This window comes from Coenobita brevimanus, chromosome 65 (genome assembly GCF_032717465.1).
Source record: "Coenobita brevimanus isolate Jiangsu-jjx chromosome 65, ASM3271746v2, whole genome shotgun sequence".
NCBI lineage: Eukaryota > Metazoa > Arthropoda > Malacostraca > Decapoda > Coenobitidae > Coenobita > Coenobita brevimanus.
Window position 1 is genome coordinate 48,848,732 of NC_137018.1, and position 72,089 is coordinate 48,920,820.

The 72,089-nt window shown below is 40.5% G+C and overlaps 1 protein-coding gene across 1 annotated transcript; it reads right to left on the minus strand.

The window, feature by feature from the left end:
• Positions 1–15,728: 15,728 nt before the first annotated feature.
• On the minus strand, positions 15,729–55,658 carry stmA (Protein EFR3 homolog stmA). Its single transcript, XM_080276512.1, has 17 exons — positions 55,574–55,658; positions 48,966–49,042; positions 46,382–46,508; positions 43,265–43,416; positions 42,598–42,750; positions 38,179–38,298; positions 36,676–36,827; positions 32,254–32,332; positions 29,692–29,827; positions 28,363–28,565; positions 27,846–27,938; positions 24,612–24,784; positions 23,055–23,283; positions 19,973–20,106; positions 18,217–18,345; positions 17,754–17,895; positions 15,729–16,128 (listed from the first exon to the last, which is right to left on the minus strand). The coding sequence occupies exons 1-17, from the start codon at positions 55,656–55,658 to the stop codon at positions 15,787–15,789; spliced, it is 2,526 nt and encodes an 841-aa protein (XP_080132638.1). The 3' UTR covers positions 15,729–15,786.
• Between the last annotated feature and the right edge of the window lie 16,431 nt (positions 55,659–72,089).

Below are 72,089 nucleotides of genomic sequence, written 5' to 3' on the forward strand. Positions count from 1 at the left end.
TAGGTGAAATAATCTACAAAATGTCGAATATCCGGCCCTTGCCAGTAAAAACAGCACACATAATAATGTACAGATTTTTTTTATGAAATTATATATTTTCTTGATACCGAAATAGCCCGAAAAAAAAAAAAAAACACATACAAAAGAATATTAACGATAAAAAAAAATGGTAAAAAAAATTGCAAGTTAGCCTCATTAACCCCATCCATCAGCGGACTATTTTTTTTCCCCCTTGCTGTTACGAGACTGATTAATCCAACTGACGAGAGCCTTCCCGTGCTTTAAAAAAAAAAAAAAAAAAAAAATGTGAATGCTACAGGCTGCCCAACTCTGGAGCTCAAAAAGTCTGTCCTAATGGAAATAAAGTAGTCAGGCACCAGGAAAAAAAAAAAAAAAAATCACCAGGCCTAGGTCAGGGAGGCGTGCTGTCACCTTGGCTGTTAAAGCCTGTTCATGCGTGAGGTGGACAGGGGAGGGAGGGAGACAGGGATGGGAGGGACAGGAGAGGCCGTGAGAAGAGAGGGAGAGACAGGGAGGAAAGGGAATGTGAAGGAGAAAGGGACGGGAAAGAGTGAGAGGGGAGAGGCAAATGTTTGAGAGGGAGGGGAAGAATGTAAAGGAAGGGGTGAGGGGTGAATTGTATGCTGATTGGTAAGATTCATAAGTTGGAAAGGGCAGCTGAAGCTGGAAATTATGAGTAAATATTTTATGAGCGCGCGCGCGTGCACACACACACACACACACACACACACACACACACAGGTCAAAGGTGGGTGGGGAATCATAAAGTGGGTGAGGTGGACATAAAGGTAGGGTGGGTTAAAACGGGATGGGTGGTGATGCAGAACAGGATGAGTACATCCTGTGAAGATGAGTATTGCATGAGGGACGGTGGAAGGTGTAACTAAAAGATTTCTCTTAACCATTTAAGTCTCGGAATTTTTCTTTTATTTTTATATTTCCAGAAAATTTCACTCATATCCGGACAGACTTCCAACTGTAGTGGTCAGGTAAAGCCAGTATTAACACCTACGATACAAGAGATTTCTCTTAAGATGAGCATGTGGAGTGACATGGAGGGACAGGTTGACGAATGACGAAGTGAAACAACGTTGTGGGGTGGATGTGGATGTGGTTGAGAAGATTAGCAGAAATACACTGAGGTGGTTTGAACATGCGGAGAGAATGGAGAATGAAAGACTGACTAAGAGGGTGTATGTAGGTGAGGTGGCGGGAGGGAGAGGGAGGGGAAGACCGAGGATGAGGTGGAGGGATGGAGTTGAGGTATATGAGGGAGGGGGGAGTGAGTTGGGGGGAGGGTAGTCAAATGGTGGGTGACAGAGCGACTTGGAGGCGTTTTGTCTGCGGCCACCCATTGCGGGATTAGGGCGTCGGGCTATAGATAGATAGATAGATAGATAGTGTGAGCTGGGGGGAGGGCAGTGAAATGGAGGGGAACAGGGCGACATGGAAGCAATTTGTTTGTGGCCACCCCTTACGAGATTAAGGCGTCTGGCAATGGATAGATAGATAGATGCTTAGGCTATGTATGGAGCCACCTAGCAATGGTACGGTCGCAGTTGAATACTGCCTAGGACAGATACTGGAAGAATTTTATTAACACATATACAGCATAAATAACTAATAAACATACAGTATATTCACTCACTTACAGTAAACTCTCAATTATCCACGACGCAATATCTGATGAAATTATGCAATATTCAATGCCAAAACGAGACGTAACCAGCGGTTCTATGCAATACTCAGCGTTGAGGTGTATCAGCCACCTCATAAATTGTAGCCAACTGGCACTGTTTTACTGTAAGTATTACAGTATTTTATCATTCCTTTATTGTATTTTGTGCTTAATTTTCATTTTTTACTAATGGGAAAGTTTTTAATAGAGAGGGATAAGATAGGTAATGAAGCAATATCCGGCACAATGCTGAATATTGACCTGACTGTGGGCACTATGCAATATTTGGTGTTTTCATTTAACCGGCCTAGGGCCTGGCTGAATCACGCTGGATAATTGAGAGTTTACTGTAATCTCATTATTACTATACAATAATTTGCTCAACAAGTTAATTTACCCTGTATCCAAGAGACACACTAACAGTGGTATTGATACTGTTCCCAATATACAGTATATGGTAAGAAAATAGTACTGTACATTCATATTTCTTTTATTTATCACATGCAATATTGTTCTGCATGGTTACAAAACAAGATACAAATGCACCTGTACCACAAGAGTACATGGGTTATGCCTCTCACACACTTCAAAAAACATAATAATAATAATAATAATAAATAAATAACTTGAGACTGACTTGTAAACCTAACAGCACACTTACAGCAACCAGTCTGCAGCACACTTGCTCACACAGCAAATAACGTACTATACTTCAACATTATTTAACTTCACTAAAACAGGGTGATTCACTTGCAGGAGGGCCCAGATGAATTTATTATTGTGGAATCGGTGTCTCCTGTGAGTGAATCACCTTATACGATCTGAGTCGGTGGTTCCCTTATGTCTCTGGAACTGCATACAATTTGATCCATAATGTCAGATGGTCATATTTCACTTACCAACATTATAAAATCTACTTCCATTATATTCTTGCTACCACCATAAAAACTTCATTATATAATGCAGGCTCTCTCTAACAGTGACAAGGACAATTCTGATACCCACACCACATAGCACAAGGGAACCACCTACTTAATTCAGCATCACACGTAATTACTTCTCTTGTTCAAGATCTAACTTTCACATGGATTCTCAAGGGCACAAATATTTTCATCACTCAGCAATATAATTTGCATAAATGTTATAACTTTCCTAACTTATTTCTGATATACTGTACGTACTAAATATAAACCAAAACAATACTGCTATTATTTACACTACCTTACTCAGCCTGTTCTATAATTATACAGAAACAAAGGTTCAATTTCACACACAAACACATCCATATTCTCCTATTCATAACACATTAATAAACAATTAATTTACACTTTAACCTGCCAAAAGAAAATCAAACCTCTTTAATTCCTACCACAAATAATTCAATATTTCTGTCTACACACACACACACACACACACACACACACACACACACACACAAACTGCAAAACATTATTCCATGTACCTCAATGTTTCTCTCTACCTACTGACATAAAGATAAACAAAAAACCTCCTGATAACAGATGAGAGGTTGTAAAGACGCACCCCATAGTTTAAAAAGAGTTGCAGCAAAACTTCAGCTTCAATATGGGAGAACTCTGAGAGAACTTAAATGCACGACATACCATGACATATGAAAGAATGGGAAACATAGCTGCTCAGTTGTGATTATTCTGACTATAATGTGCTCAACTGGTGTTACAATTATGGTCAGAGTAGATGTGGTGATAGTGGTATGTGGGGTATACTGGGCTTACTGTATTAACCCCTTTGCTTTTATGGCATCTTTTGTTTTACTCTAGCTACTTCCAGATTATTTTACTCAGCTCTGGATAGACTTTTTGAACCGGTGAATTATATATATCCTTCAGTAAGAGGCCTTTCCAAAGTTGCGTAATACTGTCTGGAATGACATGACGAAACTATAAAAAAGAAAGACATCATCACGCTGAAATGTTAACCTCTTCACTATAATGACATCTTTATATAATCTGTGCTTTCTCCAGATATTTTTTATTCTGCCTGGGAAAGATTTTTCCAATTGTAGGTGTTAAGAGATAGTCTCTATTATCCGACTCACAATGAGGTCTCCTAAGCTGAATATAATACTCTGACAATAGCTAGAACAAATGAAGTTGCCCTTGGGATGAAGGGGTTAAGGAATGACAAACTACTCATGGATGAAACATGGGTAGCCTAATACTAAGGTATGACAGACTAACGGTGGTGTATTACAGGAGTGTTGATGGTAGATGATCTAAAATACTACATAATTAAGTCTGGTACTGGTAGTTATCACTAACACTGTAGTGCTAGTCTTCTAAGGAGTAAGATTACACATTAGTCATAATATGACAATGGACATTGTGCAAACAGTACAGGTTACAGTGGTGATAATGGCAGATTTAAAATACAGGTTACTGTGGTGATAATGGTATTATCAGTCTTGAGGATTGTGGAATTAACTATGAACTATCGGTAATGATGCAGTGTCTACACGTAGTTACAGATATGACCACAGATATAGATAGTGGAGGGGAGAAAAAATATAGTACAAGCCAATCCCATTTTACCCCTTTCAAGGTGTGAGGGCCTGAAGCTGTGGTATTGCAGACCAGGACATTGAAGGGCAGGTGAAAAGTCCCCTCCCCTCAGTGGTAAAACATGATCAAGAAACTCCCAGTCTCCTCTTAGGAATCAAACCCATGTGTAATGACAAAGCCATCACACTGACTGAGGTATTCTGCCCACTAGACCACCAGCCACAAAAGAAACATACACTTCGCATATACCAACAAGAGAACCAACAGGACGGAAACTGCAATACAAAAGTATATATCCACTGGTTCAAGGTGCAGATAAGTACAAGAAATGACAACATTACAACACTGTGATAATATCATCAACAACAATGTGTTTAGTACTAAAAGCAGAGTGTAATTATGGCTATACTTGAGTACCATCACCCCGTACTAAACCTGCAGAAAAAATGACAGTTTATATAAAATTAAAAAAAAAAAAAAACTGAAGATATATACTGTATATACAGGTTGTTGTTGCTGATCAACCTGTCTGTCTGGCTGAGCAGACCCATCAACTGCAGGCAAGCAATGACCCCTGCAGGGTTGTCCCATGCAGCAAATCAATGTTCCCTTGTGCCTGAGAGTGCCTCACCACAGCAAACTGTGGGGAACAGTCAGGAGGTTTGGTTCCAGGATGGACACCACATTTGTGTACTGTATTTCCACCCAGCTAACTGGGGCATCATAGCAGGCTCTACTTCACCCCACAAACTAATTATATGGTTATCCCTCAGCCTTGTAAATGGTTTCCTGGGTTGCAGAAAGTCATTAAGCTTCTCACTGAACTGAGGAGCTAACTGAAGTGGAAACAAGAGTAATAAAAAGTGACAGGAAGGAAAGGGAGAAATAGGACAAAAGGAAGGTGGACACAAAGAAAGAATGAGAAAGGGGAAGGAAGAAGTAGGTAGCACTACATCCAGAGAGTTCATGATGGCTGCCACCATCTACCACCATATACAGTATACAAGTTAACAGATATTTTAAAATAAAGATGAGACACTGAGACTAACATACAAAAATGGGGGACCAGAGACATCACAAACATGACACCACAGTGACGACAAAGGCATTGGCATAACAGACCAAAGCAAAAGGAAGACTTAACCCTTTGAGTCTCAGTGACATCCTTTTTACCTTACTGTTGCTGCCATTAGATGATTTTCTTCAACTCAGCAATGTCTCTCATATTGAAAGGATTAATTAACACTCTATCTAATCCCTCCAGTTAAAAAAACTCTGTCAAAAGCTGAATACCATTGTCGGGCAAGGGAAAGAATACAATGAAAAATAGGTCACTGTATTCAAGGGGTTCAAGGTACAGTACTGTATAGTGTAGTGTTCAGTTAATGAGGATGATCTGGAGGAGGATACATTTTAGGTGTGTCCCTACTTTTGGTCCACTTGGAACAGTAGATGAATCTGAAACTGAAATACTAGTACATATTGTACTTCCTAGTGTACTGGACATCAGAGAAGGTAACCAAGAAATAGAAAACAGTACCACACCTCACACTGCCAGTCCTCACTGTCACATCTCATACTGACACATTTCACAGACACTTCTCATACTACCATACTTTCTGCACCTTACTGCAGAGTGACCTTCATAACACCCTGGAGTGATAAAAAATATTTAAGTCTTGACCTTTGAAACATGAATGACCATTACCACTCCCTAAAGCAAAACAAACATGTTCTCTCTACAGGGATGCCAGGTCTACAAGAAACAGCAAAGGAGACACCACTGACTGTGATCTTGATAAAATGGGAATCTACTGTAATTCATGGTGCTGGACAGTGATGCCTTAACGTGATGGCACTTATATGAACGTGTGATTTCATTGCCTGGTTATACAAGCATCCCTCAACTCCCTCCCTATCCCTGGAAAGGAAGATTGTGGGCTGCAGGAGAGGGTCAACTTCAGCCTGCAGTCTACTGGGTTCACATTTCAGATGAACCTGGGACAACTACCACTTCTACAACTGTACTTTGCTTGAAGCTACAAGTAGGAAGTAGTTTAACCCCTTCAATCCAGTGGCCTAATTTTGTAATTTACCTGATGCTACCAGTCAATTTCATTCAACTTAAGAGCCCCATTGCTGGGGACATGACACTGACATTTAATCCCTTCATCTGGAAAAGTCTATTCTACGCTGAAAAAAGGATAGTTATTACAAAAGGACATCACCATCTAGAAGGGGTTAGCCATATTGCATAATGAAATAAAATACTGACTGAATCCTGTACAAGTGACTAAATGCCTCATCCTACCATACTTTAACCACCTAGGCTGAATACCATGAAGCATTTTTATTATATTTCTGCTACCTCCACATTGTGGCATTCAGTTCCAGAGTTGGATACAGTCTTCACTAATCCCTTCACTAACAGCAGGCTCTTCTAAATTGTAAAAAATCATCTCGAGTTTCCAAGTATAGAATAAAACAGATGCCAGCGTACTTAAAAAATAAATTGAAACTAATAACATTCAATACACTAAAAATACAAAAACTACCGTACTAAAAGTAAATAAAAAATTACTGTACTCGAAACTGTGGTATTGTACATCTCACACTGCATGAGAATAGCAGTGAAACTCAGGAAACCCTATGACTGTGTGATACTGTTACAATTACTATACTATGACTGGGCTGAGGACACTTCTTTTGTAACAAACACTTGACATTCAGCATGATATATGAGATGCACAACCAACAAAATAATAACAGCCAATTCCATATTACTCCCTAAAGGTCTATGGGACAAGGCTATGCTACTGTAGTCCAGTGACTAGCCCACTCCCATTGGTGGTATTACATGACTGAAAAGCCTCCAGACACCTCCTTGGGGACTGAACCCTACATGTTACAGGGCTATCATTCGACTGGGGCATTCTAACCACTAAACCATCACGTGCCTTTGACTTTCAACAACAGAACCTTAACCAGGGTGATGATACATAACCAACTAACAACACTCTGCCACTGGGTGTCATTTATAAAACTGATGTGGCAAAGGTATGGGCAAGCCCTGAATGTCTGAAGTACATTTGTGAAACCGACTGCAATGTAAAGTATATTCGGCTTTTCCGCTTCAATGAACATACCATGCAAGCTAACCACATCCAATGTGCAAAACTGGTCCTTACTGAGGGCTTGCACATACCTCAGCCCTCCCAGTTGTAATTCCTTCAACAGGAGAAAGTTATTCTCATTCAATTCTTTCTGTCCACGAACTACTTTCAATCAACTTCCAAGAGACCAATCAGAATGAAAGGGTTAAAGAAAACAATGTCTAGCTCCTCCAGTTCAAAAAGTCTTCCTAAATTGAATAATATTACCTGGATAGCAAGAAGATAGAAAATGACATCAAAACACTGAAGTCATTGCGAATACTGTACTACCGTGGGCTTTTCAGGAAATTCATATATAACATGCATGCAAGTCTTATCCTGACATGCAAAATTTTCTTATCTGGATCACAACATATTGCTTTGGTCGACTGGCTTTTCATGGACATATGAGTGAAGATCTAACATTAAGATATGTGTACAGTATTCTGTTTTCCTTCTGCCATGCAAACAGCTCTCATCAGTAAAATTTACAGTAATGCTTGTCTAAGAAAGTTTGTTTTATGCAATAGACATAATCATCATCAGAAATTCACATCTGAGAGAGAGACAGGACTACGTTAAATACTGTAAAATGCTAACCACTAAAAAGACACTGGTTCTCAGGGCAAATGTATAGTATTCATTTTCATCATAATCATCATCATCCTAACCCAATTTCTAACTACAGGGAGTCCTTGTTATAAGCTGATATGTACTGCAAAATACAACTTCTTCCACAGAACTGGTATTGCAAACTGGAAGGAAACTGGTAACTCTGCTGTACACATAGCAAGAGTATAAAAAATTTTTACAGAACATTAATGGACCATTTTTCTGTGATTGACTTAACAGCAAAAACAAAGGTAACATACAACAAGGACTTACTGTTGCTATTATAAATGGGTGGGTAGGATCCATATAAGTAAAAGAAACGATACAATATTAACTCGACTACCTCTGCTACCAAGTATGGGTGAACATAACGCTACCATCTCTGTTCATCTAAGGGTTATACACTACGTGGTCATCATACAACATGCGTCTATTTAACTATGTACACGATATTGTTCTAGGGTATATGAACTACTGAGTGTTCCTGTTTTATGTCTTAAAACTCAATACCTTTCGTCTAATGTCTTTTGCCTGATTTCTTATACTCACACACACAAATGCACACATACACATATACACACATACACACACAAACATACAAACATCAATCACAAGCCAACACGTGCACATTCCAAACACCTGCAGGTTAACTGCTACTTGATTTTTTTTTTAAATATGCAATCTTAAGTGTAAACCATAAGCTATATAGTACACAATCAACACAATAGTCTGACAGATCAACAAGAAATAAATGGAACAAAAACTCATAAACAGGGAAATGACAAGGCATATAAAACTTCAAATACTTATAAACTACAGCTACTCTCAAAAGCAAGCATAAATAGTGCCAAAACAGTTCACTCACAGTCAACACAGAGAACAGAACAAATCAAAGGAAAATGTGAAAATGTCCGTGATAAAGATGGGTTACAGACAGCTGATGGATGACAGTACGGTAGATAACACGCTGATACTTGATACCAGTACATATATTCAATCCCATCAGAATGATGGTACCTTTTTTTTGTTTCATTCCTGCTAATGACAGACAATCTCACTTAAACCAGGGAAGACCTATAGTGACAGAGATTATGGGGATCTTTACCTTATCATTCACACTGAAAGATCTCCCCTAAGCTAAATATAATTGCCTGGTGATAGCAAGAATGAAGTAAAAAGACATCATTGTAGTTAAGGGTTAAAAGATAATGTACATCTCCCCTAAGCTAAATATAATTGCCTGGTGATAGCAAGAATGAAGTAAAAAGACATCATTGTAGTTAAGGGTTAAAAGATAATGTACACACAAGCTAAAACCAGATAATTCTGTCCAGCCATGGGAAATCTCCGCCCTCAATGGGCTATCGTAACTGCATACTTTATTAACTCTGTCACTGGTATGCAGACTATTATGTATTTCAATAAGGCTCGTACAAAATTATTCTGTTTAGCAGATAAAAGTCACAGGGTTATGAAACACATGGTAAGAAGACAAACACACACAGGTGAAACATGAAATACAAGTCACCATCATCACTAATCTGATACATAAAATACATCTCTGCACCTTCGTCTTCAACTTAACACATTAAATACGACTCATCATCATAACTGTCATCAAACTTAACATGCATAAATATTCTGAGCAACATATAATAGATGACTTATAAAATACTAGTTCATTTTGATTGATATAATTTTTTTTTTTCAACACAGCATGAAGCAACTTTTAACCCTTTCACTATGAGAATCCCAAATTATTTTTTTCTTGCTTTCTCCACATGATTATATTTGGATGAGAAAAGACCTTTTCAAGTGGATGAGTCACACCAACCCTTCATAGCTCTTCAATACCAGAAAACTTACCACACTTGAATAAAACTGTCTGGAGGAAGCAAGTACAGTAGTGCACCAACTTTCGCTACAGCAGGATTCGCGGAATCCACTTTCGCGGCATGCACCAAATATTCCCTAACTTCCACTTTCGCTTGAAAAAAATCGATTTTCGCGCACAAATTTTGGGTTTGGGACAATATTTTGAACTTTGAATTTCCTGCACCGCCTGCCCGCAACCCACCGCCATCTTGAATGACGTCATGTCAACACTCTGTCCACCCATTCCCGCCATTGTGTATGAGCGTGCTAGCTCCAGTGCCATAGAGGAGCTTAACCTGGATGAAGATTTCGATGGATTTGTTCAAGAGAACCTAGCACAAAGGGAAATTCAGCACAGAGTGGAAGTGTTGCATCAAGTTGCATCTGAGGAGGCAGAGAGAGAGAGTGGTAGCGAGGCAGCAAGAGGTGGCGCCAATACGTCTGGCGTGGCTAAATAAGCCCGCCACGCGCCTCGGATACTTACCCCCAACATCCATTAAACACCTCAACCTGGTCTCTGTGGTATGTTTCTCCTCATATAATGTGTACTGTACAGTTTTTATTGTTTGTATCTCACAATGCAATGTACAATAGTGATTTGATGTACTGTATTGAAAGTGAAAATGAAAATCTGATGTTACTTTAGGATAACCGGGAACCAATTAGCCTTTTTGCCATAAAGACAATGCCCCAACTTTCGCTAATTCCACTTTCGCGCATTATTTTTGGACCCAATTAGGCGCGAAAATTGGTGCCCCACTGTACAGTATATACTACAATAAATCCTCTTTATAACAAGCCTCAATTTACTAAACTTTTTGGGCCAATTGTACTATCTCCTCATACGCTGAACATGGTTTGGTATATCACGTGAACACAGGTGACTATCACAAGACAGCCTGAGCTGAGTTGTACAGTGCCATTCTGATCTATCTATTTATATCCAAAAACTAATTCTAGAGGGGGTGGCAACAAACTGCCTCCATGTTTTTCTATTCCCTGCCATCATAGTTCCTTCCCTCTTACTTATATCACCCTCAATCTCATACAGTCAACCTTTTGAGTTATGTCAGCTCTTTTTGTGACAATTCAGATTTTTGACAAAAAAGTTAGGAACTGATTCAAGTTGCACTCACATGGTAATTGTACAGTAAAAGTCCTTTCATTTGGCATCTGGTATTTCCTGTATTTCTGCGGTTTTCATAAATAGTCCCATTATGAAAGTTCTCTGGTCTTCTGGCACATGTGCTGAGCCGATCAGCCACTTTGGCACTGTTGGCGCTAGATCTAGCGCTTTTCATAATAATTTTGCACTTTTCATAACAATTTAGTGTCATTTACTCGGGACTTATCTTGGAAAGATCATATTACATCTCTTGTAAAATCTGCTTCCAAGAGATTGGGTGTGCTAAGCCGACTCCGCTCTTTCTTTACCCCTGCACAATTGTTGACTCTATACAGGGGTTTTATCCGCCCCTGTGTGGAGTACAACTCTCATGTGTGGGGAGGCTCCCCACATACAGCTCTTCTCAATAGGGTGGAGTCAAAGGCTTTTCATCTCATTAACTCTCCTCCTCTTACTGACTCCCTTCAACCTCTGTCTCTTCGCCGCACTGTTGCATCTTTATCTCTTTTCTATCGCTACTTTAATGGTCACTGCTCCTCTGAACTGTCTGCTTGCATTCCTCCACCTCTACGACGGGCGCGTAGCACCCGTCTGGCAGCAAACTCTCATCCCTTTTCTGTCCAACTCTCTAATGCAAGAGTTAACCGTTACTCCCAGTCTTTCATTCATGCAACAGGTCAGCTCTGGAACTGTCTCCCTCTGTCTGTATTTCCTCCTGCCTATGATCTCCAGTCTTTCAAACGCAGTGTGTCCAGGCATCTCAAAATGATCGGATCTTGAATTTGGCTCTCTGTTGTGTTTTGTTTTTCTCTTGGAGGGAACTGTTACTGCAGGCTCATGGCCTTTGGTTCCTTCTTCCTCGCATAAAAAAAAAAATAATAATAAAAAATAAATAAATAAATATTAATTTTTTTCTATATCTAGTGCACTTTGAAGTCCAAATTAGAATGAAAGTTTGAACAGTTCACCTATAGCTTAGCGCATTTTAAAGCTGAACTTAGCGGTTTTGAAGATTTCTGCTTGCCAATGCTGCATGCACCATCAGCCATCATGACTCGTGAGTGTATGGCTTTGTGAGCAGGACCTTTCAAAAACTTGGAAACTTTGTCATGCTAATTTAAAACCATCCTCTCGTTCTCGTGTTGCGTTATGGCCTCTACTAGTGGGAAGCCTACTGATGTTGTAAAAAAAAAAAAAAAAAAAGCACCCATAAGGTGATATCACCAAGAAGATTGAATTATTGAAAAAATTGGAGGCAGGTGTTCCTATGGAGATGATAATGGAAGATTTTGGTGTGAGCTCTTCCACTATTGACGCCCTTCAGAAACAGAAGGCTGATTTAGTGCTTAGGGTTGACCAATAATACTTGCTGTGATTGCATTGGGATGACCTACCATGATTGCTAGCAACTTTCTGGCAGGTTTTCCCGGTCATCTGGCAGTTTCTGCTCATTCAGCACCTGCTTGGTCCCAAAGATGCCGAATAAGAGGACTGTTACTGTATTGACGTTGAAATTTTGCCATTCAAAATTAAGTACAGATAACATAAAAATATAACATGAGTTCCATCATTAATGGTGTGTATTGTATTAGCTGTTCATGTGGTCAGGGAAATGGCCTTATGTGGGTCAAAAATGCAGGCAGTGAAGCTCAATCTGGTTCTACTATTGCCAAAATAACACACGAAGAGTAGCATTGCATATCCCACTTTACATAGAGTAACTTTAAAAATTATTAGAATACAAAAATGTACAAAAAGACCAAGTGAATAACAGTGCAGATACGAACTACAGGTATGTGTATCCTGTGTACCCTTTTACAACTCAGTCCTAATCTAGCCCCTGCCCAATCAACATGTGATGAGCAGTGTCATATATCACACATTATTTACAGACAACATATTAAAAATGAGTGGAATAAAGACAGTAAGTGAATGGGTGTGCAGCTACTTATTAGGTGCATTCTGCGTATCCTTTCTGTTACACAATACAACTCAGTCCTTATCTTGCCCCTGCCAGAGTAACATGTGAATAGCAGTGTCATATCACACGAGATTTATGGGTAATATCATATTGAAAGTGAGTGTAATAAAGACATCAAGTGAACAGTCTAGCAGGTATCAACTATGTGCATTCTGTGCATTCATTCATTTGTGACAAAATGCATTTATGCACTACCAGACATGAAGCAACACAAATGATCCAAACCCAGTGGATAATGACTGCTTTCAAGAGTGTATGAAAGAAAAGTTAACCAAATTAATTAGCCCAACTTTCCTTGAAAATAATTATGCATGGAAAAAAAAAAAAGGCAGAGACTGACCACATGCACTGGTGGTTGGACACTGATAAAGGCAGCAGCTGGGAGATGTCTGTATCCTCCAGCTGCCTGACTCATTCCAGCTTTTTATATTTTTTAACAGGTCACAACATGCCTATATATATGTTATTATTAAAAATCCAATGGCAAGCAATTACTTATCTGGTAATATATGGGAAGGCACGTAATAGAAACGGATGTCTGGAATGCCCCCCCACCTTTTTTTAAATGGAAACATAGGATCTGTGATGCAACAAACAGCTTAACGTAGCAAACCTGAAGAACAAATTTCCGTTGTAAGTCAAGGGTTAACTGCATCTATCTGCTCCATCTTTTCACTTCATCCTAGGTCTTCTCTCTCCTCATTCCCTCCCTCAAGTTGTACAGAATAAAAAAAAACACAATGTACTGTACATGAACACTCTGGGAACCATAAAGTACCTGATGAGCTAGGGATGGTGTGTAACAAACCTGGGTTCATGTTTTAAGATAGCAAAGACGAACTTGTTAATGAGTTTTAGGACTTAACAACCCACTGTCTCCTATAATTAGTTTGTTATATACATGATTTACTGTACGTCATCAGCATAGTGAAAGTGTTAAAGATAATACTGTATGCAGTCATAACACATCACTCTACAGTGGCCCGTCAAGAATAGACACAAGGACAATCACCACATACACAACAATTTAGATCTAATTAGACTGGCCTCTGATGTATAATAACTGGATCTGTCCCTAACACTCTATAACTACTCTACATATCACAATATCAGGCTCCAAACTTTGCAGAATGGACACTTAACAACATTTCTATCACTGATGAATTGGTTATCTAGGAAACAAGAGATTGTGAAACCGTAAATGCAATTTCATCTACTAATTGTGACCATCTGTACTCCATTATCATTACCCCTTTACTTCAGTGATGTCTTACTTATCATTACCCCTTTGGTTCAGGGACATCTTACTTGTTTCATTCTTGCTGCCTCCTAATGAGCTTATTCAGCTTAGGATATACTTTTAGAAATAGGGGTTAGATACTGCCTTAACAAACCCCTTCAATCCAAGATGCCTTTCCTAAGCTAAATAAAATCATCTGATGATAGAAAAAAAAAAAAAAAAAAAAAAAAAAAAAAAAAAAAAACTCAGATTCACGGGGCTGACAATATCAAGATAAGGCCTTTGTATTTTTATGGAGTACTTCACAACAGTAGCTTTCCACTATCTGTTTACCTGTATTCTTTTATGACCTTTCACCCCTTTAGGATCAAGACAAATTATTCTATTCTTATAATCACCAAATGATTCTATTCTGCACATTAAAGATTTTTGAATCTGGAGGAATTAGGTACAGCTCTTATAAGCTCCTTCACTATAAGCAGGCTCTCCTAACCTGAACATCATCATTTGGTCGTACCAAGAATAAGATAAATAGTCATAACACTAAAGGAGTTAATGTACTACCAACTGGGTGACTACAAAACCAACTTATTAAAAAAAGGGGAGCGTCAAGTTTACATACTGTATATTCTGTCTTTTTGAAGAGTTTAATCGAAGATGAACCAGCAAAGGTGATAATTTCACACCTGATGACCTAAAAATAGAGATTATAAACAGTGCAAAATCAGATGGGATTCAATTCTGAGTGTGAATGCTGTGTTCTATTTCATAATCAGATGGACACTGAGAGTATTGTCAGAGATTAAACAAAAGTCAATTGCTCTACAGTATTCTTAGTACTGTATTCTCATCATATATGGCCTTGCTGGGCTTAGCCACAATCCACAGGCCTTACATAAGTCAATTAATGTATACCATTGAACCACAAAAACAGCGTTGAGATTCACTAACAAACTTATGATCAATTCCAAAGCGTAACTGTAATCTGTTTTCGCAGGAAGGGCAAAGGAGGATGCAGGACCTTCCCATGCTTCTTGTTCTTCATCTTGAAACGGCACTTCGTTACAACAGAAAAAATACCTCTTATTACTCTGTCTTGCATGACAGGTGATGCAGAATATCCCATGACTAGTTCTTCCTGCAAAACCCAAGTTACAACTGAGAACTGAGTGTAAAAGTTTGAGAATCCCTCCCCTGGACTCCATTCAAGCCAAGTCTTTCTGGGAAGTTGTACTATAGCACTGGAGTTTAGTGGGGTGTCTGGGGAGTGCTGTGTGGGGGATCTACAGGGTATGACTAAAGCTTGTGTTCTTGCTGGCTAAGATGGCTTTCTAGCGCCTCTTCATTAGTAATTTATTTTGCAATTTACACCTCCCTTCCCTCACCTCTTGCATGTTATTGTACTGTTTTTTTCAAATAAAGACACAGACTGCACAAATAACATACAAGCAAGTAGTAATATGCCATATGCAGAAATAAACCATTAAGGAAGAGATGCTAGTGAGAGTCCTTAAATGACATGAATATAGTCATAAGACTAAGCCCCAATGCTAGCCTAGTTTCAGTATATAAATATATCAGGGTATGGCAGCTGGTAGTTAGTGGATGGTGTTACAATGAGGGCTGCAGCAGAGTCACAGCTGGTGGGAGGGGCAGTGGTGGTGGAGGCTGAGGTGACAGCAGCTGGTGGGGGTGGTGGGAGGCGACTGAAGATCTCGGCTAGCTTGGCCTGCAGGACATCAGGCTGGACGCGGGACATGACGGTCTCAAAGGGGTCGGTGAGGAAAGCCTGGGTGATGGCACGCCGCTGTTCCTCCTCCTCCTCAGCACGACGCCGCTGCTCAGGGCTCTCACTCAGCACCTTCTTCAGCGCTTCAAACGTTATCTCTTCCTCCAGGGGTCGCTGAGGGGAAAAGTAAATATACTTGATATATTGGCATAAACAGAAGGAATACATATACTGGAGGAAATTATATGATGGGATGGTATTAGATACAATGAGAACTGATTATTTTACAAAAAAAATTGAATAAAATCAGTGTGAGGGAAATTCCTGGAAACAGAGAGAGACATTAATTCTTTGTCTTTGGTATTTGAAACTACATTTAGTATGATCTCTCTGAAGTCCAAAGCATTAGAAAGTAAATAACTTAACCTCTTTCTTGTGTTTTCCTTCCCACCAATTATTCATCCTGAGATATCTGTTATGGCGTACTGTAAAAAGTCACTCTAAGGCTGGAGAAGTGTGAATGATAGGGTAAATGAATGTACTGTGGGTACTCTGATGATTATTTCTCCTAAGGGAGAAAAATTGGCTCACCATATTTACAATTTTTTTTCTCTCCATCTGATTATCTGTCTACCACTTTCTTTCCATCTCTGAGTTGCAAAACAGACATAAATAGAGTGAGTCATCATCATCATCGTCTAATCCAGTGTTGCCCGTGAGGAGCATAGGAGCCTGGGGCTAGGCAAGTTGGTCCTGACATAAGATGATAATGACCAGCCTCACTCATCCCTGAGTTGCATTACATGAGCAATAAACCCCAATCACCCCTTGGATATAAACCTGCACCAACTCAATCCAACTGGAGTGCCTAAATTACCCATTAAACCACCAGGCGCCTTAATTTGGTTATGTGGTTACCACCCAGCATAGTAAATGGTTTCCTGGTGTACAGGAAACCATCTGGCTTGTCAAAGAAAAGATAGAAGAGGAAGGAAGAAAAGAAGGAAAGAAAGAGAGGAATGGGCAGTCATCTGAAAGCAGCACTACTTAAACAAAAAACAATTATTATACCTTCCTCATCACTACACTGATCCTATGCAGTTACAATTTCTCCCAAGGAAAAAGCATGATCATGCTAGCAAAGCTAATCAAGCACATCTGATATGTGCAAGCCAGAGTCTATTTCATAACTCTTTTACCACTACCCCTCCAAAATCCAAAAAACACAGCCTGAAAATGCGTAGCAGACACATCCATCCATGTCAGACATATACAGGACTGTATATATAAGCCAGCTACTACAATTCATTCGTTCATCACAGTGATTCTGGGTAGCCGCTATCCCTCCAATAAAACTTGATAATGTATAGAAGAGCTACTAACCCACATCTGGCAAGTACATGCCAGCTTACAACTACCAGGTAATTAAATCACCATGCTGTTCCTGGGTAGCCAATATCCTTCTCAAGACAAACTGCTTAAACTTGGAAACTGGTGGTACCCAAGCATGTGCAAGACAGTTTCAGTAATCCATTCACTGACCACTCTTCTCTATTTTACTGTCAACATATAACAATGCACAATGCTTCCAGTGTAATACATCCCCTAACATCACAACATTACTTCAGCTAATGCATATCATTCTCACAACACAGACAAACCTTCAACATAGCCTCGGCTAAAGACCTCAGAGAGTACTTGGCTGGACTGAATTGTTTTCTAGTCATCAGGTTCAAGTCCTGATGAACCTGGGTCCAAAAACCCAGCATTTCACCCATTCATTCATCCCTAACACTAACCCTAGGCAGTCCTGGGGAGGAGCAAGCACTGTCCACTTCCACACTGATGGCATTGATGTCCATAGCAGAGTTGGAGTGCTGGGTGGTGGAATGGCGGCGTTTCATGCTTGAGAGGGTTGCTGTCAGACGCTTCTCATCCAGGCTGCACGGGGGAAAGGCGTGTTGGTTACTTACATACTGCCACAATTTACTATAACAATTATCAAGAAAAGAGACTGAAAACTATGGACAATGAAAATAAAGGAACTGTCTTGGAGATAGGCTACTTTCTTGTTCCTATAAACAAAATGAGAGTACATCATCATCATCTGAACTGCAAACAGGGCTTATAATGTCTTCATTCTCAGTGCTCTGAATACCTAAATAACGAATATCAATAAACATCATTTCACTATGTGGTATTAATAATCTACTGTTTCTAGTTCTTCCCATTCAAGCACATTACACACAAATGTGGACTGACTTTGTTCCTGACAGCAGGTCAAGGACTTTAGCATTGTCAAAGAGGAGATCCTCTGAGAGACCAGCGGCTGACACACTGGAGTCGTACTTGGGTAGCGGCTCTGGTAGCAAGTGAGGCGCACTGTCTGACCTGAAGAGAAATTATACTGTAAGGCAGGGTACAACACTGCAAAGTAAAACCTTAGGTTGGGTTGCCATTTAATAATGCCACATAAAAGGAGTCCTCATTTATGAGCTTCAGCTGTTTTGTAAGATGTTCCTAAGTCCAATTTTCTTTGTAAGTCTAACTGCAGCTCACCCCCAGATCAATTTTATAATCAACTTCCAGTTTATGCACAATGAATGTAAAGAAAATGGGGGTATGTTTAACTGGTATTCCCTTTTTCTTTAGTCTTGTGCATTTTACTATTGGAAACTGATATAAGTAAGGACAAAATTTAAATGTACACACTGAAAAATAAAGTACAATAGTCATCTCAACACATGAGTATAAAAAGGACATCAATATGTGGCTAGGTCCAGCTGGCACATCCACCTGCCACACTGCTGTTGTGGCCCCAGGTTCATCTCGACATGAATCTGGTGGACTGCAAGTTGAAGATGCTCTTTTTCACTGACATTACTCTTTTCATGCAGTCCATCATCCTCCTTCCAAGGGACAGGGAGGAAGCTGAAGGGTCCTGGTATAACTGGGCAGTAGAGACATACTGTTATTTCAGTAGCACTGCATGAAGGCACCATTCTCCAGTATCCTGTTGTCCCATCATTGCCGACAGGCATCATGTGCTTGCTTTCCTCGCTGGCAGTAGTGCAGGACACCATCATAACACCCTGTAATGCCTCCCACCACTGTCACTGTTACTGTTATCTCTGCCCACTAACTTCCATTGCAATATATCACTGTTTACTGCTACTGCTGTCACAACTCTCACTGACTTAGCATTTCTGAAATATGCTGGGAAAACAACGTATGCTAACCAAGAAAAAACAGATGTAATCCCTGAGAATAACAACAATAAAGTAAATGACATGAGGGAGTAGGAATCTACGGGTGGCTGGTTTGTAAAAGTAGTACTGTTATCTATACGGCAGCAAATCTGGTACAAGCATGCAAATCAAAACTGTTAATATGCTTAACTATATCTGTCAAGATTGTTCATAATTACAAGTTGGTTTAAATTCAATCTTCAATATCTAGAGAACTGTACTTGTAACTGTCATACAATAACAGCACCAATACCAAAGTCCAAAATAAAAAATAAATAAACAAATAAATAATCACCAATGCTACCATCCTAACCCCAATTATCATTCATATAAGAGATGGACAGGACGAATTAAGAGAAAGCATTAAAGAAGAACTACCAACAGCATACCCAGTAAAATAGAACACCAAATCATTCACTTATTGTCCAAAATTCTTACCTCCAGCTCTCACGGACACAGAAACTAGATTATATGCTTCATCTGATTTGGTCACTCCCAGATCATTAGCAGTGCAGATCCAGTCCACTGACAGTAATACTGTGTGTGTGTATATATATATATATATATATATATATATATATATATATAATAAGTAAAGTACTGTTCTTGTACTAACAAACAGGAAATCTAGTGACTGATGATTTACACTTATCACCCATACCCTGACCCAGCTACAATCCTGCCTCGCATTGAAATAATTAATAATCAACATACTGTACACTGAAAACACAAAAAGTGACAACGCTGACAAAAAATTGAATGCATCCTACCTGGCCTTAATGACAGCAGTGATGTGGTCCTTGAGTGTTGGTACAAAGTGTGACACAACCACCATGACTGCGGCCACCACCACATGCAGCCACACACCTGCCGCACCACTTACACTCCCACTCTGAGCCACACCCTGCACCAATATCACACCATTACCATACAACTGTTTACATAAATACTGCACATCATATTACTATTATCAGTCTTACATTTACTTCCCATGGATGGACTGAGTGAGGCATGGTACAGAAAACTAGGAAAGGGAAAGCACAGCACATACAAGGAAATATTAATCAATGAATTATGACAGGTTACTATGTGAGACTGTCAGCATAAAAAAAAAAAAAAAAAAAAAAAAAAAAAAAAAAAAAAAAATGGGGGGGGGGTAATTGTTTTAACTTTTTCTAGACAGAAACAATACATGAAATCTTATTCTAGCCACACCCAGCTTTGGGAAACCCTTTGGACCTACAGAGTCAAGGGTTCTGTGGTTTAAAAAATGAAATGGTTGGTGAAGAAAAGACTGAACAAGTTTGTGGATGAAGTGAAGGACAAAAATGGTGGGAATGAAAGTATGTAATGACATACAGTGGAATCTCTTAAATCCCAGTCTTATGAGGCTGGTCACAGGCTGCGATTTGAGAATTCACAAGTTAGAAATCACTAATCTTATGGGTAAAACTGCTTATAAGTCTATCATCTTGGAAACGTTGCCCCCCTTACCCCCAAATCTACATCAAACTGTTCACAAGTGAACAATAACCTGGAAAAGAAATTAGTAAAGCATATTTAATGGAAATTAACAATACTGTAAGATTCTTACCTGACTCTGACTGATGAGACCACTTGAATGAATGGGAGAGGGGGGGAGGAGTTCGGGACTATCTGGCCATTTTTGTTTTCGGCCATGATCCTGTTAGGCCAAAGACGTTTAGGCCGTACCTGACCAGACTAACCTATATATTGGCCATAAGGCAATTTGGCCAGTTGCCACTTTAGGCTGCTATGACCTAACTGGTTTACAGCTGAAACGACCAAGACGAGGGGGCAGGGGTTCCGAGGTTTGAGGCGGACTACGGCCTCTCAGCATAATGCCTCATGCTACTGCCTCTGTGCCACATTCTCCTCAACAACCTCCGTCAGGAACCCCTCAAAGTTCAGTCTGCTGCCAGCTTCCGTGAATACCCCAAGTTTGCTTTTTTCCACTTACTTCTTGCAGTCACAATTCAACAGTATTATCTGTGTTACATATGTACCATAATTACTTAACCTGAGATCATGAGTTTCTTATTATGGGTGGAATCACACACCCATCAACTGAAGAATTACTCCATGTGATTAATTCTTTACCAGACAGGTGTGGCCCTTCCCTACTTTCTATTGAAATGAGTCTTTCACAGGTTACTTTTAACCTGTTAACTGCTCTATACAGCCTGGGCTGTTCCGAATACGAATGCTCAATACAGCCCTGGCTGTGCAAGTGAATTTCGAATATAGTACCATGGTGACCAAGGCCGACCCATGCAAGCATGTTTGAACCTTCAAAACCGAAACCGAAAAAGAAAACGAAAACCATACATTCCAATAGGGAATCTGACACTTCAATGTTCATCCATGGCTTTACCAAGGTAAATATTGAGCTAATATTTCATCACTATATACTTTGGCATATGTTCTCTCAATTCCTAAGACAAAATTTGGCCTTTGGGAAATTTCATTTTTACCCCTATGTCTGCACACCCTGGACACCTCCATGGGGGGTGTGAGTTGGGAGCAGGGCAGTGAAATGGAGGGGGACAGGGCGACATGGAGGCAATTTGTTTGTGGCCACCCCATGCAGGATTGGGGTGTCTGGCAGTAGATATTAGACAGATAGATTGTCTGCTTAAGGACTTTTCAGAGCACCTCTTGCTTAGCAGTTTATTACTGTTTATGGTATATTAACCCTTAAAGACCAGAGTTAAATTGGGCACGCCACTCACTGCACCCAGGAATAGAACATTCAATGAAAGACTAATACACTCAATATTGCTAATCCTTTGTCTCTCCACTGCAAATGTCCACAGGGGCCAGGTGGATGCACTGTGGTGCAAGGAGGCGATGATTCCTCATGTGGTGGCATACCTGCCTGCAGAGCGTGTGGAGGTGACACTGTCTCGTGTGGGTGCCCACATGGTCAGAGATGTGGCAAAGAGGGTGTGCATGAGGGGCCAAGCAGGGGCAAAATCCCCTATGAAGGACCAGGCTGGGATGATGTGGCTGGTGGTGAGGCAGCAGCAATGCACGGGAGATGTAAAGGAGGCTTGGAGACCGTAATGCAGCACTTGTGTTGCATGCGACTTCTGGCTGCCTGACCCTCATCTTCAGAGTCTGACACCTCAGAGGACTCTCTTGAGGCCACTGGATGGGTAAGGAATGTCCATGACCTCTGGAGAGTCATCAGGGTCACCCTCAAGGGGCAGCAGGAGGGTCATCAAGGTCACACTAAAGTGACAGCAAGAAGCTGTAACAGCAGGCACAGGTGGATGGCCAGCATGTCACTCTCTATGTGGTAACTTTCCTCAGGCGTCATCTCACTCGACAAAGATGACACAGTCACCTCTAGTTCCCTCCCAATCACACTTTCCCTCAACCCCTTCCCTGCATGAGTGGGTGACTTGGCAGAGGTCAGGCAGAAGGTGGTGACGGCAAGCAAATTGAACAATGTGGAGCTGGAACGCCTCATTCCTAGCCCTTCCATGGAGTGCAGCAGACTAGCAATGCCACCCATTTGCCTCCCCTACATGTGTGTGATGCACTGGTAACAAAAGAAAATGGGGGTCGCTTCACACCACTGCCGGAAAAGCAAAATGGCTATGTCCATCACCCAGGGTTTCCCAGACACCTGATTTTCAATGGCCAGTACCATCAGCCATGCTTTAGGGGTTAATAGTCTCCACTTTGTCATGAATTCTACATCAACACTGAAATGTCAAAAATTATATAAAAGTATATGATAATGTGCAGTAAGTAAAATAAACCACTAAAGAGGAGGTGCTAGAGAGCCTCTCAGACCTATGAGTATATGGATCTATGACTAACCTGAACATGGAAGAGAACCCGAAGAATGTCGACGATAGCATCGTCACGTATCTCTGCGAGGAGCAGCATGAGAGTGGCATAGAGTGCCTCGATGTTGGCTTTGGTGTTGTTTGGCATCTCAAAGTTCTCTTGAATTGACAGCAGGATCTCATTGCCACATTTCTTCCAGAAGTTAACATCTTGCCTCACTGATTTCCCAAGGGTCAAGCCCAGTTTGGTTACTTCCAGGCTGGAATGAAAGGGTATCATCATTTTCTCATCACCATTTGGCTCTCTTTTGTTTGTTTCTTCTTGGACAGAAGAACTTCGTGAGCTTCTAGCCTTTCATTCCTTCTTCTTTGCATAAAAAAAATAAATAAATAATAATAATAATAATAAAAAAAATAAGGTACACACAAGCAACCAGGATGTGCAGTGCATCCTTGAATATGAGGCCTGGGGCGACGAGGTTTATGATGAAAAAGCTAAGAGGAAGGATGGGACTGGAAAGTATTGGTGTTGTGATGAGGAAAGAGATTGAGATGGTTTAGGCATCATCATCGTCACTGTCATCACCATCAACATTATCATCACCATTTTATAACCAGCAACACCAACACCATCAACTTCTGAATGGCTTAAGCCTCTAATCAATGCAGTTTTTTCTGAATGGAAGGAGATTATAACAATAGGTAATTTCATTTTAGGTCACAGAAGAGTTACAAAATATGACAACTTTTATTCATACAATTGCTACTCTAAATCTGGGAGAACAGGGAAACCAGCTTTATACACTGCAATGGAACTTCAACAAGCAAGGTTACTGTATTATACTGTGAACCTAAGAGAGAGAGAGAGAGAGAGAGAGAGAGAGAGAGAGAGTTACAGTACTGTAAACGTGAAATATGAATAAAAATTGGTCTCATACTTGATGTCACCTATATACAACATTAACATATGATACAGTATTGCTCCTTAATAGCCTATTGCATTTTACACAGATTAAATCATTTGCTTCCATCATCCTACAACAAATATCCTGTATTCAAACTTAACAGGTTTTCATACAATAAGTACTATGAGCTGAGCAAAGATGGAAAAAACATCTTTATAAAAGAGCAATATACTTTTGAAAATTGCTGTTTTTTTTTCCCTTTAATTTACAGGCAATAACAAACATAGACTATTTACACCAAAATTATTACTGCATGCATATTGAAATAATTAAAATACCATTATTGTGAAGTACTGTGATGGGAAAATACTGTATTTCACTATGTTAATATGGTAAGTGACAGTTGAGGCAACAACACCTCCTTTCATACACTCCTTTCCTCCCACTTCCAAATCCTCTTCCTGTACTCTCTCCATCCACCTCAACTGCACATTCCCCTTCTACCTCCTTCATAAATATACCTTCTTCCATCTCCTCTTCCCACCTTACATCCTCCTGTTCTACCCAAATGTGAGTGACTGATGTGATATTAACACTGGTGCTGCAGAAAAACTATACACTATAAGAAATGTACTACTAACACTGGTGCTACAGAAAAAATACAATACAGATATAATACTAACGTAGGTGCTGCCAGTTTGTGAACATTGTTGTGTCGGTCAAGGAGGGTGTGAAGGATGTGTTGGACAGTGAGCCGCACCTCAGCATCACTGGACACAGACAGCCGCATCAGCCGTACCAGGAATGAGGGTGAGAAAGTCTTGGAGTACTGCTCCGTTGTGTATTTGGTCCCTACCTGTGGGGGAGGAGGGTATAAGAGTGTAGTTTGGCAGGGCCAGTTACTTGTTCGACCCCTTGAATCCAGAAGCATACAGTATTTTTAAGGCTATCGCTGATAAAACAAACAATTTTTACTCAACTTACAAAGGGTCTCCAGAGGTGAAGGGGATAACCATGCCTACTGAACCCCTCCAGTCTGCAATGTCTCATCTAAGTTGAATAAAACAGTCTGAGGGTAGCAACAATGAAATGAAAAATACGGTATGTAACTGGAGTGAACTGGTTAACCCCCTGAATCTAGTAACATAATTTACACCTTAGCTTTGCTGCCTCCAGATGATTTTATTTTGCTTAGGGAAGACCTCTAACAGTGAGGGGATTAATGCAGGACACATGTGTACCTCTCTAGTTTGAAAAGTTTCTCTTACATACATATATCATCCATACATCATCCAATCCTATGTCTCCCCATGAGGAACGTAGAAACCCAGGGCTAGGCAAGGTGGTCCTGACATTTAAGATGACAGTGATCAGTCTCACTCACCCGTAAGTGGCATTATGTGAGCAATAAACCCCAGTCACCTCTTGGATATGAACAAACACAGGCTCAATCCGGCTGGAGTGCCTTAATTACCCACTCAACCACCAGGCTCCATAATTTGGTTATATGGTTATCACTCACTGCAGTAAATGGTTTCCTGGTGTACAGGAAACCATTTGGCTTGTCACTTAGTGTTGAGTCAACCATAGACAGATGGAAGAGGAAAGAAGGAAAGAAGACAGAAGAGGAAGGAAGGAAGGAAGAGAGGAAAAGGCAGTCACTTGAAAGCAACACTACATCGAGTGAGCAGATGGCAAGTGCCTGCACCTACCACTTAACCTTAGAAAAACTGTCTCATGGTACCAAGAAAATACAGAAAGCTGCCATCACAATGACAGGGTTAACTTCTTCAGAATAATAATGCCTTCTACTTTACTGCTGTTATCCACAGACGATTTTATTAGGAGGATCTGTAGTATTTAAGGAATCGATGAAGGTTATATATAAAGAATCCAGTTTGAAAAAGGTCTCAAATACAATCAGCTGCTGGCAGCAAGAATACAATGAAAAGTTAATAAAATTTGGCTCTCTTTTTCTTTTTCTTTTTTCTTGGGTGGAACAACTTTGTGGGCTTCTGGCCTTTCCTTCCTTCTTTGCATTAAAAAAAAAAAAAAAAAAAACATGATAAGGTAAACAGGAGAACCCAGAGGACAGGATGGGGCAGGTTAAGTTATAATAATGATGATACCACCAAATTCAACATTATCAATGTGAGGGATTAAAAATATATAGCCATCATGACAGTGCATATACTCTGATGGTAAATTTATTATCATCATCACAATTCTTTGTGGTGGGTGGGGGCGCTCACCATCCACTCACTCAATGTAGTGCTGCTCTCGGGTGTCTGCCCTGTCCTCTCCTCCATCCTTCTTTCCTTCCATCTTCTTCTATCTTTCTTTCCTTCATTCTTTCCTCTTCCTTCTGCCTGTGGGTGACTTTACACTGAGTGACAAGCCAAATGGTTTCCTGTACACCAGGAAACCATTTACTACACTGGGTGGTAACCATATAAACATATTTTATTTTGGTGCCTGATGGTTTAGTGGGTAATTATTGTGCTCCAATCGGATTGAGCCGGTGAAGGTTTATATCCAAGGGGTGGTTGGGGTTGATTGCTCACGTAATGCCACTCAGGGATGAGCGAGGTTGGTCACTCTCATCTTAAATGTCAGGACCAACTGCCTAGCCCCGGGCTCCTACGCTCCTCATGGGGCAACATAGGATTGGATGATAGATGGATGGATGGATCACAATTCTACTTCCCACTACTGGAAGGGTTGTGTAGGATCCCAAAACATGAACAGGAAAGCACAAAATCAAGAGAACTTTCCAATGCCTGCCTGTGAAGTGGGTCACAATTCACTGACTCACATCCAAGCATCTGGCACATATTTAGAGCAAAGGAAGATGAGCATGACAAAATAATACATTTTTCTGATGAGGAACTTATCACTGTCACAAAAACCATCCTAATGCTATATCTAACAAACCATCTTAACATTATATTTAAAAACAGAAATCAGGCTGACAAGATCCACAAACCATAATCATTATAGTTTAATCCTAGCTTCATTATGAACTGAGATGGGTTGGATCTACACAGCCACTGGGAGACATAACAGTGGGGGAACTATCAACAGAGCCCAGTGAATGGAGTTATACATCCATTCACTCATCATTTAAGCCAAACAAATTCTCCACTACATAGTCAAGATGACTATGATATCATCATTAGATTCGATACAGTCACGTTAAAAAACTGAAACTGCATTAAATATTACAAACTGCTTGGATTCTGATGAGAATTTACATACTCTAAGACTATGCAACAAATATCTTCCTTATTTAATTTTTGCTATCATATCTCCTGTCATCACAATCATCATCATCAGGACCTCCTTTCCAACCTTAGGGCAGGGTGAGGAGTAGCAATGTCCAGACAGCTTAAATTTGCTCAATTCAGTGGGCCACGCTTCCACTCACTCATCATTCAAGCCCCTGGAATCCTGGCTTTATCTGATACGCCAAAAACTTTCACCACATTCTGTAGCTTCACATGAACGTATCCGACAGAGTCAATCCGAATGCTGTCACGTTAAAAAGAGGTGCCAAATCCCTGATCATGTGCTTCTTTTCACAAAATTCATCAAGCCAGCTAGATCTCATCAGTCCCCTAGTCTCAACGACTTCCATACCTCTCTTCCTCACACACTCATTCACTATATCCCTCCACCTTCTCCTTGGCCTACCTTGCCTCCTCCCTCCTTCAAATTTGCTCAGATATACCTTTTTCACCACTGTTGTTATCTATTCTCTCCACATGACCATACCATCTCAGGACACTCCCAGTACATACCATCTCAGTACATTTCTTCCAGCAGTAACAAAAATAACATATAAAAGGCACTGTTCGGGTTCCAGATGATCTACAATTCTTACCACATGAATAATGGAAAATATGAATTATTCTTACCTTAAGAAGTGACTTGAGGAGAAGATGCTGGAGCTTAACTTCCCCCTCAGGACGGCGGGCCCCACCCTCATCCACACGGTCACTACCTGGCACCTGTAATAGACACACACACACACACACACACACACCATCAGCAGATCATAAGCCAACAAAATGATACATCCTATTATTATAGCTGCTAACTCAAGATATTTAAGGTAAAAAATAAATGGTGCGCAAACACACACACACACACACACACACACACACACAATATTCTACTTCAACTTCAGTACAGTACTCTTATCCCCCTGTCTCAGTCCTACAAATTGGAGGAAACTAGCATATCGGCTTAAAAGGTAACAACAGAACTTTAGTATTGGTAGGCAATTTTTCTTAAATTTACTATGGACTTGGAGAAAAAATGAGTATTAAAGCAAAAGACCCAGCTATACAGTAATAAGGAATAACTGTCATCATAAAGCATGCCCTCTAAACCTCTAGCTGTCCACCAACTAATCTCCATTACCCTACTGACCTTATTGAGGATGAATATCATGGAGTCAACCTTCTGGTAGTCTGGGAGGTGATTGGCATACTCTCCCAGGGCATGTATGAGCGTCTCCTGGTACACTCCCTCCGCCCCACCTGCTGTCTCCCCAACTCCACCTCCACCCTGGCCAACCACCGAGGAGCGGATGTGTTCAAGCAAGGAGTTGATAATTTCAATGACCGATGGACCTGTAAAGAGGATACTGGATAACTAGGCGGTATTGTAGATGGATGGTTACCATCGACACACTGAGGTACTGTACTACCACGAGTGTGATACGTGGCTACAAACTTGGTAACACCCACACAATTCATCACTCTTAAGCAGGACACATTCAGTCACCAGTACAGTCAGACAATGATCTTTTTTCTGAAAGAGTACATAAAGTCAAGTTGCAGCAGAGACTTTCACATTGTTACAAATCTTATTATACATCTTAAACTTTTTTTTTTATTCCAACAGCTTCCAGCAACTGCAACTGCTGAGAAATAATTGGCTGGTTTGGGCACTTGGTTTACCTTCCAGTCCATAAAAAGCATCAGCTGTACCATGGCCAACCCTAATACGGGAATTCCTTGGGAGGAAGCATAGCATCACTTTTATTTTACATAAAAAATTTAAAAAATAAAATATAAAAATAAAAAGGGGATGATGCAGATAATAATTATGCTTACTCTATGAACACTTTTTGGGCATTTTAACACCTGCAGTATGTGAAACCACACAATATATCATCATCAAAATCATCCAGAATCTGATTATCTTCAAGGGATCATACTGCAAAACATAATTTATCCAAACAAAAATATCAATCAATATTTCTATTAGACTGGTGTCTTTTCAGACTTACTTCTCAACATTTGTAATCTTTCTTTCAATTGTTTCAGTCTTTTTAAAAAGAGGCTAAACAATAAGAAAAACATGAGAAAAAACTATTAAATATAATTCTAACTGGAAATTAAACTTACTACACTTCAAACTACAACACCTTACACACAATAGTAAACCATCAAACTAACACACCTTATAAACTACCAAACCTCAAACTGCTACACCTGACATATTACCACACCACAATGTAACATCTCAAACATTATCATACCACACACTGCCACACCCCATACATGCACACAACTTACACTATTACAACTGACATTAGCCCATCACATACTGGCAAAGTTACATGCTACCATACCACACACTAACACTCCTCACACCACTAGACTCCACAGCTGTTCACTGCACAGATTTTTATAACACCTTGTATAACATTGTATTTCCAGAGTAAATACAACATATCACGTAGGCACATACCAATGCACTCCCCAGCAGCAATGGGTATGACCTTGGAGAGGACATCAGCAATACCCGTCCTGACCTGTGGAGGCTCACCACTCTTCTCATTCAGGTGTGTCATAATCAGGTCAATCACTGTGATGCTGTACTGAACCTGCAGGAGGATGTGGAGGATGCGTATGGGAGATGTAAGATATATGAGTAAAATAAAAATCAGATTATGTCCGAAATTCTTTTGAGTTTATTCTTGTGACTACCTACCAATCTAGTTATTGCCTGATGCTTTAATCCTTATGTGCTGGGCTATGGTCAGGACTAATGCAAAAAGGGAGGATGCTTACTGCCAAGTGTCAGTAGGAACCACAAATGCAATCCTGCCACAGTTTGCATTGGCCACCATTTGATATCGTCACCAAAAGATGGGGAGAGAGTCCTGCCACCCCATGCAAGTGCTGATCAGTCTTCTCTTTGACTTATCCAGGTTAGAGTAATGTCATAAGAATCAGCCTCATCCGATTCCATTCCCGCCTCACACAGATCCCTTGCTTCATCCACCCCTGCCATGCCTCTGCCCGAGGATACTTGATGTGCAAGTGATGTGTTTGTTTGTCTGTATTTTATACGTGATAATGAAAGTTCAAAGCTGATAATTGAAGCTGAGTTTGTAAATACCTTGAGTCACCCTAGCAATAATGAAAGAAAACCTAAGCTGCACCTGTAGAAAATGTTTTGGGTTGAACCTGTATTTTTATTGGCCCTGAAATTATTATGCAAAATATGTGATATAAACTGTCAATGTGATAACAAGTTCAAACAGAGTAGGTGCTGCAGATCATAAGTAGTAAAGTATGTGTTATCACAAGTCGGGGCCGCATGCACACACACGGAGACTCCCACTTCATGCACCAAAAGTTACTCATCTTCTTCATGTTCATACTCATCAATGCGACCACCTGCACACTTGGGGATGTTTTCATTCACAAGAAAAAGAGTTGTTGAGTAATATGAACTTTAATTTGTTTCCGTATCCGCTAAGTAATCTTCCCAATATCCAACATAATACAGTCAAAGGCATGTCTGGGAAGTGGTTTGGTCCGGATACTGGGCCCCTGCCTCCTAGACTGGTACTTATGGACCCTAACCCAGTCTAACTTTGAAAGCCACCTAAACAACTCCCTACTGGACATGCATAGCACCTATTTAAGACCCTATTCACACAAATAAGGGACATAAAGCATGAAACAAATGAAATGGAACCAGAGAATGAGGACTTAAAAGTGAGTACGGAAGATATTTAGCAGTGTACAGGGTGACATGTAGAGGTGTACAATATGTAGGAGGACTACTGGGCCTTGGGAGCAGGCTGAGAAGCCTATGCCCAGAGTCGAGTACATAAAAAAAAAAAACAGCACGTCCATAGCCACCTCCTCTAAGGCTCTGTCAGTGGTGAAAATGCTCTTGAAGCACATATACTACAGTAATCCAGTATTGTGCTGCACTTAATTCTTTGCACTGTGAGTTATAATTGTTTAACACTGCATATTCTGTTCTTAATTGCACCACGCCAGTTTCAACCACCAGTTTGCACTCCACACTTAATCCTTTGCACTCTAAATTCTAATTTCTTAACACTGCACAACACTGTAAATTCCCATGTGGTCTAGTGGCGAGGTACTGTATTGCAGTATATTCACTGTTCATTCACAAAAACGAGCAAATGCAGCATCCACTGTGATAAGCATCTACTCACGATGGTAGTTAGGCGGTAACTGGGGAGGGGAGGAACAGCAGGGGGCTGGCGGCCGTGCGTAAACACAGCTGTTCAACGCCGCACGCCAAGTTCAAATTATGGGTGGGAAAAATTTGATTTTTTAATTTTTTATTTTATTCGTTTTTTGGCCATTTGGGGGTTCCAAAAGCCCAGGGCCAAACTGTCCGGGTAGTGGGGTGTCCAGGTAGTGGGTGTCCGGGTAATAAAGGGATTACTGTCCTTTCCCAGATATGAAAATTTGAAAAAGGCTACTTTTGGAAATAGGCTCTTAAGGAGAGGGAGATGATGCCAAATTAAGCCCGGCATCAAGGGGTTATTTCCCATAAGGGGTGGCCACAAACAAATTACTCCCATGTCACCCTATCCCCTGCCATTTGACTGTCCTCCCTCCAGCACACACCCCAAGTGACTTCATCAAACTCGGAAAAAGCGTCTTGTATGCTTTGAGTTTTTAGAAGGCTGTGTATCCCTCCAGCTTGAAAAGTCCATCCTATGCTGAATATCATCAGGAGAAAGAAAGAATACACTGAAATGACATTTCTGAGCCGAAAGGGTTAATAAGCAGGGAAATAACAACGGTGTGGTGTAAGGCAAGACTTCTGGATGAGTGAAAGTTTTAAGGTGGCATGATGGTTCTTACTGGCTGAATGTATAACACTAAGGACTGTGAGGGTGGTGTATGACCTTCAGAAAGACTTAATGAATTACCGGTATTCCTTCATGCTAAGATTGTGTTCACTGCAAGGACACAGTAACTTTGGCTGAACTGAATGTTTGGTATTATAAAGAGGCCCCTACTGCTGACTAACCTGTATAGAATACATAAGAATCTTGAAGACCTGCACAGCAAATGTGTTGTTGACCCAGAGATTCTCATGGTCCAGGTGCCTGTCAAAGAAAAGAAAACATTCATTTTTGTGTCAACATAAACTATACCTTATTCTGATGTAAAGCTATATATATATATGTTACAGGGAATTTGTGTAACCAGTGATTTCATGAAATCCCTAAGGAATTCATGAAATGAGTTTAAATTAGGATGAGTTAATTAAGGTTAGGTTAATTTAGGCTGCAGAGTGGATAGGTTGGGATAATCTTGGTTAAGTTTAGGTTAGGTTAGGCTGTTAGTTAAGCCAGGTTAGGTTAGATTAAGCCCTAAAGTACTAAGCTCATCGATCGAGCTTTTTGCGCAATTTCTTAAAAGGACGAGCAACGCCAACCATGCAACATCCACAAAAAACTGGCAGCAGCTGGCTCCAACCCGGCTGACATACATGGCTTCTAACCAATCAGAACTAAGTGTTGGACACACCACAGGGGGGACCCAGGCCTGTACCCAGGCGGTGGGGGGTATACCCCCCACCTGCCTCTCGCCACGTCCCTTTACCCCACTACCTTGTTACTACCCTACCTCCCACCGTTCTCACCACCACCATCACCCCTTCCACACCCTCCTCATGCATCCCCCCCCCTCCCATGTGGATCTCCCATGTCTCCACCCGCAGTCATCTGGAGGGAGGGGTATTTCCCCCCTACCCTCCCTCCATGTCCCTGTACTCCACTGAGGTCCTTCCTTTGTGTCTGGTGGTGGTCTCCTCCCATCCCTCCATTCCCTTACACCCCCTCCTGGCCTTACCACCTCCCATCACCATCCCCCACTCCCACCTTCACCCCCACCCCACCCCCTAGCACGCAGTATCTTTACCTCCCTGGCCTCGAATATTTTGCATATTTTTATGCTTTATGGCATTTGTTTTTGAATCAGTATCTGTAATTTATTCATGTCTTGTAGGTGGGGGTGCTCACCATCCACTCACTCAATGTAGTGTTGCTGTCGGGTGTCTGCCCTTTCCTCTCCTCCATCCTTCTTTCCTTCCATCCTCTTCTGTCTTTCTTTCCTTCATTCTTTCCTTGTCCTTCTGCCTACGGGTGACTTTACACTCCCTCTTCTGTCTTTCTTTCCTTCATTCTTTCCTCTTCCTTCTGCCTGTGGGTGACTCTACAATGAGTGACAAGCCAAATGGTTTCCTGTACACCAGGAAACCATTTACTACACTGGGTGGTAACCATATATCCAAATTTTGGCGCCTGGTGGTTTAGTGGGTAATTACTGCGCTCCAGTCAGATTGAGCCAGTGAAGGTTTATATCCAAGGAGAGGTTGGGGTTGATTGCTCATGTAATGCCACTCAGGGATGAGTGAGGCTGGTCACTCTCATCTTAAATGTTGGGACCAACTGCCTAGCCCCGGGCTCCTACGCTCCTCATGGGGCAATGTAGGATTGGATGATGGACAGATGGATGGATGCATACAGATATGCACACCATAATTATTTTAGCTGTCTTTATTCGAAACCCACTCGAAAAAGAAATTTTATTTTCCCTAGCCAGAGTTCATAGCTCGGAGGGGAGGGGAGGGGAGGGGAGGGGGGAGGGGAGGTTAGGAGAGGGGAGGGGAGGGAAGGGGAGGAGAGAGAAGGAGAGGGAGAGGACTGAAGGTATGGGGAGGGGAGAGGAGAGGAGGATAACTTTTATTATTTATCATATTTTTATTGGGGGGGGGGTTCATGACCATTTTCCCTAGTTAGATTTAACAGCTCGGTCGGGAGGGGAGGGGAGGGGAGGGGAGGGGAGGGGAGGGGAGGATAATTTTTACTATTTATCATATTTATTGGGAGGGATTTGTCACCATTTTATTTTTTTCTAAGCACATTACAATGGTTTATAACATCTGTACACACCAAAAAAAAAAAAAATTGATTTTGGTGATATTTGTACGTATTTTTGTGAAGAATACAGGTGCAAGAGGCATATTTTCTTTCTCGCCGGGGCCGCAACGGGTAACTACAATATTATCAACTTTGACTGGTCATAGCTCGGTAACTATTGAGTCTAGGAGGGTGGGGTTTACGTTTTCAGATGTGTAAATTCATCCATCCATCCATCATCCAATCCTACGTTGCCCCATGAGGAGTGTAGAAGCCCGGGGCTAGGCAGTTGGTCCTGACATTTAAGATGAGTGTGTGTAAATTCAAGCACTACAAATCGGGCATAAAATTTTAACCTTTGAGAAAGTCGAAAAATAGGCCTGTTTTTGTGTCCTGGGGGGTAGTCGGGGCTGGAAAATTGCATACCCTAGGGGTTAACTTAGATGAATGCTTAACATAACTTAGCATTCATTTAAATTAACCTAACCTAACCTAGAGTAACCTAACCTAAACTTAACCTAGATTATCCCACCCAAACCAAACTGCAGCCTAAATTAGCCTAACCTCAATTAACCCATCCTAATTTAAACTCATTTCACAAATTCCCTAGGGATTTCATGAAATCACTGTAACATAACTGAGTGCAGCTGTTACATGCTCTGATAATAGTACAGTAATTACTGGCATATCAGCTTGCACACCATCATACTTGTCTAATAAAGGTGCCTTAATAGTCAGGACAGCAATTTTACATACCATTAGGATATTTTCGAACATGCTAAACAAAAATCGTGAGTTGGTATATCATCATCATCATCATCATCAGCCATTACAAGTCCTCTGCTGAACAAAGGCCTCCCCCAGCCTTTTCCACAAATTCTTTGACTGAACCAATCTCTGCCATGTTTTGCCTGCAAACTTCTCTATCTCATCACTCCACCGCCTGTTTGGCCTTTTTCTGCAACGCTTTATATATACAGTACAATCCCAGCTATCCGGTATCCAGACAAACGGAATACTCAGAACAACGGGAAAATTCAAGGGCTGGTAAAAATGTCAGTAAGTTATAACTGTGCGCCAATTTGAATGGACCGCCAAACCGCCGTTTGATTGTGTCACGTGAGGCTGGGGGAAGTCAGACAAAGCGAGGTGAAGGCATTTCCGGCTGATGTAAATCCCTAGCAAATCCTCTTAACCACCCCTCCTCTCCCCCTCTTTCTCCTACTTGAATTCAGTCATCCTCCACACCCTCCAAAAATCACCAGTCTGCGTTTTGCCACCAGACAGTAAACAAGGTCTTTTGCTGTTGTGTTCCTCTGATAGACGGTAATTTGTACACTCCAAAATGCCTGAAGTGCAAACTAAACTTAAGCGTATCGTGCTTACCTTGAAACAGAAGCTGGACATATGCAACAGACTTGAAAAAGGCGAACATTATAAAACACTAATGGCTGAATATAAATGTTAATAGGAATGAAAGTTTACTTTGTTGGAAGAAAAATAAATAATATGCCTCCATTTCATACATACATCATTTATTTTATTTTCTGCAAAACAGCTGAGTGGCGGGTGAGGGGTGGAGTGATGGAGGTCAGGTAGGGAAGAAGAAGAAGAAGAAGGAAACGTAAACAAACTCACGTGAGGGCACAAGTGTTGTGATAATTCTACAGTGCAGTCTTAACGCATCATCAGTTCACTAATAAATGTTCAAGCTTTTATTTCTTTATTTTATTTTTCAATTTTTATGAGTACCGTACATATAATGAATACAGTAATTCGGTAAACAATGGACTGGTGTAATTTTGCAGTACTGCAAGTTGCTAGACATTGCACACGTGCGTTATGACCATGGTGTGTGTTTACAAGGCAGTTTTTCAGGCGGAATATCTTAGTGTAACCCCTAATGTGACTGGTGAGTACCTGAACTGTATTTACTGCTGTGATAGCCTTTGTATAGATTTGACTTGAAAATCAGAAATACGGGAAAAATCTGTAACCGGGAAGGTAAGTTCCCCAAGCCACCCGGTTAACTGGGATTGTACTGTATATATATATATATATTCACTCTCATCTTAAATGTCGGGACCAACTGCCTAGCCCTGGGCTCCTACGCCCCTCATAGGGCAATGTAGGATTGGATGATGGATGGATGGATGGATGGATATATATATATATATATATATATATATATATATATATATATATATATATATATATATACACACACAGTATACAGTATATGTATTTTGTATATATTTTTTTGGTAACTGATATCTATTTTCTAAATTTACAATCCACACACACACACACACACACACACACACACACAAACACACACAAAAGGATATTGGCACACTTGAAATTCAACAGCTTTTTCATAAACTATGAATGCTCTCTATCTCTTTCTCATTCAAAGTAACATACTAACTTCCATTTTCCTCTTCCTCCTCTCTCCTTCCCACATGCAAGTTTGCACCCACCCACACACATGCATGAATGAACACCCACACAAATGCATCACTAACATAAGGAGGGGCCTGATGACAGTGTGTATCTTGCCGTATGTAGCACGAGACACCAACTCCCTCAAACACATCTCAGCCAGTACATGTGGCTCCTTTTCTCCGTCACCTCCCTTGTGATGGTTGTCTATTGAGTCTGCTGTCTGCATCGGCTCCTGAAATAAAGTCGAACAATACAAACCATGTGTGATAAAGGCACCAGTAAATCTCTTGTTACTTTTACAACACAGTCATACTTTATAACTGCAAAATAATTACTCATATGACAAATACTTTTATTTTACCCATTTTTACTGTTAAAGTGCCCAGTTCAACAGGATATGAACCTGACTTCACGTATCAAGCCACTCCAGCTGGGAGCTGCCCAAGATCTTCTAGTGAGGTTATGCTAAAGGACTACTTTACCAAAAGGTTCTGGGAACACCTAACTGAAGTGAACTGATAATACACCGGACAGCTGTGGTGCAACAAAAAAATTAATATCCCTCTAAACTCCCTAGCCTCATTAACCTCCATGCCTTACTTTCTCACACATTTATTTACCATTCCTATCCACCTTCTTCTTGACATATCACATCTCCTCCCACCTTCAACCACTCACACTGACATACTATTCTCATTTAAAGTTGAAAGAATATGCTTCAAAATATCACCTCATTCTCCTTTCAGATTACTACTGTTAACTGGAGGAACTGAAACATCAACTTTATAGGTAGCACTGTAACTGTAATAGGCAGGCTTGCGGTATTTTACTGGATTTTATAGACAAAACAACTGTCAAAAAGGTGACACAATGAGGCCTTACTGTACCCTTTTCACCACCTTTTATATGACCACCACAATGAGTCCACAAGGTATCACTTAATGGCTTAGCTCAGTAGCTAAATGTCCCAGCTGGTGATAGTCTTCCACAGATTCAACCCACAAGATGTGACTGGGGCTTTTTTGATCACATAATACCATCAAGGGAAGTAGACAGATCATTTACCCTTAAATTTACTGGAATTCAGCAAGTCAGTCTTGGTCCCCTACACCTCAAAGGAGGTAATATGGAATTTATTTTTTTTCTTCACTATTTAAACCTTTCTGTCATATAAAAATTAGTCAGAGTGTTATATTACTGCTAGTGAGGCATTAAGGTCTGAAGCTAACATTCTCTAATTCAAAACACATAAGGGTACATGACCATCACAATATATGTCAGGATAACATTTACCCAAAATCAGTTGGCAAAGTGCCAAATAATGTGAAGCAACTTACCCCTCTCATGGCTGGGCCAATTCTAGTACCCCATTCTAGTCAACGGCAGATGACTACATTCAACTTACAGGGAGTCGCAGGAGCCTGAGTATTACTAGTAGTGCCTTTAAATCTATCATGATATTGTATTCCAGACAGGCCTAACTCCATTTTTTTTTTTTTTAGTGAGTCATGGGAGTCTAAGAAAGTTAGAGAAAATGAGGTTAAATGCCAGTATGAATGCATTACATATGTACATTAACTGACCCCAATATATGCAGTATTGCCTTGCATGTTGTACAGGAGTGAGGGTACGATCTTCTCCATGTGTGTTGGCAGCCAGATGCTCTCACCAAGGTTGTCCCAATCAGTCTTGCGCACCACACCCTGACACCACCATCATCATTAATAAAAAGGACTTAAGGAAGTGATACAATAATCAGAATCATCATCATCACCACTGTCATCACAACCTTTTTTCCCACCAAAAGATGGAGTGAAATATGGTTAAAAAAAACCTACAGAACAAATGAAAGAGGTAGAATGACTGACAGCAAAAAATAAGAAAACATAGTGAAAGAAGTCGGACAAAAAGTAGGGTATTATCATCATCCTCGCCATCAACATTGTCCAAACCATACTTCCAACTGACCAGTACAGGCATACCCCGGATTAACGATGTAATTGGATAAGTAAAACCCCATCGTTAAGCGGAGAATTGTAAATCGGGGTACTTTTAACATGTAAAGTAATGTGGTACATTTACCAGCCTTGGGTTTCCCCCCAAACCAAGCCCAAAACCCACCCAAATGAGCCCAAAAGGAAGTTTAAAGCCAATCTAAATGGCCTAACAGCTGTCGAGGAAGCTAACCTAACACCTGTAAGTCTATCTATCTATCTATCTAGCTATTGCCAGACGCCTCAATCCCGTTCGGGGTGGCCACAAACAAATCGCCTCCACATCGCCCTGTCCCCAGCCATTTCACTACCCCGCTCCCAACTCACCCACCCCTCTCTCATATACCTCTCCACCCCATCCCTCCATCTCATCCTCGGCCTCCTCCTCCCTCTTCCCCCCTCCACCTCACTCACATACACTCTCTTCGTCAGTCTTTCACCCTCCATCCTCTCCACATTGCCAAACCACCTCAGTGTATTCCTCCTAACATTTCCTATCACATCCACATCCACACCACAATGCTCCTATATATTCTTATTTGTCAGCCTGTCTCTCCATGTGACTCTGCAGGCTTGTGTAAATAACTCACTAAAACCAACAAATAAAATCTGAAAATCGTCAAATATAAGTCTGGAAAAAATCAAGCTTAGTAAACTGTACCCCAAAATGACAATGTTCATCCCACCTATGGCTAAAACACATTAATCTAAGTCTAAAAACAGTTCATAAATCAACCTAAACACACAATTTTAGTCTAAAACATCATTAAAATTGGTAAAAAAAAATCAAAACCTATCATTAAATGGGGGTTTGGCCATCATTAGGCAGGGTATGGTGGTATTTCTACCTCCATCGTTAATTAAGCCTGGGTATTGCATTTAGGGGTATCATATATCGACATATTACTGTACAGTGGAGAAGGTCTGTGAGAAGGACTATTAGGTATTTATTGTGTTTATAGATTTGGAAAAAACATGCAACAAAGTAGACAGAGAAGGACCATGGAAGGTTTTGCGCATGTATAGTGTAGATGGTAAGCTGCTAGGTCCCTTCAAGAGTTTTTATGATGGTGATGAGGCATGTATAAAGGAAACTGGATATCTAAGTGAATGGTTCACGATCAATGTGAGCGTGCGACAAAGTTGTGTGATGTCCCTATGGTTGTTCAATATGTAAATGGATGGGGTGATGAGAGAGAGAGAGAGAGAGAGAAAACACACACACACACACACACACACACACACACACACACGAGTAATGGAGAGAAGGATGGCATTGGTAATGAATGGTGATGGACGGAATATGTCAAATTTGTTGTATGCTGATGATCCAGTGCTACTTGCAAATACCAGACAAGAGCTTGGTAGACCAGTGCAGTGTTTTGTAAATGTCTGTGAGCGTCATGCCTCGAGAGTAAATGCAGAAGAGAAATAAGTGATGGTTATTGAGTGAAAAGGTTACTCCCAGTGTGATGTTACAGTGAATGGAGAGAGACTGGAATCGGTGAGAGAGTTCAAATACCTGGGTACAGTGATAGAAAAGAGAGAAAAATGTGCAAAAGAAGTGGAAAGTAGAGTGACACAAGGAGGGAAAGTAGATGGTTCTATGAAGGCCTTGATGATAAACAGAGGCTTGAGTGTTGCAGTTGTGCGAGGCTTGCATGAAGGAGTGTCAGTGCCAACTTTAACATACTGATGTGAGACTATGGTGTGGCATGAAAATGAAAAGTCAAGTGTAAGAGCAGTGGAGATGGGACTGCTGTGGAATGTATGTGGAGTACAGAGAGTGGATAGGATACAGAATAGGTAATGTGATTCGTGAAAGATTCGGAGTGGGGAAGTCTGTGGACACCAGACTTCAAGAGAGTGTACTTAAATGGTAGCCTATGATCATGTGGAGAGAATGGATGACAACAGAGTGATGAAAGGGGTATATCTGAATGAATTTGAGGGAGGGAGGAGGCGAGGTAGGCCAGTCCTGTATGAAACAGCCCTAGCATGTATTCAATGCGGACGGAGGGTGCTAGCATCGACGTGGTGACATGTAGAGGTGTATGGTATGCAGGAGGGCTACTAGGCCTTGGAAGAAGGCTGTGAAGCCTATGCCCAGTGTCAGAAAAAGAAAGAAAAAAAAAAAAAAAGAAGAAGAAGAAGGTGAAGGGATATGGTGAATGAGTGTGAGGAAGAGAGGTGTGGAAGTTGGTAAGGCTAAGGGACTGACGTGAGATAGAGCTGACTGGACGAATTTTGTGCAGAGAAGTGCACGACCAGGGATTTGGCACCCCTTTATAACATGACAGCATTCAGACTGGCTCTATCAGATGGGTACATGTAAAGCTACAGAACGTGGTGAAATTTTTCTGTGGCCTATTGGATGGAACCAGGTTTTGAGGGCTTGATTGATGAGTGAATGGAAGCGTGGCCTTTTGAATTGGGCAAACTTTGGCTGTCTGGACGTTGCTACTCCTCACCCTGCCCTAGGGTGGGAAAGGAGGTCCGGATGATGATGATGATGATGATTCTATTCGCTACAAAGCTGGCCACTACAGCACAATAAAATCTAATGGGGGGGATGATGAACTATGCTCAAGATCAGTCACTAAAATCTTGGAGTGAGGGAGAAGTGGTATCCTATTCCCGGGGTGGGGTGGGGGGGGGAGATGTTTCTGGATTCTTGGACAGACATAAAATACAGGAATATATATATAAATATAATAATACTATATATATATATATATATATATATATATATATATATATAAAATTTTGTTTTGTTTATAAAGGCTCCAACATGGTTGCATACGTCAGCCTTGGTCACCTGATGGCGGCTCTCAATGCTGCTCAATCTCTGGCAGCCTCCTGTTCAGTCTCTTATCTCTGAGGTCACACTCTGTGACCTCATCCCAGGTCTTTTTCGGTCTGCCACTCACAAACCTATACCCGATGTTTTCACTTTTCACCTTCAGCACCCAACTGTCATCCTCTCAACAAACCCAAAACATCTCAATCCACCTCTCCTCAGCACAACCTTAATTACAAATCATACCAGTTTTTGCCCTTGTTCTTTCAATCTAGGGTACCAGTACTTAATCTTTTTGTTTCAATCTCCTCTCTTTCTTCAATTCCTTATGCCACTCAAGCCCTTCTCTAATATTTCCTCTTACTTTCCCTCCTTCCCATTCAACTGCTAGCTCTCTGAATTCAGTATTCCTAATCAACTCCTTTCTGCCCATCACTATCCTCTCTCATTCTGAATGTTCTTCCCTTCTTTTTCCTACACACAACCACCCTCTCCCCTCACTTTCATTCCTCCTATAAGCTTCTTATTTGTTTTCCCACTCTATCTCAAAAAACATCTCACTTCTACCCTCTTCTCGCAACCCAGCAACCTCCTCTCTCAATCTTAACACTTCCCACCTACCCTCCATCTGCTTCCTACTCCAGCTCCACATATCTTCACTTGTATCTCCTTCCTTCTCATATTCTTGTAAACATTTCACTTCTGCTTTTTACCTCTCTCTCTTATCCACCACAATCCCATCCTTCTCTTTTCCTCCCAGCACTTCCCCTTTGCTCTATTGCATGATTCTCTCACCTCCACATATCCTCAAATCAGACTGCCTCCTCATTCTCCTATCACCTGCCATTTAGTTCCCATCCACTCTCTCACTCCTGCATCCCTTCCCTCTCCTCTCTACCCCTAAATATTTCCTACCTGTTATTCAACCAACTTCTCATACCTTAATACTGCCTCGAACCAGACCAGACCACTTCCCCCCTTCATTCTCTCAATCACCTGCCATTTAGTTTTCCATTAACCTTCCATACCTCCTGCTATCCCCCACTCCTTTCCACCCCTAAACACTTCCCGTCTGCTCTTTTGCTCCTCCCCTTCTTCCCCCTGCCATCCCTCCCTCCTCTCACCCCATTATCTCAGTCTTGCTCTTTAACTTTATAACAGCTGCCATTACCCAAGCCCTTCCTGCATCCCCCCATCCCCCAACCTACCTGGAGCCCCCTGATGCCAGCAGTGCGCAGTTGTCTTCGGGTGTCCTCACAGCCTTCATTGGAGTAACACATGGAGGAGAACTTGCTCACCAGGAAATCATATCGCCGGTGATATGAAGGTGTGTCCTCACGGATATTGGCAAACTTCTCAAACTGTGAGAGAATATGAATACTTATGCATTAAATATGAACTTGTGAGAATATGAATACTTATGCATTGAATATGAACTTCTAAAAATGCCAATGCACTGATATTTTCAAAAACTTAATACATTACCAACAACTGTCATCAAAATCAATTTCTCAACCCAACAGCAATATAAAAATATTTTTATTACTGGTTCAAAATCTAAAATCTTCATAAAACATGGCCCTCATGAAAATGTTTGTGGAGGATGCACACACTATCTATTTATAATCTCTGTGTAAATACTGGGGAGGGATGCTATTACATGGTGGCACCAATATAACAAGGAAGCTCCTGTGAATGGCTACACAAATACCCCCAGCTCCTTCCCTATCCCCTGAAAGGAAGATGGTGAATTATGGGAGAAGGGCTACTTCAAGTTGCAGTCCATCAAGTTCATGTTCAGATAAGTCTGAGGCCACAATGGTAACACTAAAACACTCCTCATAATAAACACTGATGCAAAGGGCTGGTACTAACAGACTGTGTGGCACGGAGCTGTAGTGTGGGCTCGGTGGACTCAAGCAGCTTCTGGACCATCTGCAAGAATGACTCCACAAACAGGTTCAGGTTGTTGGCGTGACACGATACGAGAAGTTGGTCCAGTGCATCCATGGAGATGATTACATACCCTGAAGAGATGTGGGGATGTGAGTGGGGTTGGGGGGACACTGGTTAGTGAATGAATGTAGAATATGGGTAGACAGTCCTTGTTAAAACTTGCTTTGTGTAGAATCACTTCTTTATTTTGTTGCTGGTTAAATAATCCCTATTTTTTCCTTTAAACCTGTTCATGATTCAATACTTACCCTAAAGTACAAAAGGGGTACAGTAAGAATCTAAGGTTTAAAATACAAATTCTGTGCAGTTATTTGGACAAGGACACTAACACTGTTCTAATAAGAGAACTACAGGAACATTAATAACAGAGCATATCTACTTACTGGATGTACTCTGGAGCAACAGTGATAAGAACAGGAAGAAGAATAAGCAAGTAAAAGAAAATGGGCTGAAGAGATATGGTCAGATGATGAGTGAAGACAAGTGTATGAGATATTGGTGAATAAAACCCACACTTGTAGACGAAGAATATAATTACCAAACAGTTTCGGTGGACACTGCCACCATCTTCAGTGGTCAAGATAGTGAGAGGGAATGACATATTGACTATACAAGAGTTCCTTTTTATGCGTGTGTGTGTGTGGAAGGGGGGGTAAAGGTGGGGTGGAGTAGATTGTAAGCGGGGATAAACCCCAGGGGGGACATTACCGGGCAGGTCAGGTGTAATTCCTATCTGACCCTACCTGTGTCTTAGCAGGAAGGGACATTTCCACTAGGGACCTCATTATTGGATCTAGCTTGTACATACCTTCACTAAGGTTGAAATTCTCGTATTTCTGGATACACATGGCTTCAATAATCTTTCATTTCCGAAAGTCATGACTTCTATACAATAGATGGCTACCTTGCCAGTCAATTCTGTGGTTGGCTTCACAAACATGGTTAAATATTGCATTATTTAAATTACATGTTCGTATGGCATACTTGTGTTCCTTAATCCGTGTTTCCAAACTACGACCTGTTTCTCCTATGTAAACTAGTTCACAATCTTTGCAGGGAATTTTATATATGCCTGCTTCTGAATATGTTGTACATTTGTTCTTTACTAACATTGCTCTGATGGTGGAGGTATACCTAAATGCTATATTTACCTCACTACTGTAACCTATTAACTTTAACATATTCAAGTCTGCAACATAAGGCAAAGTGAGGAAACGTTTCTTTTCTGTGGTGGGTTCTTTAGGTACGTAGTAAGATCACCTAGCGCGGAGGTATGCTTGTTTAATGAACCATTTGGGATACCTTAAGTTTTGGAAGATTTCCCAAATGAGATTGTTTTCTTCTTGTATATGTTCTGGACTGCATATTCTAAGGGCTCTAAGGAACATTGATGAGATAACAGACAATTTTGTGGCAGAATGATGATACGAAAAATAATGAATGAACAAGTTACAACTGGTTGGTTTCCTATACACCTTAAAGCTAAGTGAATGATTTTGCTTCATCACCAGCACATCAAGAAAGGGAAGAACACCCCGTTCTCCCACTCAACTTTAAATTTAATGGAGGGAGCAAGATTATTTAGGTGTGTGAAAAACTCGTCAAAATTATCAAGTGCTGAAGGCCAAAATGAAAATATGTCATCAACATAACGAAACCAAATGAGTTGAGGGGGAGAAACTCGTGGCAGTAGTTCCGTTTCATATTTATATATGGAGTATTATGAAACGGAACTACTGCCACGAGTTTCTCCCCCTCAACTCATTTGGTTTCGTTATGTTGATGACATATTTTCATTTTGGCCTTCAGCACTTGATAATTTTGACGAGTTTTTCACACACCTAAATAATCTTGCTCCCTCCATTAAATTTAAAGTTGAGTGGGAGAACGGGGGTGTTCTTCCCTTTCTTGATGTGCTGGTGATGAAGCAAAATCATTCACTTAGCTTTAAGGTGTATAGGAAACCAACCACATGTAACTTGTTCATTCATTATTTTTCGTATCATCATTCTGCCACAAAATTGTCTGTTATCTCATCAATGTTCCTTAGAGCCCTTAGAATATGCAGTCCAGAACATATACAAGAAGAAAACAATCTCATTTGGGAAATCTTCCAAAACTTAAGGTATCCCAAATGGTTCATTAAACAAGCATACCTCCGCGCTAGGCGATCTTACTACGTACCTAAAGAACCCACCGCAGAAAAGAAACGTTTCCTCACTTTGCCTTATGTTGCAGACTTGAATATGTTAAAGTTAATAGGTTACAGTAGTGAGGTAAATATAGCATTTAGGTATACCTCCACCATCAGAGCAATGTTAGTAAAGAACAAATGTACAACATATTCAGAAGCAGGCATATATAAAATTCCCTGCAAAGATTGTGAACTAGTTTACATAGGAGAAACAGGTCGTAGTTTGGAAACACGGATTAAGGAACACAAGTATGCCATACGAACATGTAATTTAAATAATGCAATATTTAACAATGTTTGTGAAGCCAACCACAGAATTGACTGGCAAGGTAGCCATCTATTGTATAGAAGTCATGACTTTCAGAAACGAAAGATTATTGAAGCCATGTGTATCCAGAAATACGAGAATTTCAACCTTAGTGAAGGTATGTACAAGCTAGATCCAATAATGAGGTCCCTAGTGGAAATGTCCCTTCCTGCTAAGACACAGGTAGGGTCAGATAGGAATTACACCTGACCTGCCCGGTAATGTCCCCCCTGGGGTTTATCCCCGCTTACAATCTACCCCACCCCACCTTTACCCCCCCTTCCACACACACACACGCATAAAAAGGAACTCTTGTATAGTCAATATGTCATTCCCTCTCACTATCTTGACCACTGAAGATGGTGGCAGTGTCCACCGAAACTGTTTGGTAATTATATTCTTCGTCTACAAGTGTGGGTTTTATTCACCGTCTTTGATTATCACGCAAGAGTGATTCATCCAGCCAGTATGAGATATTGATGAAAAATGTAAAATGAAATAGATGATAATGCCCCATTATTACTCCCACACTTACCAGTCTTTCTGCGGTTGATGTCCCGGTAGAGTCGATATGCAAGGTACTCCCCAATGCGGTCAAGCTTGTCTGGGGAGTTCATGGCATACCACATCAGCTTGTCCATGTTAGCCTTGACCAGCCCATCCTATTGGAAGCACCAGAAGAACAATCAATACATGATGGATGAACTGAATGTATCATTATGACAGCATTTTTAATGTTCTACCTTGCTAATAATTTCTACGCTGATTACAGAAAAATTGCACATTAAAGCCTCACTGCTACCTGTACAACTGATTTTCCCAGAGTTACAGTACTGATTATAGAGATAAAGTTGTGATAATCTGGAACACATCCCAAGTTACAATGAGGAATGCCCGAGTGACACTGTATGACAGAATACAAGCAGGTTCTCAAAGTCAGGGATGTGTTCCAAAATATCACAACTTTTTCCATGCACCTGGTACAGTATTGTAAAATGGAAGAAACTGGCAAATTCTTTTTACAGTAGCAATGAAACTTTAACAGGTAACTGTTTTCTGCATTTTACTGAGGACTCAACAGGAAAAAAGAAAGTTTCAAAATACGCAACTCATCATGAGGAAGTACTATATTGCACATCAACATGAGTAACACAGGACATTAGAAAAGTCACCACCCAGGAGACACTATCATGCCTCACAAAGCCACACCTCATACTGTAATAATGCATCACACCACAAGCTACACGCCTTATACATACCATACCACACCACACACAGTCACGTACACCACACACTACCACTTCTCATCCTATCATACCACACCACACCACACACTGTCACAGTATATTACACACTAGCCCAATCTCATGGTCATATCACACAATACCACATTACGCATTACCAGACTTGAAACTATCAAACCTCAATGCACACTACCACACCTCATACTGTCATATCACATCACTCATTCCTACACACCTCCCAGTCACACCATACACTGCCATGCCACACACTACATCTCACTGTCATAACACACTTCATATTGTCACATCACATCACATCACACACAGACACACCTCACAGTCACACTCCTACCTCCTACAGCACAGCAACTTTTTAATACCCTGTACAATGTCTTACTGCATGCCACAGACACTGAAAACATCACTTATGTGGGTGAGAGCTGACAAAGAAAAAAGAACAGCTGAAAGACTGTGAAAGATATGGAAGGAGATAGCAGCCTGTGACTGCCACTAGGCCCTGAGGGAGGGGAAGCGGGAGTTTCAGGAAAGGAGCAAGGCATCACTGACGCAGATAGCAGGGGCAGATTCTGGAATGGTTCAGGGGGTGTTGCTCCTATCACTGTCCAAAGGAATGAGTGTTCACCACCTCCTGTTAGCCAAACAAGCAACAGGTGATATTAGAATAAATTTTTAAACTAACAAATCAAGAATGAGAAGCTGTTAACATGGATGTGAAGCCTATAGTATGTCAATTAGGGAAGGGCTGTACAGTCTGCTGGAGAGAATTAACAATTAACATAATGTCAGAAAAATATGCAGTATGAATATGTAAAATGTACTGTTCTGTTTGAATACACACACAGATGGTGAGGAAAGGTACTGTGCTCAATGTGCAATCAGTGATACTGTACAGTGCTAACACTAGTGAGTAGAATGAATATTCCATGATGGTAATTTGTACAGTATATAGTATTGCAAAATCATCAGAAATCTAAAAAATGTATATACAATAAGTGGTAGTGGAGGTAAACAATAATCATCCAACTCATGCTTTCACACTGATAAGCAGCTTTTCTCCCAACAAGAAACACAGAAGAATGATTATACTAGTTGGTGAGTTGCAGGAAGTATTTTGACACAAATCCCATAAATTCAATATAAGTATTTTGAAACTGAAAGTATTACATTGGAAAGTAATGTACATCCTATTCTAACTACTACTCAGTCACTGAACACAACAAAAACAGCGTGTCAGAGTGGCGTACAGAATAGTGAGACAACAATACGATGGTAATAAAGTGAGGTGGATAGTTGCGTCTTGTACAGAATTAATGACACAGCCTCACTCCACTTCACTACATGTAAGAGTGGCACACTGTACAGCAGTTAATGCATAATGAAGGCTATCAAGGCTTTATGTACATCAGAGAATAATGGAAAAAAAAAAGAAGAAGAAAAGAAAAGAAAAGAAATGATGACGATGATGATGATGACCATGATGATCATGAGACTGATACAGTATCATGCAATAAAAATAATAATAAAAATATATAAATAAATAAATGCAATGACACATATATGTACACAAATATAAACACAGTAACAAACACTCAAAAGGTAAGACATCATCATCACCATAACCCATTTCATCTCATAATGTGTGAAGTAAAGTATGAAAAATCTATTTGATATAAATAAGTCACATTAAAACTTTACCACAAAAACCCTTCCACCAATACCGTGGTAAATAGAGCCAGACCAATATTAGCCCCTCTGTAGTGTAGGGACTAGCCTTGGTCATGCTAACACAGTATCAGTAACAGGCTTGCAAACCTGATGTCATTACATGCCTGGGAAACCACTAGCACTACTAACCTCAGGTATGGCTGGGAAGATGTTGTCCACCAACCTCTTGTACCGTGGCCGGAACGCCGAGCAGCACCCACAGCAACCTTGGGACAGAGGAGGGGCAATTAGATTTGTTGTTGTTGTTGTTGCCATTCTGGTCTCAACTGGATCTGTGTGTACCCAATGGGCTACAGGATTCAGGCCAAACTTAAAACTTATGTTAAGGTAATGGTGAAAAACTGTCTACACTGTGATTGTGAGGTGAGTTTTGTGTGTTGTACTGTGAGAAGCAACACTACAATAACAGTGAAGTGGATTATCTGTGAACTATGAAGTATTCTGTACTGGTAGTGAAGCAAAGATTCTTAGCTATGCAAGTTCCATTCAGGGGAGGCTATGGTAATCGCTGAATGACCAGGCAGTATAAGAGTGAGGGGATCAACTCACTCGATGTAGTGCTGCTTTGGGTGTCTACCCTTTCCTCTCTTCCTACCTTCCTCTTCTGTCTTTTTTCCTTCATTCTTTCCTCTTCCTTCTGCTTAAGGGTGACTTTACACTCCCTCTTCTGTCTGTCTTTCCCTCATTCTTTCCTCTTCCTTCTGCTTATCAGTGACTCTACACTAAGTAACAAGCCAAATGGTTTCTTGTACACCAGGAAACCATTTACTGTGCTAGATGGAAACCATATAATCAAACTATGGCACCTGGTGGTTTAGTGAGTAATTAAGGCACTCCAATCAGATTATGCCAGTGAAGGTTTATATCCAAGGGGTAGTTGGGGTTTACTGTTCACGTAACGCCACTCAGGGATGAGTGAGGCAGGTCACTCTCATCTTAAATGTCAGGACCAACTTGCCTAGCCCCAGGCTAGGCTCCTCATGGGGAAACATAGGATTGGATGATGGATGAAAATGGATGGGGGAGGCATGGATCAACACCAACTGAGTATCTAAGCTGGTACATAATGTAAAATATGCATGGGAGGGCAAAATTCAGCTGAAATAATGGACAACAGTTAATTTTTTAAAAACATATACAGGTACAGTACAATGTTTTTCTTCCCATTTCAAATGAAATGTCAAGAGGTTTTAGGCAAAAATGGAGATAAACTGATGGCCTAAATCATATATACTGTATATAGGTAAGTCAAGTACTTCACGAATTATGGTAAAATTGGCAGATACTACTGTACTGTACTTGTACATACTGTACTGATCAGCAAGACGGATGAACTTCATATGTACTCTATAAATGTGTGTGTGTGTGTGTGTGTGTGTGTGTGTGTGTGTGTGTGTGTGTGTGTGTGTGTGTGTGTGTGTGTGTGTGAAAGAGTAACTTAAAGGTGTGTGGCAAAATGCCTGGTGGCTCTAATGCACCAGTCCTCTTTATTCTCGCTCTCCAAAACCATCACCTTCCATTATTTCACATGACCCTCCTCTGACATCTTCACCTCACAAACATTTATTCTATTTTATTCCTGCTACAGCAAAGCAATTTTATTCAGACTTGGAAAGACTAGTAATATGGCTAATAATTTTATTTCAATTAGACTGACACAATATTGTTCAACCTGGGAGAGGCTGGTTGTAATGAAAAGTTTAATTGTATCTGGATCAACCCCTTCAGTGCAATGACATTTAAGTAAAGAACTGCCCAAGGGAAAAAAAAAGTTCTGAATGTGTTAATGGAGAGTACCGTATGTGATCCCTTCAACACAAAACGTCATCCTAAGCTAAATAAAATCACCAGTGGTAGCAAGAATGAAACAGAGAAGATCCCATCATATTCACAGGGTTAACATGTGAGCTGAGGTTGACCATAAAAGCGGTGTGAACATTACTGTACTGGGGGGGGGGGGAGACATGGACATAAGACTTCACTTCCATAGTTTAGGGGAGATGACCAGCATACTACAGCTGGCACTGGATGACTGAAAAACCACTAGTCAACTCTCAGTGATCAATCTTCGCAAAGCCATAACTCTGACTGGGGCATTTTAACCACTACACCACCAGACATCCTTCTGGATGACTAAGCAACTCAGACCTGTCACTGGTCTCCACCTAGGGCATATTTACTGCTTTTGCAGATGCTTAAGTAACTCAAATCTATGTCACTAAACTCTGACTGCAGCATTCTAAACCATCAGACAACCAGGTGCTTTGCAAATGACTAACCAGTTCTAATCCACACCACTATTGATTCACAAGTGTTCAATAATTACCGTACACCATATCTGAAGCTCCCATATACAACCGCTACCTTAACCAACTCTGACACTTTATTCTGGTTCTGATGAGATTAGTAATAACAATAACCAGGAAAGTGAAAGGTTTTTGTGATGTATTAATGTACAAGTGATGCATGAGCTAGATTACCAATGTACTAAACATGAAGATGTATATGTTGAACAGGAGCTTTGTACTCTAACAGCCCCCATAATTACCTGCTGTATTTGGTAATGATCTATATATAGCCATTAACCCTATCAACATGATGTATCTATCCATTTATCAACCATCCAACTCTTCATTGCCCCATTAGGAACGTATGGATCCAAGTCTACACTACCTAGTCTAGACACTCAAGGCACAGGTGACCAGCTTGGATAATCAATGCTGAGTGGCATTTTCAGTAGGTGAGCAATACATTCCAACAACCACCTGGACTTGAACACTTATGGGTCACATCCAATTGGGGAGCCTGAGCCCACAAGACCATCAAGGTTCCATCTGATTACTGAATACAGTTACCATCTAATGTTGTAATTGACTTCCTGAATCACTCGCTTGTCAGTATTACACAGCATATTCCCTTCGATATGGTGAAATCTTCCAGTGTTGGGAAAATAAAAACTTCTCGTACAAGTGTCTGAGTTTCCCTGATTCTTGATAACTACAGATGATTTTATTCAACTTGGGGGTACCTATTGTAGTGAATGGGTTACTAAAGCATATACATTACCTTTCAGGTCCAAAGTACTTCCTTAATAGAAAAAATAAAAAAAGTCTGGTTGGTTGCAAGAATAAAATGCAAACAGTTCGTCTTATGGCTCCTGGAATAAAAGGGTTACAATCTCCATTAACCTCTTCAATCTCATGATGCACTTTTACATTTTATTTTTGCTATCTCCAAATGATTTTTTTTTTTTTTTTTTTTAAACTGAAGGGGTTTGATGCAGTCTTTGTTAACCTGTTCAGTAAGAGAAAGCTCCTCAGTTTAATACAATCATCAGGAGACCACAACAACAAACAGTAAAATATGTCACTGGATTTAAGTGGTTAACTCTTTCCAGTCCACTATGATGCCGACTTTTAAATCTATTCTTGCTACTGCCAGGTGACTCCATTTAACTTATAAAGTCCTTCTTCCATTCAAGGGACTGACCCTTTCAATCCCTGGTGACTGTTATGAAATAAACTATCATCACAGTCAAGGGGTTAATAGAGATAGTTTATAATCACACTAGGTAGAAAGAACCATCTTAACTCCTTGAATCTGGTAACATTATCTTAGTTTATTCCTCCTATCTCCAGATAATTCTATTCAGCTATGTAATGATGTCTACCAATGAAGGGGGCACTGAAGGCAACAGTTAACCTTACAGTTAAAAAAGTCAGCTCTACGCTGAATTAAATTGTCTGGTTGCAGCATGAAGAAAAGAAAACTACAGTAGTAATATCAGACTGAAGGGGTTAAGATGAATAATGGCATCATGTGGTAACCAGAATACAGAAAAAAGAGTAATCATAAAAATAAAAGCAAAATGAAAGAGTAAAGAACACCAAGGGAAGATAACACTGTATGGTTTACTGTACTTACCTGCTGACGCATATTACAAATTGAAATAAACTGCATACCTTTAAGTAAAATATCATAACACAACACTTCTAATGTAAGCATTACATTACCAGCACTAACGAACTACAATATTATGAGGCTGATGTAGAGAACATGAAAGGGACAATGTTTTCATCCTGACTAGGTGTGTCAATAAGCTTTATCAAAGGAATGGTAAAACCAGTCAAGAATAAACTGCTCTTTCTAAGTTTTGAGGTTCCAATGCATCAGCTGGAATAACAGCCTTCAGTAAGTTTGATCCCCAAAAGGTGAATGGAGGCTTTTGATCATATCTGTCACCAAGGGAAGTAGGTTGGTCACTTACCCTTAAATGTATGGACTAATCTTCAACTTCTACACCACAAAAAGTATAAAATGGTACCAGGTACTAGTCACTCCTTTTTCCCCCTAATTCATGTATCTCTGCATCACCCTCCTTTAACTGTCCCACTGCCTCAACAAACTACAGTACAACTTACACATTCTGAAACAAATGAAGATTTCTGAGATATGGCAAACATTGCCCAATCTATGCTACACTGCTGCTGTTGCCAGAAGTGCATTAGTTACTTTTTTTTGTACTTGTTCATTCCTTATCTAGATATGGTGGCAGCCTATAACATCAAATGAACATTAATTGTCTCTATGGTGACTGACCATTTCAATGTGATGATGTACATTTTACTCTTTCTATATCCAGATGATTGTACCCATCTTAGGAGAGTACTCCTTGTAGTGAACAGGTTGATGAAAGCTGTGTGTAACACTCCCAGCTCAAAAAGTCTCTCCTAAACTAAGTCATATCACCTGGAGAGAGCAACAATAAAAAGAAAATGACATCATTGTACTGCACAGGTTTAGTACAGTAGCAACTGTCTGATGAGCCAAAGGAGAAGGTCTTCGGTCAACCAGAGTGGTGATTGGTGTGTTATACGTGTGGAGAATGAGAGTTCCGGTTTAGTCATATGCAGAGCTCTCTCCAAATCTTCAAAAGCAAGGTCAGTGCGGCTGGCTAAAATGTGGGTTTGGACACAGATACGAGGGTTGGTGCATGTGAGCTGTGGTCAGTGCAGAATTAGGAATGCTAATCTATTACACCTTTTAATTTCTGCTGTATATTCATCACTTACACGTTGATTGCTGCTTAGGCATGCTTGACTCTTGAATTCCCACGTATGTGGCACCTTAACTGACACCTTTCTGTTTTGTAAGTGACCAGACTTAAGCTTCCACAATTCTGCACATCCAAATCACAAGAGGATATCACAGGACAGGTGATTCTCAGCTGAAGCACTGTGAGATCCTGTTGAACAGGAACAGATTTCATGTGTGTACCACTGTCATTTAACTGCAGCTGCTGATCACTATTTAGTACCCAACGTTCAATTTTTCCTTTTTTTTAATCACTCTATGTAACAAACAGTGTGCTAGGATGCATATTATGCTCTTTCAGTACATCAAGTGAGAAAATGTAATACAATATTTCTGAAGGATACTGATGTTCTGGCACTAATGGGGAGTTGAATGAGGTGATAGGAGGGCAGTCCTCTATGATACAGTCCCATTTAATTATCCCCACAAATTATTGAGCTTTGCTTTCACAAATTTGGCTAAAAACAATTTTTCAAGGCTGCATCTTCCAGATAAAGCTGCAGTACAGAACGGCATGTATGTAATATGCTCTAAGATAATGTGTACAGACTGTGATTGCAAACTTGATGGTGACAAATGAATTACATCATTATGTAGGGCTATTATAGGCTATCCACAATATACCAAAACACTGCAAACTCCAATAACAACTCATCACTTACACTGAATCAAATACAAGTACAGTAGCAGTCTAGTTAATGAGGAAGAAGAGTCTAATTTGGGAAAAATTATACCGCTGGACCTGGCTACTGATCCAAAGCAGTTTGGGGGAACTTTCAATAAATCCCACTCAATTACCTGAGGAAAATACAGTACCTGAATGTAAAAAGATGTAGCACCTTTCTAATAACATATAATTACCAGGATGTGTCCAGGCAAATGGAAAGCTACCATACCTATGCATCTACAACATAAGGATGGAGCCAGAATAATGAGCAAGTGAAGGGTCATTAAGTAACACTCATGGGGGGACTTAATTTTCTTGCTGTGATGAGATTCTCTCAGTTAAATAAAAGTGAGGCATTAACCCATATGGAATATAAAGATCTTAATTCTCCACCAAGGTATAACTAGGTTTTAAACTGGTGCCAACTTCTTTGATGGGGTTACTAGCTCTGAGTGGAGTATTTATGTTATCCAGAATAATATACTGTATGAACTTGACAAAATGCAGTCACAGGGTTAAACAAGATAACTACTGATGGAAAAAGGGACAGCTGTTGGATGAAGATGCAACACTGTAATTCATCCACTTTAACTTGACAGATTCTTGTCCTTTTCCAGATTATTTCATGTAACTCAGTGGCAAGCCAGGACAATACAACTCTACATCCTCTCTACACCACTTCTATATGACTGCTGTAGTAACATACGGTACAGTATTATAGTGCTAATCTCGTCACACCTCAGAATTCATGACGAAGCTATGGCAATGTTAGGCCAAGTTAAAGTGGACAGAAAGCAATTTGGGGGTATCTGTTACACAGGCTTGTTTCAGCTCAGCATATGAAATGGATAGATGGCAACTTTAGGCAGAGTTAAAGATGACAGAGTATAGGACTAGGCAGTTAAGGGATAACTGTTGGAAAAACTAGGCTACTTATGATTCTGGAGGCAGTGCAAAGAGGGAAGGAGTGACTCACAGGTAGCATGGGGACACTTGACAGAGAGTGCTTCCACCGCCTCTGCCACACGCTCACGGTCCAAACAACATGCCAGTACTGACATCTTCACTCCCGCAATTCTTCTTCTATTATTCCTAAGTCACTCAATTATTTCTGTATGCCAAGATGTTCCTTAGTTCACTGGCTCAGCTATACTTTCCTTTCATATTCACTTCCACATGGGTTCTGCTTTGAATTCTAATGTTTTTTCTCCATGTTTGAAATGTTTGTTGCAAAATTTTTGAACTCATCGTAAATCAATATGTTAAGAATCTATTAACTCTGTGTTCAAAGACAGTATGATAAAAAGGAGTTTTCTTGCCTCACATTCCACTTAAACTTCTTTTAAACCTTTTATAATATATAATTTCTATATTCTTTTGAATTTTATTTTGATGATGTTTCCTCCCTGACTTTCCTGAGGATAAATTTACATGATAAAAATTGTTCTGAAGTGTCTGGTTTTCCTTTTTCCACCTGAATTCTCATTAACTTCTGAGTCTCTTAGAAACTCCATAAGTTCTTCCTCTAACAAATTTCTCATAGGTGCCTGGCACCACTTCAAATACAAGGTATACTACAATCAAATAACACTGCACATTGTCTAAACCTCCACATACATTATTATTGTTGTTTATATTCCAATCTATAATCAATGATACTATAAACTCAAGGTTCTGATATCATTTCCAGTTCATATCTCTTTCAGTAACTAATAAACTTGACTAACTCTCTTAAAATTTCCTGGTCTAGTACTCCACACTCTAGTCTGTAATGATCTGTAATCCTCCCATTGTCTCAAGTGGCCATCTTGAGCGGGACTCAAGTGGTCCTTGTATTGATTGCTCGTAGACTGTTCTCTTTCAGGTTAATGAAGTCAATTTTCTTCACTTTTTCTGCTGTCTTCTCAGGCCCTGGATACTGTAACAGCTGACATACTTCCATTCACTTACATTTCTAGGAAAAACACTAATAAACAGCACCAATATTCTCCAAGTTTCACACTTCATTGCATTATATCCTCCTATTCTAGCATAAAATTGTAATTTTTGCAGGAATGCTTCGATGATATCTTTCACAATAATAATAATAATAATAATAATACAGTAATAATAAAAAAAACACTGCAATCGTGCTACATCTCTAAGTTAAAAATAAAGAAAAAATAAGTTTCCAAGTCACTTTATGGAAAAAAAAAAAAAACACACACACTGCAAATCCATGGCATCCAAAAACCCAAACCATATCATTAATAAATGCACAGAATACACTGACAGAAACATAGTCTTTAAGATAGGTAATAAGTTGAAAAAGAAAAATGAAAAGCTATTAAGACACGCAAAGAAAAAACTGAAAAAGAGAACATACAGTACTATTATCACCAGCTCTAGGATGTCCTTAACACTTTACTTATGCTGCTTCCAGATTATTTTATTCATCTATGGGGAGACCTCCTATAATGAAGGAAATAATGAAGGTTGTTTTTAACTCTTTCAATATAAAGAGCCTTTTCAAGGCTGAGTAAAATTGTCTGAAAGTGGCAATAATAAATGAGGTAAAAACACCATCATAGTGAAGGGGTTAAGGAAAGAAAAAAAAAATACAATCAATGAAGCAGAAAGAGTTATTAAAAAACAAGAAAATGGAACAGTAAAAAAAAAAAAAAAAAAAAAAAAATATGTTCTTCTCTTGCATGTTCTTCCTCCTGTTATGCATTCTATCTATTTATGCCTCTTCTCACATTACTATCAGGCTAACACTAGTGTGCTACATCTTCTCATCCAACAGCCTTCACATCAAAACACTCTCAGTGCTCTGATTCAGGATTTACACATACAAGAACCAGTGCTAAAATCATACTTAACAGAGCTGAATTTCCTTGTTTATCTCATCTGCCTGCCCCCTCTCACTTTCAGTACCAAGCTTCCACAAGTGTGCCTTATCTTTCCACCCACAAATCTCCACAGTCAGACACTCTCACTGCCCTGATTCTGGATTAATACACACAGTATATGAAGGACTACAAAGTCGAAGCAAGAGCTGAACCTCTAAATTTATATCTCCTGTTTCAAGCATTCATTCATAATCTACCTTAAATAAGTAAATGAAGTGTTAGCAAAAATGGTATCCAGTAACAAGCTGAAAAAAAGGTATCCCATAACAAGCTGACATAAACAGACACGCTTTCACACATTTAAGTCTCCTGTCTCAAACATGTCTTCAAAATCTGCTACGAATATGTGACGGCAATGTGAGAGGTGAAACGCTAACACAATGAAATAAACATCAAGTGAATGGAGTAATTATGTCTCATATCAAAAACGTCTACTGTATGCATAACCTATTATGGTCATGTAAATGAGGTGATTGCTTGCAAAACAGAAGGTAGGAGAAACTGAAGTACTGCTATGAAAGAATTCAGAAATTTGATTAGACAGAAATGAACCTAGATACTGTGTTTACATATCCTATCTCAATCACACAAACACTCAAAAATTATCAGGAATAAGTAAATGTGGCATGTGTGCTTGTAAAACCAAGATATGAAAACAAAGTTAGGTCAGACCATCTCAAAATGTCACAGTTCTTTGCTAACTTCACTGGTTCTAAATACACTTAAGGCATATTCTCATGGGCTAAAGAAGTTATCTGATTTAAGTACTTTTTCCTATCTGTATTTACCAAGTTGTAGTATAAATAATCTGAGACAAGCTTGTGTTGTCTTATCTTCATATCATTTATCCAATCTAGTTTTAAACACACGGATGTTCTTTTCTTACACCACCTCCCCTTCCAAACCGTTTCAAACAACTATACATGTACTATACTGTACTTCTGTTTGGGAAACAAACTTTTTGCCTCATTAAGACATCCACTCGTCCTCAGTTATGTTCATATGCAAGCAATGTGATGCTCTACAACAGTGAAATGTGGGCAGCTGATATGTTTGATGTAAGGATCTGACAGTGCTGAAATGACGACAGTAAGATGGATGCGTATTGTAATGCCACACTGAGGGGATGCAGAACATGTGAAGAAGTACAAGCAGAATGCTTGGGGAGTGACAAACAGAAGATGCATACAGGCAGGAAGAGATGGTCTGCACATGTGAATATGTGAATGTGATGGGTGCAACACAGTAAAGATCTTAATGTGGAATGGAAAACTGCTGCTGGCAGACCAAGGAAAAAATGAGATACTGTCCTCAGAAGGACGTCAGGGTTTGAGGACTTGATCAGAATACCTACAGGCCACTGTTAGAGACTGCAGTTTGAAAAGTGGTAATCAGACAAACAAGGATCTATGCATGAATGGAATGCTCCTTTCAAAGCATACATTATGTATGCTAGAAGACTGCTTAGCTGCTAGTTCATATTAGCATAAGGCACATTAACGTTCTTCTGAATAACGTTGGTGCAAAGTATTAACCCGTCACGTCCTGAGATATTTTGCACCACCGACACCCACCGATCCTGAGGTATTTTCAAAAATTTTTTTTTTGGCTAAAACCTCCGCTTTTGGTGAAACACATCGAAAATTCATGGAGAAATCGCTCACCTGAGGTTTAAAATACTCGATCCAGGTAGCAGTACCTCCTTACCTTACTGGGTTTTCTAACAGACTGGCACCGAAGAAAATGAGTTCTATGGGAGGGTAACTATTTCACACCACTCATAAAAAGGTATTTATTTATTTACTTGGTACGAATTTATATGTAGTACGAGAGTATATTGCTTTTCAAACAGTAATATAGGCATTATAAGCATTGTTTCACTCACTAACTCATCACCATACCTGACCTTTTTTTGCCACATTACCTGATGATCATTTCTGACTGTTTCTTCCTCTAATGCTATGTAAACTTTGTCCTCCACATTGTCATCGATTGGGGAATCACTCTGGCCCTGAATGTCTTTATTGGCCAGGTCACTGGTAACAGGTGAATTGCCGAGATAATGGCGTGCCGGGAGGAGGGGAAGGTTATGCAGTGTAAGGCATTGTCACTGCTTGGCATCTTGTAGAGGAATAGAGGAAGGTGTCCCGCGTATACGTACGAAAAATCATGCACGAAAATTGAAAATTGTGCAAATTATGAACCTTGCAATTGCGCAACGTACCAGTACGTCGACGGGACTGGCAAATGCAAAATGTTGCAACGTACCCATACGTCGACGGGACGCCTCAGGTTAAGGACACAGTTTGCACTGCAGCAGTATTAGTAAATAATACTTGCATCCTACTCATGAGAATTTCAAGATGTATTATTCCAAATAAAACATTTATGAAATGGTGCTAGAGAGCCCTTAACCCCATGAGAATATGATCCTAGGTGTATGCAATAAAATAGGCAATGATAAATACAAATGGTCACTGTTTTACTATTAGTGGTTCAAACTGACCAACACACAGATGAAGAACCATACAACCTAAGAACCAGCCAACCCCAGATAACAGTAAGATCTAGAAGCCTGCATTGGGTAAAGAACACAACTACGCAAACTAAGAAAACGAAGCCATATAAATGAAATCTTATGAGTGTGAGCCGACCTGCACCATAACCATTATATAACTCATGCCAACACAAAGACCCACATCTGGGGAGAGAGCATCAAGTCTCACCTGTTAGTAAGGCAGCTACACTACCTGTAATTAATAAACACTCACATTACTCCCTTATATGAAATAACAACATAACAGTGATGACTACTTTCAATCAAATTCTCAGTAGCAAAAATTGTGTTCGTCAGTCATGACATGGTAGTCAAATTCATACAGACTATTAACATAATAAAAATAAACTACAGTCCCAATGAACCAAACTATCCCTAATTTAACGAACACCATGATCGGTCATTAATTACACCCCAACTTTTAAACTTCACTTCATCAGTGATTTATGTATTTTAAAGTACAGTACAGTAAAAACAGAAAGAACCATGGACTTGGAGCCTGGAAAAAGTTCTCCCTTCTAATGAAATTTAAATAAAAGCCAAAAAACAAAGATTCATTTATTTAATGTCTAGACACACTGTTTAAAAGATTGGAGGTCACTGACAAAGGAAATGAGAAACTGAGGAAGAAAGTGCCTGAATACAGAAAGGACAAAGAATACTTGTTAACTCTAGCATCAGTGAGCTAAGGCAAAAAGATGTAAGGGTCTGTAAGTAGACAGGGGTTGCATGTCTGCAGTAATGAAAGGCTAAAAGCACAGTGTTAGCAGTGCAGTGACTAATGAAACAGCGATAGCAGTGAGAGACTCACACAGCAAACATCCTCTTTTGTGTGTGTGTGTGTGTGTAAATATATATAATATAGTGTATATATATATATATATATATATATATATACACACACACACACACAAAAGGGAATAATTTACTACGCTGGGTGGTAACCACATAACCAAATTTTGGCGCCTGGTGGTTTAATGGGTAATTATTGCGCTCCAATCGGATTGAGCCAGTGAAGGTTTATATCCAAGGGGTGGTTGGGGTTGATTGCTCATGTAATGCCACTCAGGGATGAGTGAGGCTGGTCACTCTCATTGTAAATGTCAGGACCAACTGCCTAGCCCCGGGATCCTACGCTCCTCAAGGGGCAATGTAGGATTGGATGATGGATGGATGATATATATATATATATGTGTATACTTGTAGAGAGAGAGAGAGAAAGAGAGTTACAGTACAGGTATAGCTATATATATATATGTACAAACATAATATATTTATATATAACAAAAATAAACATCAACTTATATGTGAAGCACAAGGCATTACAGATTTTGGCTGTAAATATTGTGTACAGATTCTGTAGGAAAGACCATTATGAAGACCACAACCAAAACCACACCCCAACTGCATGCTGCCCACACCAACCACCAGATATCACAAGCAACTTCAAGGATGAGTCTGAATAAAGGTGTATTTACGTGAGTGTCCGGGGAGGGGAAGGTGGAGGGGGAGGAGGGAAAGAAGTGACCCGCTCCCCCGCACCCCCCACACATAGAGGCCCGGCAGGTCAAGTGTGCTGCGTCTGTTGGTGTCCTTCGCTGCTGGTGTATACAGATTTGCACCCATCACTTTCCGGTACGTGTGTGCCTCAGTTATCCGAGGCTGTGTGTATTACTGATCACTATGTATGAATGGGGAGATGTGTAACTGGCAATGGGTCTAGAATTATTTTGACTGAATATATGTTTAGATATATGAATGAGGAGATTATGCAACTGAGACTACCTAGCTTCATTTATGTGTCAATGTCTGAATTTACACTACAGACATGACAGACAACGTGATACGTCATGACATCTACACATGATGGCACAGCAATGTGTACAATGAGTGGTATGATTAGCATGGTAGGTAGATGGGATTATTTAACTCTACAATACAGGGATTTGGCTTACATGAGTAAACTATATACATGTATTCTTAACAATACAATTATCACAAGCATACAGGTTTGCAAGACTTACATAAGTTTTACATTTTGGCATGTAAACTGTGAAGTTCACAGTAAATTACAGTACTGTATAATAAAATTGCCTACTAATGAACCACAACTGCAAAACCTATAAAGCTGAATTTCCCATCTCCCCGAGAACTGTACTAACTATAGGAAATGTTAATATATTTTGGAACATATCCCTGACTTGAAATGAGGTTTGCCTGAAGTAGCAAGAATGAACTAAAAGACCTAAATACAGAAATTTAAAAAAGGGTGGGGGGAGATATCGGCAGTGGTGCTGCAGCTTCTCCATGACCTTGAACTTTCACAGGCTTGCTTTTCTCCTCACAATGTCGTGCACAAGGCCCTGAATTAAAATACAGTAATATGGTTTCTGCTATTTCATAAGTGAATTACCCTGTATCACATGTCTGAGTTCACAAACTTCCGCCCCTGACTGTAAGGTTTCTTCATGTTAAGTACAAGGTGTACAGTATTACTGTCTGAGTTTACCCTCTCATGATCAGGGCAAGTCATGGACAGAATTTCACTACAACTAACAGCTGATGATTTCATTCAGCTGAAAGGGAGTCATACGAGCCTGAGTGATAACATTAATACTATTAACCTTTCCATGATTTAAAGACCTCAAGTACAGGCATACCCCGGTACAATGATGCAACTGGTTAAATAAAACCCACCACTAGGCAGGTTACTGTATCCTGGGGTAGATTTAACATGTATAGGGATTCGTTTTTGAGCCTTGGGTTTCCCCCCCCTGGCCAAGTCCTAAACCCACCCAAATGAGTCCAAAAACAAGTTTCTAGCCAACCTAAACCCCCAAATAGCTTTAAAACAAGCTAAACTAAGCCTAAAAGTAGTTTATAACTCACCTAAACCCAAAAGTAAAATCTGAAAATCATCAAAAATATGTGTGGAAAAAATCAAACTTAGTAAACTGTACCCCAAAATGACAATGTTCACCCCCTCTATGACTAAAACACATTAATCTAAGTCTAAAAACAGTTTATAAATCAACCTATACACAGAATTTAAGTCTAAAATATTATCAAAATTGGAAAAAAAAAAAAAAGTTATACTGGGGTTTGGCCATTGCTCGGCGGGGTAGGGTGGTATTTCTGTCCCAATCGCTATGCTGGGATATTGCGTCTAGGGGCATCGTATCTTGGGGTCTGCCTGTATTCTGTTCCAGCTAATGACAAACTGTAATTACGATCAAATAAATGGGTTGTAGGAGCTTTAGCGTCATGATTTTATACAGCTCAGGGCAAACCCAACAGTGTAAAGGGTTAATGAAGATTTTCTGTGGCCAAAATACGAGGTCATGCGGCGTGGAGCTAGGTGGAATTGGGGATTAGTGACATTCATTTGTTTGTGTCGTGCACGTGTCAACTGGTGATTTTCGAGATGGATATAAAGAAGGAATAGTGAATTTGCATCAAATTTTGTGTGAATCTTTGGAAAAATGCAACAGAGACTCTGGCAATAATTCAACAAATGCTTGGTGAGCAAGCTCTTGGTCAGACAGCCTCACCAAGACCCAAAAAGGTCAGATAGGTGAGGCGCAATGTCAAAAGCATTCTGATCGTTTTCTTTGACATCTAGGGGATTGTGCACAAAGAATTCATCCCAGCTGGCCAAACTGTCAATTCCAACTTCTACTGTGATGTTCTGTGGTGACTGCGTGAAGATGTGAGAAGGCAACACCCAGACCTTTGGCGAGACAACTGGCAGCTTCACCATGATAATGTCCCAGCTCACAGTGTGCTCAACACCAAGCAGTTTTTGGCCAAGAACAATATGGCTATAGTCCCCCACCCTCCTTACTTGCCAGATTTGGCCCCCTGTGACTTTTTTCTGTTCACAAAATGAAGATCAAGTTGAAAGGGTGTCATTTTTATACCACTGAGGACATCCACAAGGAATAGCCAGCGATGCTCCACATTCTCGTCGAAATGGACTTCCAGGGAGCGTTTCAGCAATGAAGGAAGTGCTGGGACCTGAGTATAAATGTGCAAGGGAACTACTTCAACGATGATAGTGGCCAATAGGAGCTATGGTCAATTTTCAGTTTTATATACGGTAGCATTAGTCCGGAAAATTCTGGATAGCACCTCATAAGCTAACCCACATGCAAAGAAAGCTATCGCCATAACCCTCTCACAGAAGCTACTGAACCAAAATGTTATATTTTGGTTACCCACAAACAATTATATTCTGCTCAGAGAACCCTCATGTGGTTAAAGGGTTCATGAATAACCCCTTCAACTTTACACATCATTTTAATTCATTCATGCTATTGCTAAACAACTGTACTCAACCCAGAAGACTCTCCAAACAACTGAGGTTAAAATCAGCCTTCATTTACCTCTTCCGTACTGAAGGTTCTACCTGAGTTGAGTAAAATAATTTGGGGACAAGAAAAAAGTAAACTGTCATAAAAAAGAAAGGGTTAATCACTTTAATAACACCATGTCTCTTCTATTTCATTCTTGCTGGCATTAGGGTACTATTCTGCTTAACAAATATGTCTGGAGGAGGAGGAGGAGGAGAAGGAGGAGGAGGAGGAGGAGGAGGAGGAGGAGGAGGAGGAGAAGCAGGAGGAGGAGGAGGAGGAGGATGGGAGAGGCAGGGGAACTTTGGAAAGATAAGGAGAGAGGGAGGGGAGGGGTGGAGGAAAGCTGGGAGAAAGGGAGAGTTAAGGAGGGTGGGGAAAGGCAGGGAGGAAGGTAGGAAGGGAGGATGGGGAAGGGGAGGAGAAGAATGGAGAGAGGGAGGGGAAGGCAAACAGGAGGGTACACAGGCATAAACATCACATCAGCGACCCCTACAAACAACCTCCATTAACCCCTTCATTACCATCTCTATTTATCTACCTCATTCTGGCTACTAATTTTTATCTTCACAATGAGGGTTCTCTCACTCAGGGGGATAATAAAGATCTCACTCAACTCCTTCACTGTGAAAGGTCTTCTGAGGCTGGATAAAAAGAGTATAGTGATAGCTTAAAAAAAAAAAAAAAAAAGACCCACAAACTATCAGAGTATACAGAACACAGAAAGATGCAGAGGTTAATACCATGCATGAAATGGGAATAGTGTGACTGGTTTACTGGTTATGTGGCAGTTAATTACACCCCCATGAGTGTGTGTGTGTGTGTGTGTGTGTGTGTGTGTGTGTGTGTGTGTGTGTGTGTGTGTGTGTGTGTGTGTGTGTCCTGGTATGAATGGATACAAGACAGTGTATGTAAGGAACATTGAATGTATGTGTATGTTTAGGGGAAACTGTGTATGAAGGTATGAATGTGTGTCTGTGTGAGTGGACGCATGTGTGGTTGTGTGCGTGTGTGTATTCCATTGGCCAGCGCCCACGACCTCTCATTACCGGACTCTCCATCACCTGCCTCACTATAACACACACAACACCTACACACACAACCTACACACGTACACACACACACACACACACACACCTTACGCATTCACGCATTCATTCATATGAGAACACCAACGTTAATGTGTGTGTGTGTGTGTGTGTGTGTGTGTGTGTGTGTGTGTGTGTGTGTGTGTGTGTGTGTGTGTGTGTGTGAGTATTATGCATGACTGAATTAACTTGTTGCTATTAGGTGAGTTGAGAAAAACAGCTTTCGTGCTTTTCAACTATTTTTTGCTGTTTCCATATCTTCTCCAACACCCAGCACCTCATATACAGTATACCCATTAAAAATAATTAAGCCTTTCGATTTTTTTTTTTTTTACGTCAACAACAAGACGGTTTCATTCAGCTTAAGGGAGACCTCTTGCCGTAAAATACCCTAAAATAGTGTTGTTGTATTAGAAAGAATTCGATGGCAACGCAGAGACGACACTACACTTCCTTCACTGTAACTTGGCCCAAATCTCATCCTCTCTGCTTATATCACGTAGCTCAGTGACAAGAAAAGACAGTGCTAGGGCTCTTTACCCTTTCCATAGCACTGCTTCGTGACTGACCTAATATTCTCGTGTTAATCTATTGAACCAACTCAGCACTGTAGATGCGGAGATGGGAATTCAAGGCCAAGTTAAAGTGAAAAGAGTATACCGATCCATTCATGGCCCATAACCCCTTCAGTACTATGATGAAAGAGCTGTCTCCATTCATTCCTCCACTACGATACAGCCTTCCTAACACGAGTAAAACCGTCTGGAGAGAGAGAGAGAGAGAGAGAGAGAGTGTGTGTGTGTGTGTGTGTGTGTGTGTGTGTGTGTGTGTGTGTGTGTGTAAATCCAGGAGTCATCGTACCGAAATAAGGCCGCGCGAGCTAAATAAAACTCTCGTCCATCAACTAGAGTAATATAAACATCATCCCACTGTTATAGGGTAATTAAACGCTCAATTAAATTTTTCATGATCTAAAGTGTACTTGAATATATACACAGCCTACTTACCTACCTACCAAATTACCTACATATATACGTGGCCTACCTACCTACATATTTACACAGCCTACCTACCAACTTACCTACATACACATACTCGAGTCCACGCTTCTACTCCCAGCATTTTTGCATCTATCTCTCTCTCTCTCGTGCTCAGCTTCCATTTATGGCTGTTATGTGCTACCCGTTTCATTAAAGCTTTTAAATTTACGCACAATATTGGAGAGCGAGGGGTAATGAGACTGTGTAAGTACCTTGTTACGATACGTTCACGACCCAATTAACCTTTTCAGTGTGAGATCTTTTTTTCTTTCTATTTTTTTTTAATATAGCAAAACTCCCCTCCCTGTAAGGGGTAATGAAGTCTATATGTAATCCCTCCGGCTCGAAAAATATTTACTGAATAAAATCGTCTGTACAAATTACATCATCGTGGTGAAGAGATCAAACCTTTCAGTCTCTCTCTCTCTCTCTCTCTCTCCCTCTCTTCTGTACCCACTGCCTCCAGCTATGTGTGTCATGTACTAATAATGTCATCAGGGTCTAAGTTATGTCAAATGCCTGGGAGAGCGTGGGTTAATGGCACCACTTAAGCACCCTGTTACGTTAAGGACATCACCCTGTTACCACCTTCACTACCACCACCTCTTTTGTTTGTTTTTCCTAGAGCCACGGGATTTTACTTATTTTCTAGCATGAATTACCTAGTGAAGGGACTACCGTTACGCATAATTGAAAGATCATGACACTACCCCTTCACACCGATAAAGTCTTTGATATCACCAGACGATTTTATTCAGCTACTGGGATACTTCTCGAACATCAATACAAGGACATTCGTTTTATTCTTGCTGCCAACAGACGATTTCTTTGATAGTGGATATCTAGGAGTGGAGGGGTTGGACGTTAACGCCGCTACAAGAGGTCTTTCCTAACATGCCTACAATCGACTGGGGGAAGCACCAGTAAAGAATAAAAGATTTGTGTGTACATGGAGAGTGCGTGTCGTGGGCGTTTGTGTACCTGTGAGTGTACGTACGAGAGACTGTGTGTACCGTACGTAAGTCCGTGTAGTTTAATTTGTACGTCCGTGTATGTGTGCCAGTGAGTGAATGTATAAAGGTTTGTGGGTATAAAGGTGTACGTGTGGTATAAACTGTGCCGTGTGCATGTGCAAGTGACCTTCAGGCAGCTGAGGTCAGGCCGTGACCTTGACACAACCGCACTCAACCTCCAACAGTTTTTCAGCCATCTCCCCATCCTATAACACAACCTCCACTATTGATACTATCCCTACTACCACCACCACTACCTATACAACAATCCTCTCTTTCATCTCCACAACCTACACCATACCCATCATTTACCATCACCACCACCACTATATCCATAACCCCTACACCACTCACTGCCGCCCCATCTACACCACCACCACCATCACCACCACCACATTCCATCACCAATACCACCCCACAAACCCACACCAACACCACACTACATCACCAATACCACTCTCCCAACTCAAGGATATTCACCCATATCATCACCACTTCCATTCTCATCATCACAAACTCCATCACTAGCATCGTCTACCCCCACAGCGGAAGTTAACGCTTACAATTACAATCCCCACTCTCAACTACAACTATTATCAAGAAGCAAATATCATCCCTGGTCTCATTTTCCACAGTTGGCATCATTAATAACCTAAAATATCTGGTGTTGGTTCAAGTAAACTTTATCAAACTCTTATCATACATCCCGTCACTGTATGTTTTTACTTCAACAAGACCTATTTAAAAAGGAAACATCCGCTTCTCAAACCACACACACACACACACACACACACACACACACACACACACACACACACACACACACACACACATGAAAAGAAACAACCGCCTCTGAAAAATGATAAACTAAAATACACGAACGATAAAGACTAAAAGAGAAACATTTGCTTCCAAAATATATACTAAAAATAAACAAACAAGAAGCGGTGCCAAGGTACAGCAAACTCGTCCCCGGCAGTCATTTTAGTGCTGACGTATAAACACAACAGGATATCTAGTCAAAAATGTCATACCAAATTTGGAGTAAATCGGGTGAAAATTGACGATTTTATGCCCATTGAAATTTTAGGCCCGACCCACCTGACACTGACCCCCCTAATGTAATGAAGCATGTTATAGGATGCAGATTTGAAAGAAGCACATTTGGGTTTTGGTTTCATGTCGATATTGCGAATTTGAAAGGAGTTATGAAAAAAAAAAAACGATTTTTACCAGTCCCCCCCTTTTCTTTTTTACATTTTTTGGGCCTACAGCCTGGGCCTTGGCCAAATTTGGTCCAAAATTTAATCAGGTGATCAGAAGGTCATAGCCCATCATCCCTGTAAGTTTACTCGAAATCGCACCAGTAGCTTTCGCGCAAAGTTGTTAACAGACAGACAGACATTCAAACAAACCGAGCGAAAATATTACGACCCCGAGCCCCTCCAGGTTGGGAACGGGTAATAAATAAAAAAAGAAATGTCCACTTTCCAAATATAAACCTCTAAAAATATAAACGATAATATTTTCACTGGGAATGCCTTAATTAGGCTCAGGGTGCGGGTATAATGACATAATTGTGTAAGTCTCGTGTTTGACACCATCACTCGCGAGAACTGGCGTGATTTGACGAGACACCTACAATATTTACACTCCAGATTAGGGTCAGGCAGGGAGGGGAGTGGGAGGGAAGGGGTGGGGAAGAGAAAAGAGTGGAAATTGAGAGAAGCAACAGGAAGAGGAGGGAGGAAAGAGGAAGAGAGGACAGGGTAGGGGGGGAGAAAAGACTGTACGCTGGGAGAAGCAACAGGAAGATGAGGGAGGAAAGAGAAATAGAGGAAGGAGAAAAATAAGCAAGTGGAGGAGGAAGGAGGCAAGAAAGATGAAGGAATGAACGAAGAAAAGGAGAAGAGACTCGGTGAAATGAACAAATGGAAGAGAAAGAGAAAGGAAATGAGGGAAAGAACAGGATGGGAGGGAGGAGAGAAAGGAACAATAAGAGTATGTATCAACTGAGAGAGAGAGAGAGAGAGAGAGAGAGAGAGAGAGAGAGCTATGGGTACGAAAAATGGAAATGCTACGGTGAATATATACGAGAGAGAAAACGATAAAAACAGGAAGTAGGGGAGGGAAGGCTGAAGGGCAGAGGAAAGGAGGTAAAGGGAACGGGAACAAAGAAAACGAAGGGAGGGATAAAGGGAGAGAGAATGCAAGGGAAAGACGAAGGGTGGAAGGAAGGTACGGGCGGAAAGGGAGGAAATAGGGGCTAAAAGGTGTGTGTGTGTGTGTGTGTGTGTGTGTGTGTGTGTGTGTGTGTGTGTGTGTGAGAGAGAGAGAGACGTACGGAGATGAGGAGGGGGAGAGAGATAAGGGGTGGGGATAGGACGGACGAGGGGAAAGTAGAATGAGAAACGGGGAGAGGAGGAGGAGAGAAGAGACGGGTAGGGGGTAGGGGGAGCCTCGAACTCAGGGGGGCGACACCACTTTAATGCCAGTGGCGGTAGTCGATAAAACTGGGTCGCGGTGCTGGGAAGGAGCAGCAGCTACATACACCCTCACTCCACCACGGCCGAAGCCACACTGAGTTCCCCGACATCTGTGGATCGTCCTCTAGCTGTCCGCCCACTAACACACTTACAGAAGCTAAATAAAATATGCAATGACCTTACACAACAACAACAACAATAATGGTAATAATGATAAGATAATACGCCCAATCTATATCAACTTTCATTTTCATGTACTTCCACTTACATAGTTCCATTCAGACAAGGCAATTTTCATTACCGGTATTCGTAACAAAACAGCACCATCAACAAATAATAATAATAATAATAAGGGTTGTAAGTTCCTTTTTCACTCGATTCCACAACATATATTTTCGTTCATGTAAAGCGTTTTTCATCATTCATTGTCGCCATGGACCTTATACACCTTTCAGCAGATTGCTCGAAAGTTTTTACCTTTCCAAGTTCAATCTCATCAGTCCTGAGTGATCAGCTCTCCCCCCTCCCTCCCTCCCTCCCTCCCTCTCTCTCTCTCTCTCTCTCTCTCACACACACACACACACAATATATATATATATATATATATATATATATATATTTATATATAGATAGATAGATAGATAGATAGATAGATAGACAGATATACACACACACATACAAACACAGTATACAATTCATAAATTATAAAATTATATAAAACCATTGTGAAACGTGGCGTGTGAGACCCGAAGACTTTTAAGCCGCTCAGACCTTATTTACCTGTCTTCCTTCCTTTTCCTCTCCTTCCTCCTCCATTTCTCATTTCCTTACTTCTCTCCTCTACTGTTCCTCCTCCCTCCTAAATCTTCTCTCTTGTTCCTTTCCTTCTTTCTCCTAATTTTTCTCTCTTCTTCCCTTCCTCCTCTCTCCTTTTCTATTTTCATTACTTTTATCTTGTACATATACCTTCTCATCTCCCCCCGCTCTTGTCCTTTTTCCATCATCTCTCCCTCATCCTTTTCAGACTTCCTTACTTCTCTTCTTCCGTCTTTCATACCTCTTTTCTTCCTTTCTCTTCATCTCATCTTCCCTTCTTTTTCTCGCCGTTTCTAATTCCTTACTGTCCTCCTCCTCCTCTTCCCTACTCTTTTCCTTATCCCTTCTGTCCTTTTATCTATTCCTTCCTTTTCTCTTTCTCTTCTCACCATTTCCATATTCCTTAGTACTCTTCCTTCCTCTTCCCTGCCTCTTCTTCCCCTCTCCCTCTTCCCTTTTCTCCTCCGACCCTTCTTTTCCATTCATTCCTTCTCCTCCATCCCTATCTTTCCTCTCTCTTTTATTCTTTTCTACCATTCTCCACTCCTTTTCTGTTTTCCTTCCTTCCTTTACTCTTACCTACCTCTCCTCTTTGTTCCCTCCCTTCACTTAATTTTCTGCTCCACTTCTTCCCCTTCCTCTCTCTCTCTCTCTCCATCAGCTGTCTGGCGCCGCAATAACCGGACTGAGGGAGGCGGCGTCGGGTAGCCTCCATCGATTATCCGGACTCAGCAAGGTCTCACGGCAAATAAAATCACTGCAGTATCATGTAGTAAATTACGCCCCCTCAGCTTAACCCTGGCAGTATTTTTATTACGTATTTTATATTTTATTTAATAGTACTTCAGTTTTTAGCATTGTGATCACTTCATTTCAGTGACATGTTCAATTTAATTAGGCTACTGCTGCATGATTATTTTTTTTTTCGGTGATTTTGTTTAGCTCTAGTACCAACAGAATTATGGAACTGAAAAAGTCTCCCCTAAGATGAATTTTAAAAAATATGGAAGCAGCAATACGAGAGAGAGAGAGAGAGAGAGAGAGAGAGAGAGAGAGAGAGAGAGAGAGTCACTTGGAACTTGATTCTAGCTATTACTCCGCATGACTCAAGGAGAATTAGACCACCGTACTCATCAACTTTACTAGCATCGCCTGGCTTTGGTGGGGATCAATACTGTCCCCAGGGTGACGGGGATAATCGCCTTACACTTACGTAAATTCCTGAGATTACCTGACCTTTCATCGATTT

Excerpts from the sequence above, each read along its gene's own strand:
- stmA (XM_080276512.1), bottom strand. The coding sequence starts at position 55,658 with ATGTCAGTACTGGCATGTTGTTTGGACCGTGAGCGTGTGGCAGAGGCG. Across the intron at positions 42,751-43,264 it reads AGCTCCGTGCCACACAGTCT|TTTGAGAAGTTTGCCAATAT; the intron begins GTTAGTACCAGC and ends ATTCTCTCACAG. Across the intron at positions 29,828-32,253 it reads TTCTTATGTATTCTATACAG|GTTCAGTACAGCATCACAGT; the intron begins GTTAGTCAGCAG and ends ATCCTCCTGCAG.